The 71754-nt window shown below is 45.4% G+C and overlaps 2 protein-coding genes, 3 long non-coding RNA genes, 1 other non-coding gene and 2 pseudogenes across 6 annotated transcripts; 1 reads left to right on the top strand and 7 right to left on the bottom strand.

Annotated features, from left to right (window-relative positions):
• Nucleotides 1–11781: 11781 nt before the first annotated feature.
• LOC136481325 (uncharacterized) lies at nt 11782–12484 on the bottom strand. The gene is made up of 2 exons (XR_010764672.1): nt 12387–12484; nt 11782–12294 (listed from the first exon to the last, which is right to left on the bottom strand). It is a non-coding gene; the product is annotated as an uncharacterized lncRNA (long non-coding RNA).
• A 2491-nt stretch (nt 12485–14975) lies between these two features.
• LOC136481324 (protein MALE DISCOVERER 2-like) lies at nt 14976–18973 on the bottom strand (annotated as a pseudogene).
• Nucleotides 18974–23035: 4062 nt separating this feature from the next.
• Nucleotides 23036–29470, bottom strand: LOC136481323 (ubiquitin-activating enzyme E1 1-like; annotated as a pseudogene).
• Nucleotides 29471–34360: 4890 nt separating this feature from the next.
• Nucleotides 34361–34478, top strand: LOC136484538 (U5 spliceosomal RNA). Its single transcript, XR_010766058.1, has one exon. It is a non-coding gene; the product is annotated as a U5 spliceosomal RNA (small nuclear RNA).
• A 3298-nt stretch (nt 34479–37776) lies between these two features.
• On the bottom strand, nt 37777–40842 carry LOC136481322 (protein LEAD-SENSITIVE 1-like). The gene is made up of 3 exons (XM_066478682.1): nt 40566–40842; nt 38298–38474; nt 37777–38232 (listed from the first exon to the last, which is right to left on the bottom strand). Exons 1-3 carry the CDS (start codon nt 40675–40677, stop codon nt 37832–37834), a joined length of 690 nt encoding a protein of 229 aa, XP_066334779.1. The 5' UTR covers nt 40678–40842; the 3' UTR covers nt 37777–37831.
• A 15087-nt stretch (nt 40843–55929) lies between these two features.
• On the bottom strand, nt 55930–56262 carry LOC136479197 (uncharacterized mitochondrial protein AtMg00810-like). The gene has a single exon (XM_066477137.1). It carries the CDS (start codon nt 56260–56262, stop codon nt 55930–55932), a length of 333 nt encoding a protein of 110 aa, XP_066333234.1.
• Nucleotides 56263–58272: 2010 nt separating this feature from the next.
• Nucleotides 58273–60162, bottom strand: LOC136481321 (uncharacterized). The gene is made up of 2 exons (XR_010764671.1): nt 59674–60162; nt 58273–59229 (listed from the first exon to the last, which is right to left on the bottom strand). It is a non-coding gene; the product is annotated as an uncharacterized lncRNA (long non-coding RNA).
• Nucleotides 60163–68221: 8059 nt separating this feature from the next.
• LOC136481320 (uncharacterized) lies at nt 68222–69897 on the bottom strand. Its single transcript, XR_010764670.1, has 2 exons — nt 69743–69897; nt 68222–69106 (listed from the first exon to the last, which is right to left on the bottom strand). It is a non-coding gene; the product is annotated as an uncharacterized lncRNA (long non-coding RNA).
• Nucleotides 69898–71754: the final 1857 nt, after the last annotated feature.

Here is a 71754-nt window from a genome sequence, read left to right as displayed (position 1 = left end):
AGACAAAATTGGATTTTCTAATTAATCTAAAGCTACAAAAAAATTTGTACTAAAGCATACTGTATATATATTCATGTGTAGATCTACTCATGTGGAGTCCAATAAAATTAGATTTTCATTTATGATTTTTCTTGATTTACTATGATTTTTAAAAAAATTCATCGAAAATAAATAAAAAAGAGAAATTCAAAACTGTTGACACTGTAGCAAACCCGTTGGTACTGTAGCAAACCACCACTGAAAAACCGCCCATGGGTAAAATAGACGGTTTTGGAAAGTTCAGGGGTTAAAACAGACGGTTTCATAGTTGGGGGTGAAGTAGACCAATGGCAGAACCTCCTAAATTATAGGACCCACATGCACCTGTCACTGTCCACGACCTCTGACGACTATTGCATATGTTCCTAATAACTTAAGAAGACTGTCGGGTTGTCCCAGTGGAACCCCGAATCATCCATCGATTTCCGAGCAGGATCACGTTACAGAGTCATTGCCAGTATTACAACATTTATTCAAATATAACATAGATAAAACAGCGGAAGTCTTACAATAACATAATTTACAAAACAGTAGTTTCAAACCTTACAAACTAAGTTCGATAGTTATTACAAACCATAGTAGTAGTGGAGTGGCATAATTAATATAGACATATCACACAAAATAAACATCCTGCCCAAGGATCACACATTTACTTCTCATCGTCAGAACGAACGATAGTCATGCAGCACGATCCAAAACAGATCTGCCTCATGAGGCTCACCTGCAACAAGGGGTCAACGAACCCTGAGTACAAAAGTACTCAACAAGACTTAACCGAAATAAAACTGATAACTCAGGAATGCAGGCTCAGGGATTCAAGGTATGGTTTTAACAATAATCAAAGTTCTTTTGCGTAAAAGCTCTTTAATAAAATTCTTTATTTAAGAAAACTTTATAAGTACATATGAATCTGACACGATCCGTAATGAGATCATGAAACTTCATATCCACACTTTCAAACCTTTCTCAAGTTCAGTTATTAATTCTACGATGATGAACAGTGAGTTGAGTCTCCATAACCGAGGAGCAACGACGATTCGAACCGATTATTAAACCCAGCTGGGATTCCAGACCACACGACATATGCAGGTCCCGACCTACATATACCAACCTACCCTCGGATTCTAAAACAAGAACGGGTCCGCGCCACCCGAGAATACAGCACACTCCAATCCCCATTCAGCCACGAGGGTACACGCTATTCCCGCCATCTCTCCACTCCCAGTGCGCGAGTAGCCATTCTCGTAATAGAATAGCCAAGTTCAGGCTTACCGGAGTATGTGGTTAGTACTACAAATTCTCACCTCATGCAATTCAACAACGGACGTGCCTTAATCGACACAGGCGGAAAGAACCCACTCACAAGACCTCCATGTCTTGTGGCTCACACACCCCGAGTCCGCCCGGTCTAGATTTATTACTCCCACATTCCCATATTCACATGCTAACATAATTAACCAATGTTCCATTTAAAACTTGCAGGTGGCAGGTAGTCACCCGACTTTCATCGTTCTACGCATAGCTAAGCAAACTAGGCATATACGAGTTTTAAAACTGGTAATATGGTAAATATGGAATAACAAGGATGGTAATGCACCAATTAGGCTCTTACTTAACTCCTACTCACTTAATGCTAGTAACGAAAAGCAAAAGCAAAATTAATTTGTAAAACACAAGGTAGGGTTGTATGCATCCGGGGCTTGCCTTCGTTGACGGAAAAGTCCGGCTCCTGCGTCGTTTCACAAGTATTCGATCCGACCTCAACAGACGGATTAACCTCCTCAACAACTTGATTAACTACCACGTGTTCACCTTCGTTCACTACACGTAATAACAATGCCATGTTTAACATGATGCGGAATACGAAACATGATGCTCGATGATGGATACAAAAATTAAGAATTTGAATACAACTTTCCTTCGCGGTACAGTTGCAAGTCAACAAACTAAATCTTTTTCGTAACACGTACATCAACTGCCAAGGATCATTATCAACAAATGACCCAAGGTCATCACTCAATCCAAAATTTCAAACAAAACCTAAATCATCAAAGGTTACTATTTACTTTTATGAATTAATTATTTAATTCAAAATTATGAAATAAATCAATTTATTCTTATTGAGCTCAAAATTTTAGCAAATGTTCATTACATGATAACTAAGTAACAAAACAAATTTCATAATTTTTGGACAAGTAAATAAGCCTAGAAAAATCATGGAAAGTCATTTATTAATTAATTGAGCAAATTTTTATCATACCCCAAAAATACTGGAAATCAATATTTCAATTTTTGTCATTATAATATACATCATTAGAGAATTCAACCACAAAACTTTTCATAATTTTTGGAGCTCTAAATAATTCTAACACAAAAAATAACAAATTACAGCACTTATTCATTTAATTCTAGATAAAATAGAAAATCCAACTTTTAGAACGCTTGAGTCACTGACAACCGTGAGTCCCACTTGTCATCTTCTACCCTCGCGCTTTGACCACGGCGACACGCGCGCTGACCGGCGAAAACTCTGCCACGACGGCTGAGCTCACGGCGACGACCAAGGGTATGAAATGCCCCTACATCTCTACGCTGTCGACTTGGTGGGCCACAATCGGGCCTCGACCACTAACTGGACCAAGCACCACGGCGCCATGGCGGAACACGTACGGCACGGCCATGCTACGCCGGCGATAGGAGCTCGGTAATGATGAAACAAACAACTTGGGTAGAACCAGGAGCTCACCCCGAACACACTGGAGTCACTGGCCGAGCCTGAGAAGCAACGGAGAGGCGTGACGACGATCGCGGTGATCACGGCGGAGCAAAACATCGTCGGTTGATGGTGTACCGGCGACTGCAGTGGTCAAAATGAGCAACCAGCTATGGATTAAGTACTACATCATCGAGACGAAACCAAAGGTACACCAATCAAGGGCAATGGCTCACCGACGGGCTCTGGCCACGGAGAAACGGAATCTCGGGTGAGTTCGCCGGCCGCGAGGAAGAAGTACGTTGCGCGGCGTTTCCCGGCGAAATCAGACTAATTTGAGGGGTTAGCTGGATGCGCAAGGTTACGGCGGAGCTGGAGCATGCGTTGCCGAGGCGGCAACGGCGCTAAGTCGACGGCGAGAGCTCGACGGAGCTGCGGCGGTGGTGACGGGAAAAACAGAGAAGGGAAGAGAAACGACGACGACGGCGGCGTCGGAGCTTTATAGGGCGGCCAAGGAAGCAAGGAGAAGCCACGGCGACGCCTTTCCCACGCCAGCGCGAAGCCAAGGCCGCCACGCGCGCGCCTGGAACGTCGAAGACGGTCGCCGGCCATGTAGCTTCGGCGGTGGACACTGTTCATCCAAATACAGAATTGCCATTCGGTTTCAAATTCAAATTACTCCCAAATTTGTATAACAACTCAAAAATCTCCAAAATAAAAGTTGTTCAAAATCAAAAGTTCTACAACTTTGCTTTTATAACCATCTCCTAATTCGGTCTAGATTTGAAATGAACTTTTGAATTCAAATAGGGAAATTTACGAATTACGTTTTTTTTGAATTACTCAAAATTTTCTAACAACTTGAAAAACTCAAAAACAAACTTTGCTTAACTTGCCAAGCTCTACACTTTTGCGTTTGGGATCAACCCCAAAATATGCTTAGATTTTTTTAAATGGATTTTCAGGGTAGGATTTAAATGCTGAAAAACGGGGTTTTCTTGAAAAATTCAAAAATCCCAACAAACTTTGAATTTAAGTCAAACAATACAATTCAACACATATCTCATGAATATAAACTTGTTTTAGTGTATGCATCTCAAAGTTTTTCACCAAATGCCATATGCTTTGCAATGCATATGATGACATGTCAGATTTTAGTATTTTAAACACCCGAGGTGTTACAATCCTTCCCCCCTAAAAGAAATCTCGCCCCGAGATTCAAAGCCATAGAGTAAGTAATGGAAAAGGAAATGTGTCAATCCAAAAAGACCCAGAACTTTTCCATAAAACAACTGAGGTTCTTTTACAAAACACAATTTGTAGTAACCGAGCTCAACTAACATTATTCTATTCTATATTGACGCTAGAAACTCTGGAAACTTTTCTAACAAGTAATCTTCTGATTCCCAGGTAGCTTCCTCTTCTGAATGTTGATTCCATTGTACTTTATAGAACTTGATTGTCCGTCTTCGAGTAAACACGATCTTTCTGATCCAGCACTCGGATAGGATATTCGGAGTAAGTTAAATCCGGTTCTAGTTCTACTCCTTCAACTTCAACATTCTGTTCAGGCACTCGGAGACACTTCTTCAATTGAGAAACATGGAACACATCATGCATAGCTGCGAGATGTTCAGGTAATTTCTAGCGATATGCTACTTTTCCATACCTCTCCAAAATTTGATATGGTCCAATATATCGAGGTGCCAACTTTCCTTAACACCAAAACGGGTAACTCCCTTCATTGGTGATACTTTCAGATATACAAAATCTCCTTTATTAAATACCAATGGCCTCCGCCTTCTATCCGCATAACTCTTTTGGCGGGACTGAGCTATCTTCAGATTACTCTGTATTTGCCTAACCTTGTCTTCTGTTTCTTTCACAAGGTCAACTCCAAAGAACCTTCTCTCTCCTGGCTCAGACCAACTCAACGATGTTCTGCATCTACGACCATAGAGTGCTTCAAATGGAGCCATTCTAATGCTTTCTTGATAACTATTGTTGTATGAGAACTCGGCCAAAGGTAAGCACTCATCCCACTTATTGGAATAGTTAAGGACACAACACCTTAACATGTCTTCAAGTACTTGATTGACTCTTTCAGTCTGCCCATCAGTCTGCGGATGATAAGCTGTACTATACAGAAGTTTGGTACCTAACGAAGCATGTAAGTGTTTCCAAAAGCTGGAGACAAATTGTGTACCCCTATCTGACACTATAGTCTTGGGTACTCCATGGAGACTCATGATTCTTGCCAAATACATCTTAGCATATTGGATCATAGGATATATGGTCTTGACTGGAAGAAAATGTGCTGACTTAGTGAGTCGATCTACAATAACCCATACTGAGTCAAATCCCTTTGATGTCTTGGGTAGACCAACAATAAAATCCATACTGATGTCCTCCCACTTCCAAGATGGAATAGGTAATGGTTGTAACTCACCAGCAGACCTCAAATGTATAGCTTTCACCTTTTGACAGGTATCACACTTCGCTATATATCTAGCAATCTCTATTTTCATTTTAGTCCACCAGAATCTTTGCTTCAAATCATGGTACATCTTGTTGCTTCCCGGATGGATAGATAACCTAGTAGCATGTGCCTCATCTAGAATTGACTGCCGCAACTCAGGAACTTTTGGTACTACCAGGCGATCCTTGAACCATAACACATCTTCATCATCTATACTAAAACATTCTGCTTTTCCATCCCTGACTCTTTCCTTGATATGGGATATACCCTTGTTTTCCTTTTGAGCAGCAATAACTTGATCTCGAATAGTAACTTCAACAATTATGTTGGTCAAACTTCCTTGTTGAATTACTTCTACATTCAACTTCTCCATTTCTTGGCATAAATTCAAACCCATTGTTCTCACTGTCAGACAATTGCAATAACTTTTGCGACTAAGGGCATCTGCAACCACATTTGCTTTACCCGGATGATAATGTACTTCCAAATCATAATCCTTAATCAGTTCTAACCATCTTCTTTGTCGCATGTTTAATTCTGACTGAGTGAAGATATACTTAAGCTTTTATGGTCTGTGTAAATATGACACGTATTACCAAGCAGGTAATGCCGCCAAATCTTCAGAGCATGTACCACAGCTGCTAACTCCAAATCATGAGTAGGATAGTGTTCTTCATGTTGCTTAAGTTGCCTGGACGCATAGGCAATGACTCGGCCTTCTTGCATCAACACACATCCAATACCAATACCTGAAGCATCACAATAGACATCAAACGGCTTCTCGATATCAGGTTGAGCTAACACTGGTGCAGTAGTCAACAGCCTTTTTAAAGTCTGGAAAGCCTCTTCACAGTCTGATGACCAGACAAACTTGACTTGGTTCTTCAACAATTCGGTTATGGACTTTGATATTTTAGAGAATCTGGAATAAACCGACGGTAATACCCCGCCAATCCAAGAAAACTCCGAACTTGATGAACTGTGGTTGGCGGTTTCCAATCAAGCACATCCCTCACTTTGCCGGGATCAACTGCAACTCCTTCAGCTGACAAGACATGTCCAAGAAATTGCACTTCCTTAAGCCAAAAATCACACTTACTGAACTTGGCATATAGTTGATGTTCTCTCAAGCGGGTCAGAACAATTCTGAGATGTTCCGCATGTTCTTCCTTATTCTTGGAATACACTAGAATGTCATCAATAAACACCACTACAAACTTGTCTAGCTCAGGCATGAATACTGAGTTCATCAGATACATGAAATGAGCGGGAGCATTTGTCAAACCAAAAGACATCACCAAGTATTCATATAATCCGTATCTTGTGGTAAATGCTGTTTTGGGAATATCTTCAGGCTTATCTTAATTTGGTGATATCCTGATCTCAAATCTATCTTGGAGAAAAACTTTGGCTCCGGCCAATTGATCAAAAAGCAAATCTATCCGAGGTAATGGATACTTATTCTTGATGGTCACTTCATTCAACGGACGATAGTCAACACATAACCTCAGGGTCTCATCTTTCTTTTTCACAAAATTGCCGGACATCCCCAAGGTGAAGAACTAGGTTGGATAAACCCTTTCTCAATCAATTCTTGTAACTGAGTCTTCAACTCGGCCAATTCCTTAGGTGGCATCCTATAAGCTCTCCGAGAAATCGGAGCTGTTCGGGTTGTAACTCTATATTGAACTGTACATCCCTATCGGGTGGTAGACCGGGTAAATCTTCAGGAAACACATCCGGAAATTCACACACTACCGAAATATCTCTAATCTCTTTGACAGCAGTTGCACAAATCTTGCTCACTGATCTTCTTAGGGTTGGAAGTTGGATAAGAGTTGAGAATTACTATCAGGCAAACTCACTCTTAAGGTCCTATTCAAAGCATCTATAACAGCCCTTATGCTGATACATCCAATTCATTCCCAAAATTACATCTATATCCTGATCCTTAAGGATAATCATGGTAGTGGGAAAATATGCCCACCTAGGTTTAGGGTACTGGTATACCATTTCCTAGTACACAGACGTCCGCCCGGGCGACTGTATAAAGAAACTTTCCTTTGTTGCCCCAATTGAAATTTCATGCTTCACGACAATGTTCTATTGATGAATGAATGCGATGCGCAGAATCAAAAAGTATAACTGCAGGGTGATTGGCTGACAGGAAAACATACCCATCATCACTGGCTTCCTTCAGGAATTTCCCCAGCTTGAATATAGAATACCCGCCTGTCTTCCTCTCATCTTTGCCCTTCTGAGCATTCTGATTGGGGTTCTTGTTTGATGCCTGACCTTGTTGTTGATTGGCAGAGGCCTTCTGATAATTTTGATTAGCCTGCCTAGGATATGGACATTCCCTGGAGAAATGACCAGTCCTTCCACAATTGTAACACGGATAGTTGTGACCCTGGGATGTTGGAGCATTGCCACCAGAAGCATTGGTTGACTGTGAGTTCGGATAGGTTGTAGCAGGACGGACATTTGACTGTTGCCCGGCTTGGAACTGCGGCGGACGATAAGGAGGACGATAATGGTTTACGGGATGATAAATCACTCTCTGCCTCTTTTGGTTTCCACCAAAAGGTCCAGACGGCACATTCTTTTTCTTCTTGAGCTCCTTATGCTGCCGATACTTTGCCTCTGAAGCAATTGCAATATTTACTGCCTCATGATAAGTGATATTGGTACAGGCTGTCATCATTGTCTGCAGTTTGGTATTCAGACCCCTCATGAACCATTTCTTTTTCTTGGCATCCGTATTGACATGTTCAGATGCATACTGCGACAGATGATTAAATCTTCCCACATACTGCATTACGGTTTGATCTCCTTGCTTCAAAGCAAGGAATTCATCCAGCTTCATAGCCATCACTCCTTCCGGGATATAATGGGCTCTGAAAGCAGTGCGAAATTCTGTCCAAGTTAATGGAATGCCTGCGGGCTGCATGGCCATCAGATTTGCATACCAAGCACCAGCTGCACCTCTAAGTTGCTGGGCAGCAAACACCGGTTTCTGAAACTCTGTGCAGTGAATAAGATCAAATTTCTGCTCCATGGTCCTAAGCCAGTCATCAGCCTCCAGTGGTTCATCTGCCTTGGTGAACACCGGGGGTTTCGTATCCGTGAAATCCACATAGGTAGCCTCATGCCTGTTATGATTGCTGGCCACGGTTTCCATGCATCTGATTCTGATTACTTTGAGCCATCTCATGAAGCAAACGAGAATTTTCCACAGTCACATTGACTAATGCAGCGATAGCATCAGCCAGATTGGTCGGCATCGGTGGTGGGTTGGGGATATCATCATCATCTTGTGAAGTACCAGGAATATGCGATCCCCGCGTACGACGCATCTGTTCATAACAAACCAAACTTTATTCACAAGTCTTTATTCAAAGATCAAAGAGCTTACTACCCGCATTACATCGATGCCACTTATTTCAACACAAGAACACATCTAAACAAGACTACTAGCTTAACTAGATCTTCTATTACACAACTCTACTCCTTTCCGTGATTACTTCAAACTTCAGGCTCAGGTATCCATTCCGGAATTGTTACCGCCTTCATCATCACTTTCATCTATCATTACTAATTCTTCAGGATCTTCTTCTTCTTCCTCTTCTGATTCACTTTCATCAGCAAGGATGACACCAGGGTCCATGGCATCAGCTTGAGGCTCATGATTCGGGTTTAGTAGATTGCTAAGCCTATGAACTTCCTCATGTAGATAGGTATTATGTTCTTCTAAATCTTCTACATAGAATTCTAGCTCATGAGTTCTAGCTCTAGCTACATCTTCCCTATGCCAAGCCTCATTTCGTCCCTCCACCGTACGAACTAACATGCTTTCGCAGTTCCTATGTGCGGTGGTGAGACGCCTCAATTGATCCTGTAATTCTCCTAACTGTATAGCATCCAAAGCCCTATCTCTAGTAGCTTGTGCTAATTCTGCAGAAATCCTCTGTAACTCTGCCTGGGGATCAGGCCTAGAACTGCTACTGCTAGCACCATCATTTCTAGGGGCAAGTTGGTGACGAGGAACTCCTTTGGGTCCAGTGGACTTACGGGGCGTCATCTTGGCACGAGCCATACTGTAGGAAACCAATTTAATCCAAGTAAGACCATTTGATCAAAGTCTAAAGAGCAGCTATGATGGATTACATTACTCAAACCAGTCTCACTACTCAACTCCAGACTAATAGGTGAAGGAAGTAACGAGTGAATTAATAATGATGCATGAATCGTTCTTACGAACAAAAACATCAAAGTTTATAATGCACATAAACAACAGTTGTTATTATATAGGGCATAATAGAATTACTACTCCACCACACAAAGCCTTTTTCTCAAATCAGGAAGGGTGAGAATGAAATAAGGTAAGTCGGAAGCAATTTGGACCAAATTAACAAGTTAAATTTAGTCATCCAAATCATTTTGAAGTTTTTGTAAAACAATACAACAAAAACCTTGTAACGATCGCTCTGATACCATTCTGTGGCAGAACCTCCTAAATTATAGGACCCACATGCACCTGTCACTGTCCAACGACCTCTGACGACTATGCATATGTTCCTAGTAACTTAAGAAGACTGTCGGGTGTCCCCGAGGAACCCCGAATCATCCACGATTTCCGAGCAGGATCACGTTACAGGGTCATTGCAGTATTACAACATTTATTCAAATATATACATCATAGTAAAAACAGCGGAAGTCTTACAATAACATAATTTACAAAACAGTAGTTTCAAACCTTACAAACTAAGTTTGATAGTTATTACAAACCATAGTAGTAGTGGAGTGGCATAATTAATATAGACATATCACACAAAATAAACATCCTGCCCAAGGATCACACATTTACTTCTCATCGTCAGAACGAAACTATAGTCATGCAGCACGATCCAAAACAGATCTGCTCATGAGGCTCACCTGCAACAAGGGGTCAACGAACCCTGAGTACAAAAGTACTCAACAAGACTTAACCGAAATAAGAACTGATAACTCAGGAATGCAGGCTCAGGGATTCAAGGTATGGTTTTAACAATAATCAAAGTTCTTTTGCGTAAAAGCTCTTTAATAAAATTCTTTACTTCAAAGGTAAAACTTTATAAGTACCACATATGAATCTGTCAGGATCCGTAATGAGATCATGAACTTCATATCAATCTTTTTCGCAAACCTTTCTCAAGTTTCAGTTATTAATTCTACGATGATGAACAGTGAGTTGAGTCTCCATAACCGAGGAGCAACGACGATTCGAACCGATTAAAAACCCAGCTGGGAATTCCAGACCACACGACATATGCAGGTCCCTGACCTACATATACCAACCTACCCTCGGATCCTCTAAAACAAGAACGGGTCCGCGCCACCCGAGAATACAGCACACCTCCAATCCGGCCATATTCTAGCCACGAGGGTACACGCTATTCCCGCCATCTCTCCACTCCCAGTGCGCGAGTAGCCATTCTCGTAATAGAATAGCCAAGCAAAGGCTTACCGGAGTATGTGGTTAGTACTACAAATTCTCACCTCATGCAATTCAACAACGGACGTGCCTTAATCGACACAGGTGGAAAGAACCCGCTCACAAGACCTCCATGTCTTGTGGCTCACACACTCCGAGTCCGCCCGGTCTAGATTTATTACTCCACATTCCCATATCACATGCTAACATAATTAACCAATGTTCCATTTAAAACTTGCAGGTGGCAGGTAATCACCCGACTTTCATCGTTCTACGCATAGCTAAGCAAAACTAGGCATATACGAGTTTAAAAACTGGTAATATGGTAAATATGGAATAACAAGGATGGTAATGCACCAATTAGGCTCTTACTTAACTCCTACTCACTTAATGCAGTAACGAAAAGCAAAAGCAAAATTAATTTGTAAAACACAAGGTAGGGTTGTATGCATCCGGGGCTTGCCTTCGTTGACGGAAAAGTCCGGCTCCTGCGTCGTTTCACAAGTATTCGATCCGACCTCAACAGACGGATTAACCTCCTCAACAACTTGATTAACTACCACGTGTTCACCTTCGTTCACTACACGTAATAACAATGCCATGTTTAACATGATGCGGAATACGAAACATGATGCTCGATGATGGATACAAAAATTAAGAATTTGAATACAACTTTCCTTCGCGGTACAGTTGCAAGTCAACAAACTAAATCTTTTTCGTAACACGTACATCAACTGCCAAGGATCATTATCAACAAATGACCCAAGGTCATCACTCAATCCAAAATTTCAAACAAAACCTAAATCATCAAAGGTTACTATTTGCTTTTATGAATTAATTATTTAATTCAAAATTATGAAATAAATCAATTTATTCTTATTGAGCTCAAAATTTTAGCAAATGTTCATTACATGATAACTAAGTAACAAAACAAATTTCATAATTTTTGGACAAGTAAATAAGCCTAGAAAAATCATGGAAAGTCATTTATTAATTAATTGAGCAATTTTATCATACCCCAAAAATACTGGAAATCAATATTTCAAATTTTTGTTATATAATATACATCATGGAGAATTCACACAAAAATTTTCATAATTTTTGGAGCTCTAAATAATTCTACACAAAAATAACAAATTACAGCACTATTCATTTAATTCTGAAAAATAGAAAATCCACTTAGAACGCTGAGTCACTGACAACCGGGTCCCACTTGTCATCTTCTACCTCGCGCTTTGACCACGGCGACACGCGCGCTGACCGGCGAAAACTCGCCGACGGCGAGCTCAACGGCGACGACCAAGGTACTGAAATGACCCCTACATCTCTACGCGTCGATTGGTGGCACAATCGGGCCTCGACACTAACTGGACCAAGCACCACGGCGGCCATGGCGGACACGACGGCACGGCCATGCTACGCCGGCGATAGGAGCTCGGTAATGATGAAACAAACAACTTGGGTAGAACCAGGAGCTCACCCCGAACACACTGGAGTCACTGGCCGAGCCTGAGAAGCAACGGAGAGGCGTGACGACGATCGCGGTGATCACGGCGGAGCAAAACGTCGTCGGTGATGGTGTACCGGCGACTGCAGTGGTCAAAATGAGCAACCAGCTATGGATTAAGTACTACATCATCGAGACGAAACCAAAGGTACACCAATCAAGGGCAATGGCTCACCGACGGGCTCTGGCCACGGAGAAACGGAATCTCGGGTGAGTTCGCCGGCCGCGAGGAAGAAGTACGTTGCGCGGCGTTTCCCGGCGAAATCAGACTAATTTGAGGGGTTAGCTGGATGCACAAGGTTACGGCGGAGCTGGAGCATGCGTTGCCGAGGCGGCAACGGCGCTAAGTCGACGGCGAGAGCTCGACGGAGCTGCGGCGGTGGTGACGGGAAAAACAGAGAAGGGAGAGAAACGACGACGACGGCGGCGTCGGAGCTTTATAGGGCGGCCAAGGAAGCAAGGAGAAGCCACGGCGACACCTTTCCCACGCCAGCGCGAAGCCAAGGCCGCCACGCGCGCGCCTGGAACGTCGAAGACGGTCGCCGGCCATGTAGCTTCGGCGGTGGACACTGTTCATCCAAATTACAGAATTGCCATTCGGTTTCAAATTCAAATTACTCCCAAATTTGTATAACAACTCAAAAATCTCCAAAAATAAAAGTTGTTCAAAATCAAAAGTTCTACAACTTTGCTTTTATAACCATCTCCTAATTCGGTCTAGATTTTGAAATGAACTTTTGAATTCAAATAGGGAAATTTAACGAATTACGCCTTTTTTGAATTACTCAAAAATTTTCTAAACAACTTGAAAAACTCCAAAAACAAACTTTGCTTAACTTGCCAAGCTCTACACTTTTGCTTTTGGGATCAACCCCAAAATATGCTTAGATTTTTAAATGGATTTTCAGGGTAGGATTTAAATGCTGAAAATCGGGGTTTTCTCGAAAAATTCAAAAATCCAAACAAACTTTAAATTTAAGTCAAACAATACAATTCAACACATACCACATGAATATAAACTCATTTAGTGTATGCATCTCAAAGTTTTCACCAAATGCCAAATGCTTTGCAATGCATATGATGATATGTCAGGTTTTAGTATTTTAAACACCCGAGGTGTTACAACCAAGTATGAAAGGTGGGGGTGAAGTAGACTTTTTCCTATATATATATACGGAACCCTCGTCCTTATGATACTGCACCGGGAGAGGACGAATACGGTTTTTGGGAAGCGCTCTTCCGCGACTGCTCCCGACTTCCACGACGGGGCGTCTTCCATCCAAGTCAGGTGGCACTATATTTTGATGTATTCATCGTCAGCTGCTCCAAGCTCTTCTTCCATTGCTCATCAACGACCTGTCGTCACCACCACCACCGGCGTCACCATCTGCATCTCCAATCACCAGCGATGTCGTCTCTCTTTGCGGTCGAAGGTATACACCTCGTGATCCAATGTCTCTGGTGTACAAGCTATACTTACACCAGTATTTATGCTATTTAAATCTGACTGGTGCACGAGCTATGCTTAACCAGTATTTATGCTATTTAATCTGACTGGTGTACAAGCTATGCTTACACCAGTATTTATGCTATTTGATCTATAAATTGCCTAATCATTCAACACTGGATGGACAAGAACTGGCCAGATCTCATCCAAGGGTACACTTTTTTGCTGTGGTGGTAATCTAAGTGTGTCCAAGCGTGTAGATTAGTCTCGATTAGTGTAGATGTGGTGGTAATTTAACTGTGCCACCTTTTTTCTGTACTAGGCTCGATGGGGAGCCTGATCTTAGCTTAGCAGTGGTAGAACCTCCTGCACAGCAACTGCTGACACCTCTTGTTGATTGGGATATCACTACGCATCGAGGAAAGTCGTGAGATGAAAAGGGAAGAATATAGATCGTTGATGAGGTGATGCATGAATTGTTAGGGTTTATGGCCGATGATGAGGAGGCTGAAAGGCATGGAAGGCAATCACGAAAGGTTGCGGTCAACGAAACGATGATACTTGGAGAGGACTGAGAAATTGATACAATAGGGGTAGCCATTTAATAGATGACTATTTACCAGGGGAGAGGACTGTGGTGCATGATCAAAATCGGCCCTGTATGGATATTGGCACAATTTATCCTAACATTGCAGGATAACACATGTGATGTTATGATATTTACCAGGGGAGAGGACTGTAGTGCATGATCTGTCTCGTCTCTCTCCCGTCCGTGCTCTCCGTGAGACCGTGAATGAAAAAGGAACAAAGGTGTTCAGCCAGGGGCAAAACTGGAAAGAAAAGATGTCGCGGCAAAAAAAATATTAAATTTGGCAATAAATCCATCGCAGGGCATTCTAACGGGCGTGGCTCGTTTGATAATGGTAAACGGACGAATCCCTTTTGCGGGATGGCAAAAGAGCGAAGCCCACCTTTTATAATGGCAAAATCATCATTTTCTCGTTCCAATGTATATATATTAATCTGAAATCTATTGTTTTGTATGAACTTTATTAGATTAAGTTGAGTCTCAAATTCTGTGACAATCTAATCGATAGATACACTATGGATGTGCATCGTTTTTAATCTGTTGAAAACTACTTAGTATTTTCCTCGAGAGTTTTCACAATTCTATCCAAGATGTGTTTTGCAATGAATATTTTCCCCATGAGCACAACGCACCCATTCAAAAGATATTGATATTTGTACGTACTATAATTACAGTGACATCTCTTGCTATAAAAAATAGACACACTACAGAAGAAAATGGGGAAAAACAGAACCAGAAAATTCAGTTCACGTTCGGCTCTGAACTTCACTCAGACTCCGACTCCACCGCCGAGGCAATCTCCAGCTCGGCCCACCACAGCGGGTTATCCCTCGGCGTCGCCTGCTCCGGCAACAGCCCGGTGACGCCTCTCAACGCTCTCGCAACCTCGCCCATGGCCGGTCTCTTCTCCCTGTCGCCGAGCGCCACGCACAGCCCCACGACGTCACGTAGCGCCTCTAAATCTTTGTCGGGCACGGCCGACCTCACCGTCGGGTCAACCATCCCGCACAGCGGCCTCTTGCCGTCCAGGTAGCTGGACGCCCAGAGGACGAGCAGGCCGTGGTCCTCGGAGAATGGCAGCCGCCGGAGATCACCTCCAGCAGCAGGATGCCGAACCTGTACACGATGTCATCCTGCTGCTTGTCAGAGATCATGTGCATCCTTGCCGTCCTCCTTCCAGAACTCGGCGTCGTAGATCTTGGGCCGCGTAGTCCTCTGTGAGGTAGATGGACGAGGAGCTCAGGGTCGGTGGCGTCACTGGAGGGTCGAGCTGGATCATGTGCTCCAGGCAGTATGCTACTCCCATGATGATGCGCAGCCGTGCAGGCCAGTCCAAATCTTCAGCTTCTCTAACTGCACAGCAGGAGGAATTATTCTGTTAGCTAGCTAGCAATCAATCATTGCAGCCAACAGGCATGTGTTTTCAGATATCAATCAAAGCACACCTAACAGTTGAATGGGATTCAGAAAAAAACAGTTAGCACCATTGCTGTCTTTCATTATCAGCAAAAGGCAAGAACGTTACTGTATTTCTCTAGGCATCGAGATGCAGAGGTGGGGAGGGCACTCACTATGCAGATGCTCGAAGAGGGAACCGCACGGAGCGTACTCGAAGACCATCATTCTTGTTAACGGCTCGTCGCATGTGCAGTAAACCAAGCAAGTTCATCAGGTTCTTATGGTTCACTCTTGACAGCACAGATATCTGAAACAGGAGCGGTTAATGTTCAGTAAGATAAGACACAACACTACAACAGTGAAAAAAACTAGTTGACTTGACCATAGCTTTGCACATTGCGTAATAACCTTGTTCTTGAATTGCTCCTCAGACCTGTCGGTCCAATCTTGGCAGAGTTAACTGAAGTGGAGACTACTGCTTTCGACTCCGCTTGATAGAGTTCCCTTGTACAGCGTGCAGTCGGGCGAGGAGCCGATCACGTTGATGAAGTCCTCACAGGCTGCCTGTAGCTCTGCCCTTCCAAGAGAAGGAACACCTGAACACACAGTATGTACAACATCACATAAGTAATTGCCATGCTGCAAATAAAGCCAATTTATATGCAAGCAACCTGATGAAATTTATGTATGCTAGTCTGATGAAATGTGCCCATTTGGTTAACCCATAAGCTCCTGATGGTGAGAGACTGACCTGCCACGAAGGCTTTACTGAGTGGTCCACTGAGTCCAGTAGACCATGGCATGACAGTGTATCCTTCTTTCGACGAGAAAAGAGTAGATACGCAATGACAGCAGCTACAGCCACAACGACAAGTGCTCCACCGATGGCTATTATGTAGATTGCCCAGCGAGGTAAAGACTTGGATGGAGATGAAGGATCAACATGATGTGCCTTTGCTTCTGGGCTTTGGAGTCGTCTCTGGACAACACCCCTGATTGCGCTGTTTACCATTAGCGTCATGGATGGATAATTCAACATAGGCTAAGAAATGGACTTTGTGGTGAAGTTGTTATGTACGGTTAGGAAACTACATGTAGTAAAAGAAAGAAACAAGGACTGACTTTGTTAAGGTTTTCCTGCATGATTGCAGCGCTTCATAAGATAGGCCCTCTGAAATCTCTGTATGTTTGTGCAAGTCAGATGGCAATTCCAGATAACTTGTAACCCTTGGGTAATCTGCAGAGATCATCATGTGATGTTAATTTTTGTATGGCACTATTTTCATAGATCTGAAAGAATTGTTTTTTCTGAAAACATATTTTTTTATGAACTTTCTGATGGCAGTTTGACTTAGCAGTTCAGATTTTGCATGTTACCCTTCTCTGCAGGTTTCGGTCCATAAATACGACGAGAATTTGTCCATTTATAATCTACTAGGTCCACAAAAGTTAACGGCGAAGAAAATATTTAAAATTTTGTTGCCACTGTTTCTTATTTTAAATATTACCTTTGTGCCTGAATCCCAACAAGTAAACATACACAAATTTTCACGTTTGAGGAAGGGGGAAAAGGGCATCAAGAAATGTTCATAAGTCAAAACTGTCATTTGACAAGCATAGCTTGCTTTAGAATTGTTTGATTTGACTAATACCTGCTGGTGGAAACTAAAACTTACGACAGTGGGCGATAGCAAAATGAGACAAGGACCTGTTCCAATAGTGGTTTAAATAAGGGGTAACTACACATGCTTGGCTACATACTACTTAGGCCATGTTTAGAACACACGAAATTTCCCTGTTCCTGCGTTTTACCTATGAAATTGAACCGATTCCTGTAAAATTCCTATACGATTCCTTTGAAATTCTTGCATTCCAAATGGTCCCTTACAATACATTCTTGCAACTAAGGGACCATAGATCAGTTGGTTGGGTTCTTGTGGTGGAACCTGCCCATCCGGGTTCAAGTCCTCGACTTGGCACGGGTGCTCATATTTTTTGGATTTATTCAGGATTTAACGGCGCTATGCTTTTAGTGGTAGGCGACGTCCCCGTCGATAGCGAGACGCCCGTGGTGACTTTGTGAATCTCGAGATCTACCGGCTCAGTCCTTCGAAGGTGCTCATAGGGGTGTAGGGTTTGCGTACGTGTGTTCATAGGGGTGAGTGTGTGCGTGTTGTGGGCGTCTGCGTTGTACTGCGTAATTCTAAAAAAAAAACTAAGGGACACTTTACCCTGAACTCTGAATCTACTAAGGACTGATATTAGCGAAGAGGAAAACTGAAGATTGAACGAGAACAGCACTTACAACGCCACCACCTTGCCATCATCTGCGCAACTCACTCCCCGATTCAACGAAGATCTAATAGGATCATCTGCTACGCTCTCTCCAAATCTCAAAAGAGGTCTCCCTGAAAAAAGCACCAGTAGAATTTGTTTAGGCACGAATCCATGCATAGTCTGTCATCTATTTTAATATTGCCCCACCAAAAAATTCTTTGCGCCCATCCACCTTGTTCGTTGATGGAAGCACAAGACCCAAGCTGCCTCTGAGACACGAGCAAGGACAAGAGCAAGAAGTAGGCAGCAGCCCTGATGCTGCGCATCTCCACCATTTCTGTGTGTCCCCAAGCCCAGGCAAAGAGCTCAAACCTCCTCTCTCTACTGCAGGATGTTAGAAGAGAGTAAGAACAAGGGAAGAGAATAAAAGAGGGACACCACCGCCACCACCATAGATTCGACGGTTTACCTGTGAAGCCTGGTGATTAACTGACTGACTGTACAAGCAAGCTTGGCTAGCTAGATGTCGGAAAGCTCGCATTTTGCGCTGAGGGAGGGGGAGGGGTGCACACGGATTGGATTGCATACCACCGCAAGAAACGAATCGAGATGCCATAATCGAATAATCCCCCATCTGCTTGTGCTTGAGGCCCCTCTCCTGCACGAAAGGCATCATAAAGGGAGTGTTTTCAGAATGGAAGATGTGAAACATGCGAAAGGAAACAGAAAAGTAGGAGAGGATCTTGGAACTTGCAGCTGTGGAAGTAAAGAATCCACATTCGTAAGCTAGTGCTCCATCTATTTGAACTGAAAGAACTGAAGAACCAAAGCTAGAACAGGGACAGAAGGAACGAAGGACTCACAGAAACCAAACCGGAAGCAAAAGAGGATCTGCTCCACAATAGCCCCCACCCGGCCGGCCATTCCTCCACTCTTCAGGAGACGACTCTCAGTCAGGTCAGAGCAAGCAGCAGCTAACGTCTTGCTGGGGAACAACGGCACAAAGGAACTGGAGAAGCCAACGAGAAGGAACGTACAGCTAGGATCTTCTGTTCGAGTACCTGGGCCTGGGTTAGATCACCTCCAAATTCCAAGTTTTTTCACTCTCTCTTCATTACATCAATTTTTGGATGCATACATAGAGCATTAAATATAGGTAAAAATAATTAATTGCACAGTTTGGTTATAAATCACGAGACGAATCTTTTGAGCCTAGTTAGTCCATGATCGGACAAAATTTGTCAAATACAAACTAAACATGCTACAGTATCCAAATTATAAAATTTGTAATCTAAACACGGCAAGCTTAGCTTCCCAATCCCGGCAGTAGAACTGGTGGACTGGATGTACTTTGGAGGAGGATGTCTGTCCGTCCCCGTGCGTTTGTGGGCTGCCAGAGACGCAACGAGATGCAGTAGCCATCTGGTGGGCCGTTTGCTAACTGGTTGCCCAACACATGGAAACTTCCTTTTATTATTTTTCTTCTGGGGTTTTTTCCCCTTTACTTATTAAATTATATCGTCACCTCACCACTGGCACTGGACCACCAAACGTGACTAGCCAAGAAACCTACCGTGGACAGTGTACTTTCGACAATTTGGTACACACATGCGAAGACTATCTAGGATTCAACGCCTAGTAGGCTTGGTGGATGACTGGATGTTACACACAACTTGGGTTTTCTACTACTACCTTTGACGTGTTCTACATTTATGGACATATTCATTTTTGCTAAACAGGACTTTGCCGACATATCTTAGATTGACAAAAAAAAAACAAAAAAAAACATATGTATCTTCTTGTCGATAGACACGTCAATACGACATCAACCGCTGAAATAGAGAAATAAATAACTAGAGATTATGAGCATCTAAGACGTATCGGAGACTCAAATATAGCATGTTCGTTTGTTGGTTTTAGCCAGAGCTTATCAGTCAGTCAACAGTTTTTTCTCTCACAGTAAACCAGTACCAGCCGGGCTTATCAGCCCAGAAACCAACCAACGTACGGGCCGAGTATGCATGGACCTTTCAATTAGAGGTCTAGTTGCCGTCTTGTTCCTTTTCATGGACCCGTTTTTGCACTTTCGTGCTAATTTTGCATGCCACCTACCTCGCGTCTTCATGAGTCACCAGTCACCGTAGCTATGGACCGTGTCAAATAATTTAAATGATTGATTGAGCAGACTCAATAAAAATACCATATATTAGAATGGCAGCAAGACTTGTTATTTTTTTTATCAAACCTAAAACTATTCAACGTTTGGTTAACATAATTATCTTTTATTGACTGGGGCACTGCTTTTGTTGTGCAATTTGGATAACAAGGAACGACGCGGGTGTTTGATAAAGATAGCTCAAAAACTTTTTCTTTCAAATTCTTTTCAGGAGATACATTGGCTACTTTTGAACTCTATTATAACGCTCGGTTTAAGGCAAGGAATAAATTCTTGATGCTTGAAAGCTACTAGAATCAAGAGCCATATAGTTTTCGCATCGCGACTGAATGGCCTTTATTTATCGTCTTAGACTTTAGTTGAGTTTAATTTTTGGGTGTTATGGGTGCAGGAGATCGTCTCCTCACGTCGCTCCTTATTAAATTTACTCAGTTGATGTGTGCATTTGATTTTTTCTTTTCTACACTATTAGTTGATGTGTCTATACATTGGAAAGAGTACACACAGTGATTGTTAGACAATCTGTGTTCCCATCTTCGCTTAAATTTTATAACATTTTTGGACCGTGCCTTCACTTGCGCTGCACTTTTGGACAGTGTCCTCGGCAAGTTCATGGCTTGACCATTGATGTACTGTACCAGAGCAAGTCAATTCACAAAATTATGGAGTAGATTGGTGGCATGGATTGACCTGATGGTATGATATTTCCTTGAAGACCTCATCTTTACCATCCTCTTTTTTTCTCAAAAAGCTTTACCATCCTCTTCTCCATGCAAATTAAATGATTTTTTTAGATAATGGAAAATTTCCGGCTTCAGCATTCTTCTCCATGCAAATTAAATGATGGGAAAAACAAAGCGCCTCAGTTTGCCAGTTTTATCTCTGCTAACACAACCTAATTAGCATGGATACGATAACACCACTGTTTGTTTTTTCTCGAATACGCAAAAGATTTGCGCATTATTTTAATTAAGGTAGAATAGTTTCATACAAACGACGCGCTTCTGACGGGTCCGCCCTAGGAGGTCTACAGGATTACAGAGATAGTGCCGGACCATCCTAGAGCACTTATTTTAGATTTTCTCTACTAGATATACACTCGTTTTGTTGATGCTAATTTCAGAAACGAACTATTAGCTTAGTAAAGATCATATATTCTAAACAAACAGTTAATTATTGTTTCTGAAATGCTATGAACGGTCACATCCCATTTAGCCATTATTCAGACTAGCTAATCATCTATTTATTAAAAGGTTTGAATGGCCAATTAAATGGGTTTAACAGTCCGATTAAATAGAAACAACTTACCACCATGTAAAGTTTACACAATGTTAAATGGGACCGACGACTATTTAGGCTAAACATGGTGGGGATTTTGTATGTGGTGATATTACTCTCTCTCAACAAAAGATTGGATTGAGTTGTGAGGAAGGTTCGTGTTTATATGGACTGACGACTATTTCATGGCGTATGTCACCATGCATAAACGGTAGGAGCTGTTCATCTCACATCATGTGTTAGAGAACATGCAGAATTAAAAATTTGGCTGTGTGTGTGGGTCACGCATGTTCCAAACTCACACGACATACATAGAGGTCGTATATATAATTGTAGCCTTGCCCATCAGTGCAAATTGGCTTACAAATTTAGGTTTGGTTCATCGAACCGACGAAGCGGGTCATCTCCTGTATGGCCTGTCCTGCGTTGCAATGCTGCCATTTAAATTATGTGTTTAATAAGATTTCACTGACACAAACACCATCGGTTGGGTGTTTGGTCTAGTGGTATGTTCTCGCTTCGGGTGCGAGAGGTCGCGAGTTCGATTCTCGCAACACCCCCAAATTTTAGCGTTCATGCTCTCCTTTTTTGTCTGTGCTTACATTCAGGTCCTCATGTTTTTATTTTTTTATTCAGATCCTCCTTTTTTTTTTGTCTGTGCTTCACTGATTCTCTGCATATCTATGCATATGCACCTTCTTGGTTTACATTCAGGTCCTCCTTTTCTGTCTGTGCTGCTGTGCATATATATGCAATAGGCATCTATTGGGTTTTCTTTTCCTCTCTGTTTATTCCTGCCCATCCTACGCATATGATTTTCATGCCGTTATCTGGCCAAACCTCTCAAGGCCATGTTTGGACTCACTATCTGATAATAGTTATCTAGCTAATAGTTATTATCTGATTTGGTTCAGCTAGTTGGATAGTTGTTATCTATAGCTCAAACTAACAATTATCTAGTCCACTGTCTATATGTTTGGATCCTAAATAGATAATTATTAGCAGATAGCTACTATCTTAGGGATCCAAACAGGACCTATGGTAGTTGTTTAGAAACAAGCGCATGTGCATCAAACGACACTTAGACGTGGCCAGTTTGTGCTTGTCCATGGCAGGCATTTAGACAACCCAAACGTGCTACAACAGCACAAACGCCACTCTGAGCTGCCTCCCCAACCCGTACCATCACAATCATACGTTGTCGTGCACGAGCCCATGTGGATCGATGCAAGCACATCCTCATGCAACACCATCAAACGTTTGAAGCCCTAATATTTCTGTAGTTCCCAAATTTTAAAGTGAGCACGACATGCCCACCAACACAAATTAGTTATGCCAGGAAACAACAAACTTACATCACAGAAATCGCAACCAGAATAGCATCACGCTGTCACATGCATTTTTCATCAAGTACTAAAAGACGACACATTTACCAACGACAGTACCATGCTTAACTATCATGATGTTATGCTCAAGAATTCCATAACGGTGACCCAAATTCAGCGACAATTCCCAGCCAACTCTACTCAGATGGTAGCTCGGGAAATCATCAGTATGTGCTTAAACACAATCTAGTTCACGGTTAGCACATGCAACTATACACTCGATCCTTCTGACAAATATCGCACAGGATCATGTAAACGGGCAAAGAGCCCCTCTTTACCGGAAGTAAATGGACACAAGCGGGATGTCGACGTCATTGTCGTCGTCATCCTCACAGGCACCACAAATCCAGATGGCGGCGGTACGGGAGGCACCTCACCTTGGCCACCTGCCCTGGCCACATCCCCCACCTTCTTGTCCAGCCGCTCCTTGTGCCTGGGGAAACATGGAGTTGTTAGAGCAGCGAGGTCCCACAGGATATGCTGTATGCGGTCAAGCCCTTCTCCTTGAGCCACTCCAGGAGCTCCCTCCGCGTGATGTTGCCAGTTACGGTCCAGCGGTCCCGACGGTCCAGGACATGTCTTGGTGCTTGATGGTCTTGGGTGGCAAAGGCTCCGCCATGGAGAAGAGGGGGATTGCGGGTTCGCAAATGTGTTCCGGGTAGTCTTCAACCTTGTGCCCCCAGCGAGGACTTTGTAAAAGCTCCAGGCAGACAAGGCCGGTGGCCATTGCAGTTGAGACTGTGGGGTGGCGATGGCTGGATGATGATTCTCTGCTGCTGAACTTTGCCTTCAACTTGTCAACTTCAGGGATGCTGTCATAGCCCGCATGTTGGCAAAGCCAGCGATCAAGTCCATATGGAAATTGGTATCTCATCCCTGCCAAACAATTAAAATTACTCAGCATTGAATTTCTGGATGGATGTATAGTTCTCATCCTAGAGAATGGACCCAGCAAGCTACAGCTACAAGAAATTAGGCATCTACCAGAAGCTATGGTACCGAAGGTTTTAGAAGTGATTATCTGGACGACTAACCTTCTGAAACTGTATAGGATTCATACGAATCCTTGTGGCAACTATTTTAGAAATTGCTTCCAGCTTCGCAATAAGCTCTTCAATGACGGCAGCTCATCAACAGACGCAGAGGAAAGGCTAGTAGCCTTCCTCTGTCTATCTTAACACCCTGTTTTGGTTGAAATGGAACAATGACTGTCACAGTTCGGCCCAGTTCGTGGGTTTTTCGCCTCCCCCCATCAGGTCGGTTATTCCAATGTCTTTGCCTTAATATGAAGCCAACAAGAAGTTAAGGTGACTTGAGTCGGAGATGAGAACTCCAGAGGTCGCGGGAACGCGTTAGGAGCAGACCAGAAAGGAGCACCAGAGCTAGTCATTGCGTCTCAGGGAAAGTGAATGTCAGCTGCTTACACGGTGGCAGAAATAATCCTCAACCTAAAAACCATCAACAAAAACAGAGGATCAAGAATCATTAGATTTTTATACTAGTTCAACAGGAGTGCAGTGAAATAAATGTGAATAAGCTGGGCATGCGATGCAGCTCAAGATCAACTGTGCCAATTAAGCAACAATGGTGCAAGGGCTAGAGGAGGGGTGCACAACTTACTTAACGCCGGGCCCAGGTAATACAATCTTGGAATGTCTCACACTTGTCTGTCTCAAAGGCATTCAATAACTCGCTCAAGTTGATCCCTAGCCTGTGCATCACCAGCAGTTCTTGCTGCAGTGGCATATCCCTAGGGTTCGACAGGAAAGCATTTACTCAGTGGGAGTCTTCTCAAGTAGACCCTCAAACTCAGACCTAGCCCACGTTAGGCAGTGATCAATTGTGAGGAAATGAATGTACAGTGCATAGGTGCCTGCTTTTTGTGGATCTCTGGATGCCCCTAGTTTTCTGTCAGGTGAGGAATGACCCGTGTGTGGCACTTGGCACCCAGAGTGCCTGATTCAAGAAGTGGCTTCTGGAAATATACACATCTTGAGTCAATGTACATTCTTGCAGTGACATTGTCCAATGCATTAACAACAGCATCCAAACTCTCCCAAAAGGCATCATTAAACACTTTCAGTCTCAGGACTTGCTCTGTTCTGAAGAGCCTCCACATGAAGCTTAGGATTAATTGCCATAGCAGCAGTTGCAGCAACTGTGGACTTGGGCTGTCCAATGTTCCAGTCACGGAAGAGAAACTGGCGACTGAGATTGCTTTCTCTATAACATCGTCATCTGTCACAGTCAGCTTCCCATTTTGACTGCAAGAATACATTAACGCAAGGTTCTTCAAGAATTCACATCCAAGAGCCCCAGAACCAACCATGAAGATTTTTGATTGCTCCAGTTTCTTTTGAAGCTTAGCCCCAAAGACACTAATTTGTGCATCATATCTACTGTTCTCTGGCTTCAAATCACTAGGCTCCAACGGTTCAACTGGCAGAGATTCGACAGAATCAAAGTAGAAGAACTGTAAAATCAAGACCGTACATTAATATTACAAATTTCCTGCAAATATAAACTCTCCAGTCAAATATTCTAAAACTTTTTTAACTTATATGTCCCCAAGGTGCAAATTGGCTACAATTTTCTATTAGGATTATTCTAATGAACTTAGGATATTATGGAAGTTCTTTTCAAGGAAAACCTACACACATATGACCTTTTATGTTCCAAATTAAATATATTTTATAAATTAAATAGACTGTCAAAGTTTAGAAGTTTGATCAGATCTTGTCTAAAACATCAATTATTTGTGACAAGGGAAAATAGAAATATATGCAAGGCCTAAAGCATTCACAGGTCACAGTAACACAGTATCACACAAGAACACACACGAACAAAAGTGGTTCGGTGGCTGGAATGACTTAGCATTTTCTGGTTTCCTCCTCTTCTAATATAGCCAATGTGAGCTACAAATCAGGCTGTGATAGCCTCCTAATAAATGCAGGAAATCACTCAACTAATCAGACTATACTTCCTATTACTCCAGTGCAGAGAGCTCCCGCTCTGTGCGGAGTCTGGGGAAGGGTGTTAGTGGAAAGCCTTACCCTCGCCTGTGCAATGCGAGGAGACCACGACTCGAAACCCGGGACCTTCCGGTCAAGGCGGTAAGGACTCTACCGCTTGCACCAGGCCCGCCCTTCATACAATCATACTTCCTATTACTCCCATGCTGAAATTTAGCTAAAGTAAATGCTATGAACCTAGACACTAGCATGCACCTAGACACAGGATTATTTCCAACAATATAGAATACCATATTATATATAATTAAAGAAAGAAGCAACAGTCATACCTGGTTAAAGTGGATGGAATTTCCCTGAGCATGCTTAACAACCTCCTGACCTACAATACCACCAAACATTGCAGCCATAGGATTCAAAACAGCGCTGGAACCACTTGCGAAATGCTGCAGGAGCTTCTTGTCAATTTCTTCAAGCTTGCTATCACCAAGAGTTTCATTAATACTAATAGCAAGATCTATCAGCTTCTGTGCATCATCAGCTGACCCAGCAATAGGGAACCGTGTCAACTCAGTCCTAAACTTGTCCAAAGCTTGGAAGGCCAAATGCAAAAGAGGTGGGCGGTCAAACTTGGAGAAATCACTCATGAGAAATTCTCCTGGCTCCTTGATTGCCTCCTTCAAAGTTTTGAATTTAAGAACCTTTGGTGGCTTCACCTGTGTGACAATACCGCCTCTATTGTAAGTGCCATACGAGGTGGTGTCTTCTTCTAGAGTAAAAGAATAAGGCCTTGCATTCTTAATCTTTCTTGGTTTTCCATCATTGAGTTCGGTCATTCCATGCACTTCAGAGAAAACAACTAGATCACCATCCTGGAACTCCAGACGCTCATCATCCACACAAGAAACAAGAGCTGGGTTGTCATTGCTGATTGATGCCACAATTCCTGTATGTGGTTCCTCACCATCGACATCCAAAACAGCAAACTCAGGACCAAAATCACAGAAAACACTGCCAAAAAGGCCACGAACTTCCGACTTAATGAAAGCAATTGGTGGCTGGTGGCTATGACAGTAATCATCAAACTCAACTGCTTTTTCCATGCTGACATCAGTAAAGACCACGGCCTGTAAGTTGACCAGGAAGTTATCAGTTTGAGAATATGCGGCAACCAAATCTTTTTTACAATCTAATCAAGAAACACATATTAAAATATTTCAAAAAGGCTCAATACATTAAATCAACTAAACCCCTTGACAAGAAAAATATTTTCAAGTGAAGCCCAATCTCGGAGAGCACCAGCTCCAGAATTCTCAGGCTATGGAGTTTGCAGGCTAAAATAAAGTGGTTTAAGCATTTAACATTAGCTAACCTAAATTAGGAAGCAGGTGACTCACCCAAATACCCCCAATCTATCCCCCAGCTCAATCTCCATGAAAAAATGGAGCTAGAGACACCCAGATCCACTGGAGCTCACCCAAACATACCATACGTGTATTGTGCAAAAAATAATTGCCACCATTTGAAACAGGAATGTGGCTTTGAAACTTCATTAAACCTAGAAAAAACAGATAAAACCCTCTACGCACAATGCTAGCTTGGAAGAATATATGCAAGAAAAAATGCATTAACGCTGAAAATGTGTCTCAACAGATGCGGATAAACCATTTGGTGGCTTTCTACTAAGAAGTTGACACATTAACAGAACCTTTTGAGTACTCCCTCTGCCCATTTTTATAAGGCGTGTTTCACATGGCACAATTTTCTAGGATGTATATTTGAACATAACCTTCTCTTTCAATATACTGTCAATAGGAATTTGCATGACTTGTCACTGAACTGATATATTTAACCTGATTGTTGGTCAATTTACAGAATCTAAACACATTTTTATACAATACAAACACCTAAGCAAACCACAGATCATTCCATGCTCATGTACCTGAAAGTTAGAAAGCTGCTCCTTGGTCAAATCACCGGTTATGGTAGAGATGCTGACAGCATTGTTAAGCTCTTGTAGCTTTGGAACACAAGCTTGAGCACGGTTTTGCCCAACATCCTTCTCTGAGAGGAAGAAGTTGCTTGACAAGTCCCATAGCTCAACTTTGCCATCATCATGCAAGGTTACAGACTTGACACCCGCAAGGACAAGGTTTTTTCCTGCAGAAATTAAATGGTCATAAGAAAATCGTGTATACAAATAGAAAGAGCAAAAGATATAATCTGCATTCTCATAAGCAATTTAAAATTCACAAGTTAAATATGATATACTGAAAGCTAAACATCAATACAATGAAAAGAACTGACACAGTAGGGCAAGCATGATTTGCTTTTAGATCTGAAGCTCATGTGTTGCACCAGTGACTAAAAGCATTACATCATAAATCCAACTTTAGAAAGCAACAAGGCTAGCTACCATTTGCCGGTAAAACATGTTTATGTTTAATCCTTTAAATGACACAGGAAATCTAACTGATCAGCAACCCAGTGCCGATTCTGGATAGCAATTGGTACTGAGGACCAAAACAGGGTAAGCTTAATGCGCATGTGCGGTGCAGAAAGCTTTGACATAATAAGATTTGTAGAGATCAACATTCTTAAAGTTACTTAGGGGCAACGCTGCATTGCAACAGTTTCAGTTCACAAGAATAAAGGTTGCAGCTAGTCTCAGAACAAGTATTCATGTGTAATCACAAAAGGCACCGGTACAACTTGATGCTTTGAATATTTAACGCATCCATAAGAGCGCTTGTAGGAAAATTGAAGAGTTTAAGATAAGCTTTCTGTTGTACAAGTTCAAATGATATTGAAGTGTTTATACAAACATGAAAACAAATCAATGAGGAGTCTATCCTGCCTGGTGAAAATGAGCTAAGGGAGATGCAAATTGACTAATTGAGGGCTTGATTGAGGCTACATATGAAATCCTACAGCACACCAGCTGGTGGCAGCATCTTCCTCTTACACAAGGAAGGAAAGCGTCAATTTACTCTTACACAAAGAAGGCAAGCATCAATTTACAAAAGGTAGTAACACAACAATAGTTCAGATTATGCGAGATCAGATCAGCCAAGGAATTAAAAGCGCACAATCAAGGTAAACCAGTTGGCTTTTATCTCACAGTTTATTACTGTACAGTAATACATAAGCTCGAAGTTTATGATGAACAGACATACCGATCTCAGCGCCCAGTCCCTGGAGTCCAGAGACGAGGACGTTGGAGCCGAAGAGGCGCTTCATGGTCTCGCGCCCGTAGACGGCGAGCTGGCGGCTGTGGAGGTCCTCATCGATCTCAGGCGCCCTGCCGGCCATCTCCGCGACCTCCTCCTTCTCCTTGTTCTTGTCCTGGGCTGAGGCGGCGGCGCGGGGGGCCTTGTGGTGCAAGTCCTGGACCTCGCCGGCGTCGACCCCCCGCTTCCGGGGAAGCATATAGAGTAGAAGGCCGCCGAGGAGCCCGAGCACGGCGGCCGCCGCGAGGAGGTACGAGGCGGACGGCGGCGGCGGCAGGGGGAGGCGCGTCAGATCCAGGACGTGCGGAGGATGGGGGTCGCGGCGGTGCCTGCACGGATGGGGCCACGGTGAGGCGGGGAGCGCGCGAGGGAGAGGTGGCGTCGGGCGGATTCGAGATCTCACCTTGGACTTGGGGGAGCTGGATTCGATGGCCTAGGGTTTTGAGGACGGAGGAGGAGTGCGCGAGAGAGAAAGAGTCTCGTGGAGTCGCTGGACTTGTTCTATTGGTGCGGACCATGGAAGGGGAGGCAGAGTCTCGTGGAGTTGATAGGTGGGTCATGGGCCCACTTGGCAGTGTCTGCAAAATGGTGCTTTCCTTTGCTGGCGCCGAAACCAGAATCTAGTTCGCCGCCCTCCCCGGAGAGGTGTCCAAACCTGAAAAAGGAAAAAGCTGCAAAGTGGGCCAGCCGTACGATGACACGTGGGACTCGTAGGTTACGGTTCCATAGGGGTGTAACGAAAACCGAACTACGTGCAATGGAATGCAGTAGGCAAATTTTCTACAGGTGTTTGCATAAACGACGGTCGCAAAACTTGCCTTCAACTTGAGTCGTACCATGGGTAAAAGGGACTGAATTGAATTTTATTTACTACTCAAAAGCTTTTGATTTTGCTTTGGCAAAAATCTATTTTACCTCCCCGGGCCAATCTTATTTTTCTCCTCGAACTTCAAACCAACATCTTACTCCTAAAACTCTCAAAACCGTTCAAATCAACTCCATGTCTTGTTTTGAAGAGGTTTTGAAGACGATTTTGTCTTATAGTTAAAAAAACTAGTAAATACTTGATGTATGGCTGTTAAACCGCATGCAACCTCTCCACATAGACGGTAGGTGTACTCTTCCCTGCAATCTTCCGTTGCAGCGGCTTCACCGGCGAGAGTAGTGCCATTGATTGATTGACAGTAACCAAATGCGGCCTTCATTGACATCCAAACTTCCATGGATTGATTATGTTTTTTTAAATTGTCTCCGCGCCCTCCTGTCAACCACGCCCACCCTAACCTCCGCCGTCCTTGACCTCGCCCCTACCCCCACCACCGGCGGCGAGCCGCCTTGCCGCGCCACCCGCAACCCGCCCCTGCCCCTCGACCCCACCAACCCTAACCCTAGGGCAGCGCGCCGGCGAGCTCGCAGCGATGACCCCGCCCCGACCTGGCCCGGCCTTGCTCCCCCTGAACCCCTTCTATGCTATGCACCGAAGATGGAGAAGAAGAGAGGGAGAGTCCGAGAGATCTTGCGCTGAACTTACCCGACGCCGGCGAGCTCCTCGCCAGAACCCTAGCCGCTGGCGCGGGCGGTTGGAAGAACGTGGGAGGGAAAGGGAGACGCGCCCGAGCGGGGTCGTGACCGTCGCGTGTTTAACTTTGCGATTCCAATTTATATAGGCATAATCTGCAATTTTCGGTTTCGAGAATAAAAAAATTCGTTAGACAAAACCACAAAGCCGACAAAATCTAATTCGTGTTGGCACAAACGCAATTAACAATTTACAATTATTTCTATAGTTAGACAAGGACAAAAATTTGATATGTTATGATACAAAGATAAATAATAAATCACAAAAAATAACAATTTACTTGTACTAGTTTTGTTGTATAAGAGTGTTGTCTCAAATCATCTTAAAATTCAGACACCTGAAATATAAGAGAAGTGTTTGTTCTTTACATGTTCCTTTCATGATGATCTTTTTAGGAGATGTGATCTCCCAAGCCACTGCCCAAAAGTCAGGACGACGATGAATGCATAGGCATGCAGCAAAACCTACCTCACTTTAGGTGGTCCGACATGCTCTTCGCTTCTACAGGCTGTACCTTCCACTAAGCACGATCAAGAACCTTGTTGTTATACTTGAGGCACACTGGTCCTAATCTTGGTCGCTATTTGAGCTCACATCTGGTGTCAAAATAAATACAGAAACCTGTATTTTTACTTGAGGATCATTTCTGTTTTTGAACCTCCAAAAATTGTCATCTCTTTCTATTCAAACTATCACAATTAGTTCATAAATGTTTTCAGATCGACAGAAAGGCTCATCCCCGCGTTGCCCCTTTCTGCGACACGGGCAGAACTCCGACACCCGCGCCGCCAAGCTTCCTCCACCGGCCCCTCGACTTCGCCGCTGCCAGAGTGCGCCGCCGGATGCACGCGCTGACGCAAGGAAGGCAGCGGCGGGGTTCCTTTTGCTTTCTTCTTCTTCCACTGCCTCCGGCGTGTGATGCCGCGAAGATGGTGGCCATGGTGGCTGGGGTCGCTGCACCGGGTGGAGGCCGCAGATCCGCCGCCTCCGAGGATGGATCCAGCGGTCCCTGGGCCGGATCTGCTCAGGTGGAGCTTGTCGGTGGTGGAGGTGCCGTGGGGCCGTTGCCCGGCGGCGGCGTGGACGCCTTGCCTTGGTAGCGGCGGAAGCACGGAGCAAGCGTGTGGGCTGCGGTGGAGCGGCGGCGGCGTGGAGACCTGCGTGCACAACGGCGGTGCAGCGTGGAGGTGGTGCGGCGGTGGCGCGGAGGTCCTAGCATGTGCAATGACGGCGCGGCATGGAGGTGGCGCGGAGGCCCACGCGTGTACAGAGGCGGCACGGAGCCCACTCAGGGATGGCACGAAGGCCCGCGCGTGCACCGCGGCGGCACGGAGGCCGCTAGTGGACGGTGCGCAGCCTGTTCATGGACGGCACGGCGGCGCAGATATGCGCGTGCAGCGGGGCAGAGGTCGTGCGTGCGACGGCCATGTGGGTATGTGACAACGTGGTGCCATGGAGGACGACTGTGCGGCAACATGTGGCCATGTAATCCAACGGTTTAGAGGCTGCATGCGTGCGGTGGATTGGTGCTCGCTATGGTGAGGCTGGCCGGAGCAGCGGCGACGGCAGGCTTTGCAAGCCGAAGTTAAGAAAGGTGGAGGCTTTGTTGCGGATTCGAGATGCAGGTGTTAGTGGTGGCGAAAGGTGGCTATGACGAGGACATAAGCGCAATGTTTGAGGGCATGGCTTCTGTGTGTTAATTGTCGGGTGACGGTATGGTGGCCGTGCGCTAGGGGTGTCCACGAAGTTGGCATGAGTGGCCGGCGTGGGATGTGATGGACAACGTAAGTGCATTGCCGAGGTGGCCTGCGTGGTGAGGTGACAGGTGGTCCTGCACAACAGTTGGCTGTTTCGGTGCAAGGAGGTGTTCGGATGGCAGTCGGATGCCATGCTTGATATTTCTGCCATCTTCGATGAAGCAACCAGGTTGCTGAGAATTACGATGCACGCAATCATATCTCGAAGGATGCAGCTAGCTTGGTGACGATCAGAGGCAGCGCTGTTCATGTTTTCGACTCGGCGGCTTGCAGCGGACTATGGCGGTACAAGAGGACCGAATTTTACTAGTGTTTGCGTAAATGACAGTCGCAAAACTTTTCAACTTAAGTCATACCGTCATACGATAGGTACAAGACGACCAAATTTTACTTCTCAAAACAAAAAAAAAAGATAGCTTGCATTTTGTTTAGGAAAAAGTCCATTTCACTTTAGTGAACTATCGTCATGATCTGATTTTCCTCCACGAACTTCGAAACCAGACATCTTACCCTCGGAACTCTCAAAACCATTCAAATTAACGTATGTGCTAATATGCCCACTTGCACATGTGTTGATGTGCGCACAAGCCATCAATCGAAATCGAAGGCCAAAAGGCCAAAACTCAGTAGAACTTACATGGAGGAGTCGGCTTTCCGTGCGCAATTCTATGTTTGCTCATGCTCGGGTGTTCCTTCTATGATTGCGGCTTTCCGTGCTTTGCCTGGACGTACCGCGGACGGCTGAGGACTAAGGGGCGAGGACGGCGTTGGTGGTCAGCGCCCCTTGGATTTTAATAAGCGCATGTTTAGTTCCACCCTAAATTTCCAAAAAAGTGCTACAGTACCTATCATATCGAATCTTACGATACATGCATGGAGCATTAAATGTAGACGAAAAAAACTAATCGCACAGTTTGGTTGGAAATTGCGAGACGAACGTTTTGAGTTTAATTAGTCTATGATTGAACATTAATTACCAAATAAAAACGAAATTACTACAGTAGCCCAAATTCCCAAATTCACCTAACTAAACACGCGCTAAATCAAGGTATAGGTGTGAATGGATTGGATTGAATTGAATTGCCTAGGCCGCCGGCTATGCACGTGTATATCCCTGCGGATCCATCCTTGTATAGGCTCCGATACACGTATGAAAATCATGCATACCCTCAGTGAACTCTTGGAAGCGGCGGTCAACGTTATACATCTGCATTACATAAGCATATAAAAAACTTGAACATTCCAATACCCATATATTACACAACATGCATGATTAATTAAATAAAAGGTCCAAATATATATTTCGAAACATGAATAATTAATATCCTACCATTACTGGTAGAGAAACGATTTTTGATCCACTTCGAAATTTGTCTTTAGTCCCGGTATTTTTCGCGTCCGGGACTAGAGAAACCTTTAGTCCCGGTTGATAGCTCCAACCGGAACTAAAAGTCCCTACCCAACAGCTACTGTGGCAGTCTTTTGCTGCAGGGGGCCTTTAGTCCCGATTGAAGCTACCAACCGAGACTAAAGGTTAACTTTTACTCCTGATTGGTCCCTCCAACCGGGAGTAAAAGTCTACTCCCGGTCAGCAGTTCGTTCAATCTTAATTAAACCCAAACCATCGACAGCAGCATCACTATAGCAGTACAGCGCGTCGCCCAGTTGCATTTGGGTCTCGGGGAATCTCACTCGCTGTACAAGTTGCATTTTCAATGCGTACGTACCCTCTGTCGTGACAGGCCAGCTCTAGTATATCTCCGTCTCTTCTCACCGGACAGCACATTGCAACGTTTTATAAGCAATTGAAGATCACTGCTTCTAAACGTACCAGAGTCTGAGCCGAATGAATGTGGCCGGACAGCCCATGATTTCCAAGCGAATGAATGTGGCCGGCCTATTACTGTACCAAGTCTGAGCCGAATGGTAAGGTGAGGAGTCGTTCGTTGCGCTGCTGCTACTGCTGCTGCTGCGAGGAGATAGCACCACATCGGTAGCGTAAAGAGGAGGCGGAGCACAGACTGGCTACATAACAAGGGCCAGGTGCACCGGTTCAAGGTGCGCAGCTGCGTGGTGAGCACAAAGCGAATTATTCTTTCGCCTTTTACTAAAGAATACCGTGTGCTCGCCACAATAAGCAGCATACACTAATTTTTGGAGGGTGCCATCTTTATAAGGAGGTGCCCAACAAATTAAATTCAAAACAAAATATTTATATTATTAAATTAACAAATATGTTTAGTAAGTTTAAAGTTCTCTTTAAATATGTTAATAAATTCAAAATTTTGCATTAAACATTATTAGTAGCGTAGACTGTGTATTTGAAAGCTAAAATGAATCATCAATTGAAAATAGAAAAAAAAAGAAAATCTTTAGTCTTGGTAATATCAATTGGGGGACCAAAGGGTCGGCCCATGTGACCAGGTTGGGAGGTCTCTTTAGCTGGTATTTAGTCCTGGATTCGTGCTCGGGGTTTCTTAACCGGGAGTACAATTTGTTTCTGTATTAGCGCATAGATATTCGACTTGAGCATTAACTTATTAAATCATTGATACAATGTATACAATCCCAACTAACACTAAACAAACCAAATCTCCTCCTTCACTTCAAAAGAATAAGGATTTTGTCACCAATTCCAACTAAATAGAGAAATTCTTCTTCACTTCTTCATTAATGGGCTTCTCCTTCTGGCTCACTGCCTCTTCATGCACAGATGCATTCTTATCCGCCACCTCAGCCACATTAGACGAGTTTTGCACGTGCTCAACATAATCTTCTTCCCAGTACCAGCCTTCACATGTAGTACCAGCCCACTGAAATTAGAACACCAAATCAAGACTTTAATTAAAATATCATCACAAAAATGACTGCAAACCATAAAAAACAACGTGGCCAAAAGAACTCACATTACGATCCGGACACTTGTAGAAGATAGGCCCTTGTTGGGACCCTCTTCACTCTATACTCCAACACAATCTTCTGCTCACACTCGCCGCACGCAATGAGAGGGAGGTCCGGAAAAATCCACCATTATTTCTAATGTAAAAAATCTTAAATTTCTGTATTTCTAAACCATGAAATGAGCTATATATACTAGAACGCAATGGTATTTAAATCCCAAAAAATCCACCATTATTTCTAATGTAAAAAATCTTAAATTTCTCTATTTTTAAACCATGAAATGAGCTATATACAGTAGCAATGGAAGGAGCATACTAGTTTTGATGAACTACTATAAGCTTCCTTCATCTACATATGTAAAACTATTAAATGATTTTGAGCTCAAATGGCATATAAATAAAAAAACCACCATTGTTCCCAGTCTAAACAACCAGAAATTTCTCTATTTCTATACCACGAAATAAGCCATGCTAGTGATGAAACATGAGAGGATGAAGTCGCTAACCTTTAGAACCGAAGAATGGATGGAGGAATGAAGTCTTCACCAATCCCGCAAGCATGAACTGCTTCCACGAGCAAGAACAGAGAGCAAGCAGAGAGCTTCAAATGGCTCGGGCTGGAGGAGGAAGTAGAAAGTATATAGCCCGGGACCTGTAGTCCCGGTTTGTGGTTCAAACCCGGATTACAGATCTCCTTATAGTCCAGGTTTGAGTCACCAACCAGGATTAAAGATTTAGTCATGACGAGTAGCTCCAACCGGGACTAGAGGATGACCTTTAGTCCCGGTTGAAACCACCAACCGGGACTAGAGGTCCCCTCCTGCGCAAAAGCCTGCGACGGTAACCATTGAGCAGCGGACTTTTGTCCCGGTTGGTTGCTCCAACCGGGACTAATGCTCTCTTTAGTCCCGGGTCCAAATTTGGCCGAGACTAAAGCCAAACCCGAAAATCTGTTCTCTACTAGTGTGGCATGCATAACATAAGAGGCGTTGTACTCCGCATTGCATGATAAGAGCATCAGAGAGACCGCGGCAATGTAGCTCTGAAAGGATTTGCCAAGTAAGTGGTATGCATAACATAAGAGGCGTTGTACCTCATTCTGCTCACAGAGATTCTTACCATGGATCTTTGGAGAAACCTGAGGGCTGTTTACCAACCTGGAAAAATGCATCGCCACCCCAATGCACTGTTCAGAGGATCAAAAAGAGCTCATCCAGACGACCCTCAAATGCCGGATTGGTACCTTCCCGTGCAAGTACTTGGGCGTGCCGCTCTCAATTTACAGACTCAGAAGAAAAAAAATGATGAATTGCCGCTGATCGATGCGGTGGCTACCAGAATACCCAACTGGAAAGGAGGAATGCTCAACTTGGCTGGCAGGGCGACGCTGACGGCGGTTACGCTCCCCGCGATTCCGGTTCACCTTTCGATCGCGCTCTGTCTGTCTCCATGGGCAGGCGAAGGAGAGCCTTCCTCACGGTTCAAGTGCTCATAGACTATATTCGAATCTGGGACATTATTCTTCAGGACGGGCAGCTTCAGCCTGATGTGTCCGACAGGGCAGGCTGCTGTGGAGGTGGTCTTTGGATGGTATTTACTCGGCGTCATCGGCCCCGCTTACAGGGCGCTGTTTCTGGGCTCGCACACTCTCATGGGGGCCAAGGAGTTGTGGAAAACCAATATATGCACCGCCTAGGGTCAAGTATTTCATCTTGTTGGTGCTCCACAGGACGTACGAGCGCCCGTCGAAAGCGTCCAGAAGCCGATGCCTGTGCTCGCAGACTCTGATGCCTGTGCTCTCTGCTCTCAGCACGCTGAAACCATCGACCATCTGCTCTGCTCGTGGGATGTATGCATGTATCTTTAGCAACGAAATCTGGAGTCGTCGTATCCTGGGAACCTTGGGCTTCATTCGCGGCGATGCTCCGAGCCTCACCAGCCGATTCTGGACCTGGTGGCTCGCTGCTAGGAAGCAAGTGCCAAAGCAGGCACGTCGGGGCTTCCACTAATCGACTCGTTGGTACTGCTGGTTGGCTGGATGCTGTGGAAGGAAAGAAACAGCTAGCAGAACGTTCAGAGTCCCCGGTGGCTCAGCTTCTCAGCATTATCATGGATGAAGCAAGGGCAAGGCAATGGGATTTGGCTGGATATCGGCACCTGTTGGGTCTCCTCTGATGTGTGTTTGCATGCGCTGTTAACAGAGCTAGCTCTTTTTTCTTCTTCCTGTGTCGGGCGGTGCCCGTTGGTAATTTTCACTCTATTCCCTCTCAATTGAAAAACGTGCCACGAGGCACGGTCGAGGAAAAAAGAAAGGAGCATCGGAGCCAAATTGATGTCATGTTTCGTTGAACCCAAGTCAAATTGCACGCACGTACGGCTGCAATTGCTGACAGCCAAAACTAAAAATAATCTACAATGAAGCCTTATCTATCAATTGCACCCACTCGATTTTAAAGTAAAGGGCACCGATGTCATGGCTTCATTATAGATAAGGCTTCATTATACATGTACGTGTATTATTATGCTGAGATCGATGGAGTTGTAAGCTAGCTACTCTCATCGTTTCTTTGCTTGGCCAAATTGCATTGGGACGTGACGTTTATTTCCATGATCATAGGAGGAGTAATTTAACACACTACATGATCATGCAGGTCGTTCTGTCACGCGCAGGAGGCAGCTGTCTTGCTGGGGTGTCACAACGGCGGCATGTCTTGCAGTAAAAGGCAAAGTCGAAGCAGTTATTGAGCACAGGGTCGTAGATGCCGAAGCCGTTGCAGTCGAGTAGGCGGTTGGCGCGTGACAAGACTTGCTCGGGGGGATCTGCAGCTGCCTCGACGCAGGTTTGTAGAGCCCTGTTGGCAATCACCCCAATATTGCTGCTCGCGGCATAGAACCAAGCAGGCACTGAGTAGGCGAAGAGGCTAAGATTATCCCCTTCCAGGAAGCAGTCCAGGCAGCACCAGACGACGCCGCCGCCACGCATAGCTTCACGGCACTCCCGGCAGAAGGCATAGCTTGCCGCCTCTGCTGCTCTTCCTGTTCGCTTCAGCTAGTTAGCAGCGCTTAATTGTGGCTTCTTATAATAATATAAGAAGACGTACCCATCACGACCGCTGCTGTTGCTGCTCCTGCTAGTGGCCCTGCTATTGCTGTTGCTGCTGTTTTTGCTGTTGCTACGGCTGCTGCTACGACTGCACGTGTGAATACGCCTGTAAAAGAGGAGGACTGCGCTAAAGGGGCGTTGAAGTGGATCACCTTCGCGTGGCTTTCGTAGATTCCTGTATGTACACTAACTCAAGTTAATACACTAAAGTACTTAATTGAATGGAACTGAATTATGTACGTGGTAACAATTAGCCAGCCTAAAAAAAGATTTGCATTTTTTTCCTACTACCGGGTCTAGCTACCATATATACTCCCATCTCCAATAAACCACGTTGTATATGGGTACATACTCATTTATCAGTTTGAGTATATATATTTATTTACTAATTTTAGGATACTCCAAATCTTACTATGTAAAATTTTTCAAAAGAGCTAGCCCATATTTTTTTTTTCATATACTATAATAATATCATTATAATAATATATAAAATTAGTATAACCATATACTCTATGTATACTTGCATACTTGACATACATACTACCCTAGATATCGTCTAGTACGATCACATACTCCGCATACATACACTTCGTCAGGCCATATACACCATAAATCCTGAGATATACGCGTGGGAGTAACTGAAAATATATATACGGAGTGACTAAAATGTACGCGTGTGCAGTAAACACTAGCGCTACACACATCCCCCTGCTTCCACCTCCCGCCAGCGGCCCCCGCAGTCCCTTCCCACCAAACTAAAGCGAATATAACTATCTACTCCCAAGTTACAACTTTGTTTGTAATGTAGTTATAACTTCGTTTGTAATGTAGTTATAACCGGCGCTTATTTGATTATTATTTGAATACTACTATCCACCAACTCATCTGATACATCTCTGGCATGCATGCATGCACCGAATATTTTCATGATTCAAAATTTCAAAACACAATATCTCAAACTAATAAATAAGTATGCACACATACGCAATATGATTTATTGAAGATGAGAGTAACTACTCCTGGGAGTATAAAAAATGCATATAGCCAAAAGAGCATAATTGATTAATTGAATGGAACTGAAGTAATAATTATCCAGCCTTAAAAAGATTGGTATCCCTCTATCGGCTGATATTAAAGCGGCTTCTGCTGATTTGTACGGCCGATTTGTTGTGATAGGAAAACACTGTTGCACGACTGATTTATACGGATTAAAGTCGGCTGAATAGCTCATGCGAACAAGCCTATACAATAGACAAAAAAAGAATTACTTAACTAGGTCGCAATCCCAAAACCTACCAACGAAACATCGCCAGAGTGCGAAATTGCTACAACGCCAACATTCCTCGGAACTAGTGTCGCTGTCTGATAAACTGCAGTGCTTGAGAACACTGCTCCTTGCGACATGCCCTAGCACCACCGCCACCACCGCTGGTCCCCCTCCGGCATCTAGCCGGAGGCCGGAGGGAGTGGGGATTCATCGTTTTTAATAAGTCTTTCTAGTAGATCGAGTCCTCAGGGTTAGGGTCTCTCCATGCCAAGTTTCTTGGTACTGGGGATTTATCTCCTCCTCCTCCTCCTCTCCGGCGACGGCGAGGGGGCAGGGTGGATTTGTTTTCTACATAGCGGCTCTATTGAAGATGAGAGCGACAACTACGCCGTCAACAACTTTCTCGGCATGACGACATGGAGACTTTTCTTTCCGAACGGCGACATCAAGGCGGAGATTATGTCGTCGCCATGGAATAATTTTCTCTGGTCTCTTCTCCATTTTGTTGTGGTTAGATCTGGCTACGATGAAGGACTAGGGAGAATAAGTTTCAGACCAGTCTTCATCATTCTTCGGTGGCAGAAAGAGGAAGAAGGAAGACACCATAAAGGAGAAGTTTCTCAAGTCCGCTTGTAGGAATGTTGGTCGTCGTTCGTTGGGCATCTGTTCTCAGGGCTTTTTACCAAATGTTTGCCTACGCGGTCATCCATACGAAGCGTCATACATGTTTGGATTTGAGATTTAGAGCTATTCACGGCGTGGGTATAATTTAGATGAAAATCAGTTTCTGGATATATGTAGAGTATTACAGAGTGCTTATAACGTGATGATGTACCCAGCTATAATCTAATATAATTCTTCTTTCGTCGTAAAAAAAAACATTCCTCGGAATTCATGCACCCAGGACAAAACTAAACTAACTTCACCTCACCCTCTTAATAAATGCGTGCTTCTTCCATTAATAAGGTCGATGGGACTAATAAAAACGATTGGTCTTACCATGATGGGGAAAGGCCTTGGCATGGCTGCTGCACCAGGCGAAGATATGATCGCCGGGTCTGAGCTGCCACCGTTCTATACGGCTCGAGATCACCGTCACCCCCCTGTCCATAAGGAAAAATGTGCAAGCTACTACAGAAATTAACTGAAGGCAAAATGGTACAACTTTCGATTCGGATGGAAGCTATATATATAGCCATCATGTTTATTTGGACGACGGATGGCATATATTAGGATTATGCAAATGCCGGCCAAGGCGCATCCAAATCTTTCGCTTAGAGAATACGCCATCATGAAAGATGTATACAGTGATCATATTTATTCGGATGGCATATATTTGGATTCGGCGTGATCTGAGTCCAAGGCATATATAGGCCTCCACCAACGGCCAGCGACGTCGCCGGCCAAAATAATAATTTAATTACTCGTGAACGGTGCAAAAAGCAGCGTGCTAGCGCAAAGCGAAGCGCCGGTCTCGCACGTTTCCATATTCGTCCCCACTCCCTCCCCCTCTCTCCACACATTTCCCGAAGCACTTGCCTGCGTCTATGCCTTCTCTCTCCTCCACGTCCGCTGGCGACATCGCCACCCTACTGGAGGAGGACTTAATAGTATTATCATGTCGTGGCTGACAGGAGGTTTCTTATGGCAGCCCTATTAAGGTCTAGCTTGGCCTTTATAGGTTACACTAGGTTATCACAAATGAATTTATTCTCAGCGGACTAGACATTTATGCATTAGGCTATCACAAATTAATTTATTCTCAGCAGCCTAGGCATTTATGCATTGGGTTATCACAGATGAATTTATTCTTAGCTGATTGACAGTTGTACTGCCATCCCTTTATGCTTTTCTTTGGCAGCAATAATTCCCTTTATATGCTTGAATAGTACATTTAGCTTGCTTACGGTCGGGCTAGGATAAGATCCGAGCCTAAGGCCTCTTGCTCCATGCATAGCCTTCTTACCATCCCACATACACATCACTTCTTCACTAGATAAGGGATATTATTCTTTTGTATTCACCTCTGAACTTTGAATTGCGTATTTATTTGGTATACTCTAAGCAACCTCAATGGAAAAAGTCATCAACTGCAAAAGTTATATATTTCATCCAGCTCTACAACTTCGGTACCAAGCAGTCAAAAATATATGTTGACGATGTGTTGGCGAACAAATTATAAGGACTTCACGTTCCAAGTCCCGAGAAAATCAGTTCTCTCCTTTGTCCTTCACGGATGGACGCGTGCACTGAAACGAACCGGCTTCTCTTACCAAGAACCCGACTCTCTGTTCCATTGTGGTAGTCCTAGAATTAACAGCTATCACGTACAGAACTCATCTCGGCATAGTATCACATCCATATATGGATAAACAATGTACAATGACTTGTTACATACTAAAATAATATGGAAATACGAATTTGATACAAGCCTCATGGACTAATCGAATAGAAAAGAAAATCCTATGCAGCGGTAGCTAGGGCATCGGGTCTCTTCCACGACCTTGACGTCTCCTCCATATGCGTTCCCAAGCGAAGCAATGCCACCTTCAGTCATACCACCCATCATCAGGGTGGGCATTCGGTTTTCGGTTCGGTTCCGCGGTTTTTGAAGAAATTCGGTTCCTAGAAAATAGGAAACGATCGGTTCTTAGCATAGTAGGACTAATAAAAACGATTGGTCTTACTATGATAGGAGTAAGTATAGGCAGCGATGTGATCGCCGAGTCTAAGCTGCCACCCTTCTATACGGCTTGACAACACTGTCAACCCCCTGTCCATATATAACAAAAAAATGTACAAGCTCCTCCTAGTAGAGAAATTTACTGAAAGGAAAAATGATACAACTTTCAATTTGGATAGGATTACATATACAATGATCATATGTATTCGGATGACGATGTCATATATATATATATATTCCACTCTGCAAATGCCCACCAGGGGTGCCATCAGAATCTTTCACTTAGAGAATACGCCATTATAAAAGTTGAATTCTGCATGATCTGTCCAAGTCCATCCAGAAACAATGTAAATCTCACTTTTCGATGAGTTAATTAATCTTAAATTTGATCTCTTATATAAAAATACTAATGTCTATGATATGTAATAAAACATCATTAGACTAACCATAAAATATATTTTTATAATAAATATATTTAGATATAAAAATATTGATACCATTTTCTATAAAACCTCTAAACAATGAGGTTTATACTATTTTAATGGTTAGAGTACATTTCACTGAGTTCTAGACTCCCTCCAACAAGTAGCGACATCGCCAGCCAAAATAATATTTTACTTGATGAATGAACAATGCAAATAAACAGCGCTTAACGTGAAGCAAAGCGCTAGTTTCACACGTTTTCGGACACCCTCTCTCCACACGTATCCCGACGTCTGCTGGCGACATCGCCACCCTATTGGAGAGGCCCAATAACGTTATCATGTGCCGGACATGGCTGGCAAGAGGTTTCTTATGCTAATCCTATGAAAACCTTTACCTTGGTCTTTATGCATTGGGTTATTATAAAAGAATTTATTCTTAACGGCCTGAGCCTATATGTATTAGGTTATCATAAGTGAATTTATTCTTAATCAATTGATGGTGGTATATGCTGTCGTTCTTTTATGCCTTTTTTTGGCAGCCGTAATTCCCTTTATAAGCTTAGTAGTACATTTGGGTTGTGTTTGGTTCAGCTTCTGAAAAGTGCTTCTGCTACCAAAAAGCAAAACACCAACCAAACGGGTAGAACCTGAAGCTGCTTCTTCAGAAGCAGCTACTTTGGCATGTTACAATTTTCGCAATACATTGGACTCTGCTTTCCGCTCTCTGTTTTTCCAAATAGGTGGAAATAGAGAGATGTTTCATAGCTGTTTCAAGGAAGATAGAGAGGGGGTAGGTTTGTTGGTTGTTTCAACCAAACATGTTACAACTTTTCCACAGTACATAGCTCACAACAGTTTTTGCACAACTCACTGCTGAACCAAACAGACCCTTAGCTTGCTTGCGGTTGCAGTCGAGCCAAGAATATATGCAAATGCTTTGTTAACCCCTGATGGCGAAATAAATAACCATTTTTAGGAGGCATCTACGTACACACAACGCACTCATGGATTTCCTAGGATCCGGCCGAACCTAAGGCCGAACCTAAGGCCTCTTGCTCATGCATAGCCTTGTTACAACCACACACGGTGGCGGAGCCAGACAAGCTAAGGGGAGTCGAACTAGACAAAAGATGCTGAAATGATTAAAAAATGGATTGAATTGTAAGTTTTAGACTCATTTTTCTCTTATATAGGATTAAATTTTAGGCTTATATTTCTCTTAGAGATTCTACTAGAGCACCGGCCCTTCCTCCGCCCCAGACCAACGTGCATCACTTCTTGACTAGAAAGGTGATGCTTAAACTATCTCTCCCTCCGTTTCTAGCTTCATTCGGAGACAACATTGTGGAGTGCCTAAGGCCATCGGCCCACCGACAAAGCCCAAATGATTCAAGCATGTATGTTTGAATTTGCAGACAGCACCAATCAACACAACTAATTCAAGCATACACGTTTGAATTTGCAGACATCAATCAAATCAACACAACTGAATGGAGAATGGGTGCTTCAAGTGGTCTTCAAAAGCGCTTGTTGCCTATATATGCCTGTATAGTTAAACGAATCGGCTTTAGATTTACAAACAAGAAACAATAATATAATCCTCCGCATCTTCATTCTCTTTACAAAAGAAAGCACTAGCGATGATCATCTCCTCCGTGCCCACATGCATAGTCGCAGGCTCGCTGCAAGGTGTCACCATGTGCAAGACGATGAGAGATCGTAGCACATGTAGATCGGAACACATTACACACACATTCATCGCCATGTTTTATTTCAAACAAACAAACAAAAAATCCCAAGAGTAACAACGTCGTCTCTAACAACGAGCACGGAGACAATAGTGAAAAAAAATCATATCTCAACAATATCAACTGATGAGAATAACAGTAGGCACGAGATATGATGGATGAAACCAAGTTCAGCGACAGAGTAACCATGGACGGATCTGGGCCCTGGGCTGCGGCCCAGGGCGAGCCCAAAAAATGTCCACTACAGCTCTTCAGTTTAGCCCACAGGAATAGCCCACCAAAGCACTCCAGCCCCACTCCGGACCTGGCTGTGGTACATCCAAATGACTGCGAGCCATTCATTTAATTAGATCAGATTGTTGGTATCATCTATTACTTTCTAGGAGGTAATAAGTGAAATGTATATTTATTTAATTTTTTATTTTATAAAATAGATAAAAAAGGAAAGTTTTAGATATAAAAATCTTTTTTCTAGATCTAATTGATGTATGCGTAATCTATTAGATATGGTAAATCATTTTATTTTGTAACTTTGGATATGACATAATTTGATTAGCGTAATTTTAGATTTTGGCCGTGACATCTAAGGTGACTTCTTTTTTTAACAATTCTTAAGGTGACAACTAGAAAAAAGCATGCACGTATTTTGTACGTGACAAATTTGTCAAAAAAAAAAAAGAATGGAACCCTATCGTTATAGTTATTTTTATGTAGAGGTCTTGTAACGTGACAGGTGTATATGTCATTACAGCTATTTTTTATATAAAAATCTTGTACACATATGAATCTTGTATATGATCGTGATTATGTTTAAACTTTGGATATACATTACTCATATAATACAATGAGGATCCGTTCGTATATACATGTCTAAGTCACATGCAAACTAACAAATAAGAGATAATAATAATCATATAAAGAAAGAAACTATCCTAGGAAAGACGGGTTCATTGCCGTAGAGGACAGATCCACGCTATGTATCTGTTGCATAACTGTCGTGCATGCTCCTATATCAGATATGGCAAGGAAGCAGCGCACAGATATAGCCAACATTTTTTCTTGATTATTTGGTTCTTTAATTGTCTAATATGTTCTGACATTCAACGGTTGTGATTTATTCAACCTGTTACCTCCTACGGTAGCCAAAAAAAAATGTTACCTCCATTGGGTGAGCGAGGGCGTGCCGACATGCCGAGATTTATGGCCTCCCCATTGGACTGCGGATCTTTTAGCAGAGGGGATGCCGATCAGACGTTGGAGGAGGTGGGCAACGAGGTGGGAGGAGTGTGTGTTAACGTTGGTGGTGAGTGGAGCGGAGGCGGGTGATTTCTGTTAGCTCACAGGATTATCGGCTCATGTGAGTTGACCACTCACCAGTCTTGTCGAGCATCTACTACACTAGTAGAGAACAGACCTTTGATCCTCGGCCAAAATGGACTCTAGTCCCGGAATTTTTTGCCCCCGGGACTAGAAATACCTTTAGTCCCGGTTGGTGGCTACAACCGGGACTAAAGGTCCCTGCCCAACGGCTACTGCGCCAGACAGAGGTGGCAGGGACCTTTAGTCCCGGTTGGAGCCACCAACCGGGAGTAAAGGTCTACTCCCGGGCCGTGGCTGCGCCCGGAGTTGGAAAGTTACCTTTAGTCCCGGTTGGAGCCACCAACCGGGACTAAATGTTCTCCCTTTATATATCGGCCGTCTCCTTCTTCCTCCTCGAACCCGAGCTCAGCACATTTTGAAGCTCACTGCACTAGTGTTCTTGCTTCCTTCCTCCCTCCATTGTTCCTCCATCCATTCTTCGATTCCTCCGTCGATTTCTTCGATTTCTCCGTCGATTCTTCAGTTGTAAATGTTACCAATCTCATACTCTCATTTTTCACAATTTTCTTATGCCATTTTGTTCACTATATATATTTATGGTTCTTTATTGTGTTTTTTTTCATTTGTAAGCATTTTGAGCTCAAAATCACTTCAAGCTTGCATATTTACATGAAAGAAGGTTAAAGTATATATAAATATAAACTTAGAAAATAGTTAGAAAATTATAGCAAATCCGTACTAGTTGAACTTGCAGACCGTGTTCAGGTCGGCGAGCATGTTCTCTGCCGAGCGGTAACGGACGTCAAGGAGGAGCTTTGATTCTACGAGGGAGAGCGACAACGGTCGTGGAAGACCGTGTTCCCTTCCTCGTAGAATCGGAGCTCTTCCTTGACCAAGTACGGTGCCGTCCGGTGGAGAAATGCTCGCCGAGCTGATCACGTAAGCAAGGTCAACTAGTACGGATGGTTATTTATTCACATGTCCCGATATCGTCGCAGTAGTCTGTCAATCACCGTACCTAAACGTAGTATATATAAATATAAACTTAGAAAATAGTTAGAAAATTATAGAAAATCCGTACTAGTTGAACTTGCGGACCGTGTTCAGCTCGGCGATCATGTTCTCTGCCGAGCGGTAACGGATATCAAGGAGGAGCTTTGATTCTACGAGGGAGAGCGACAATGGTCGTGGAAGACCGTGTTCCCTTCCTCGTAGAATCGGAGCTCTTCCTTGACCAAGTACGGTGCCGTCCGGTGGAGAAATGCTCGCCGAGATGATCATGTAAGCAAGGTCAACTAGTACGGATGGTTATTTATTAAAACATGTTTTTGAGCTATAATGTATTAAAAATGAGTATAGAGATCTAGATAATTTTATAGTTTCTTAATTTTATTTGTTTATAAAAGGAGAAATTTATAGTGTATTAAAAAATGAGTATAGAGAGTAGATGGCAACTGCTTCCGGGTCCTCGGCCTCTCATGGGTTTCCAAAGCGACTTAGGCCGGGCCTCCCTCTCATTCCATGCGGCAAGTGTCGTGATGAGACGAAGATTGTGATGGAGTACCGAGTGAAGAAGGAGGGTCCCAACAAGGATCGTATCTTCTACAAGTGTCCGGATCGCAATGTGAGTTATTTTATCGTATTTAATGATTATGGTTAGTTTATACCTATTTTCATGATGGTCTCCCAAAGAACTCCTACAGAGAGACTCAAAGTACGTTAAAAATACACTATATATTCATTTAATTATTATTATTGATTGTGTTACTATGTCTTTATATATATATATGTACATATATTAATTTATTTTCCTTTAATTCAAACCTGTAGACTCGATGGTTGGAGGAAAAGGTCATACGGCAAGACCAAATCAAAGCAATTCAAGAGTCTATAGCCGGATTTTTTAATGAGCAGGTCATCGATTCCAAGGGCGAGTTCTACTTCGACCCAACACTGCCATTAAAGCCAAGCTAGAGGATGAGAGGAAACTTGTTATGTCACAACAACTGTAATGCAATCTTTTGTAATATATGCACATGAAATAATATAATGTAAAATACACATATGCATGCATGCATGTAAATATATATATGATGCATGCATGCATATATATATATATATATATATATATATCTATGCTTGAATTGTGTGATTTAATACGTTCATTGTGCTTGAACCGAAACATACTATACGCGCGTATAAATGTATAATTAGCAGCGTACAATACGACTTCGAAAACCTATTTTGAAAAGAAAACAAAAAAATGAAAAGAAAAGAAAAAAGAAAAAAACCTTTAGTCCCGGTTCGTATTACCAACCGAGACTAAAGGTGCCGGCCATCGTGGCATGTCAGGAGGCACCTTTAGTCCCGGTTGGTGTTACCCACCGGGACTAAAGGTCCTCCTTTAGTCTCGGTTCCTGACCTGGGACTAAAGGACCCCCCTTTAGTCCCGGATGCTTGCTCCCGGGTGGGGAACCGGGACTAGAGGGGGTTCCCCACCGGGAGTAAAGCTCAGTTCTCTACCAGTGCTAGCTATGCCGACTACGAACAAGCGTTGTCCGTCCACACACTATGGCTAGAGGTAGAAGAAGAGGGAGAACAAAGCATACAAACAGTACAAGCACCAGCGTTGGCCGAAGCCTTGTATAGGAGATGGCAAATCTAAACTCTCTTTACTGAGTTGCAGTGGCAAACTATTTATACAACTCTATCCTATCTAGTCCTAGTACAGCTGCCATGCTGCTACAGTTACTAGATAACACAGTAAAACTGACTTCTGCGCTTGTCCCTACATGTGGCTACAGTCCGGCAGGTGAGCCGTTCGGCGCCTACCTCTGCAGCGGCTACAGTACCACAACAGGGAGTCTTTTCGGCGCCGCCTTCCCTTGCTGTGTGTTCACACAAGGAAGCAGTAGATTATCTAACAATTCTTCCCCTAATCCTACTGCTATCCCTTGTACCCCCTCTATGCCGATCATCTCCTTCAGCTCCGTGAGTCGAAGACGTCCGAGCGGCTTGGTGAGGACGTCCGTGAGTTGCCGACCAGTTTCGATGAACTCGATGACGATCTGCCCTCCATCAACACAGTCCTTGAGGAAGTGGAACTTCACATCAATGTGTTTGCTCTGGTCATGCAGAACCGGATTCTTTGCGATGGCGATGGCGGGCTGGTTGTCCACCATCAGTGCTAGTGGGTGAGCTTCTACGCCGGTCAGCTCGCCCAGCAGTCGGCGTAGCCACACAACTTGGCACGCCACTATGGCCGCCGCTACGTACTCTGCCTCGCACGTAGATAGCGCCACCACCTTTTGTTTTAGCGACAGCCATGAAATTGGAGCCGACCCGAGGAAGACGAGCACTCCAGAGGTGCTTCGCCGTCCGTCGATGTCCCCCGCCATGTCTGCATTCCTGACCACAGTGAGCTACAGCCTACTCCCGCCTGTCCTGGGAAAGATCCCCTGATCCACTGTCCCTTTGATGTAGCGCAGTAGCCGCTTCACCGCAGCCCAGTGAACAAAGCCTCGGGCGACGAGGCCGCCTTGTGCTTGACAATGGCACCGAGCTCATCCCGCTTGACCTTGTACACCCACTTCAGGCTAATCGGACGGCATCCTGGAGGTGGATCGATGAGTTGCCATGTCTCATTTTCCTTGATCGCCTTCATCTCCTCCAGCATCGCCTGTCGCCAATTTCCGTTGCGCTCGGCCAACGCGAGCGTGGGTGGTTCCTCTACACTGACGAGCAGCAGCTCTGGGTCATTGAGCAGCCTACCCGCCAGGCCTGAGGGCCCTGCGTCACCGACGATGTTGTCCAGCCTGCGGAACCGCACCTCCTCATCTTCGTGGAAGGCATCCATGAACTCAATGATGTCACTTGGAGGTGAGGTGAACTCAATCAGTGTTGATGGAGTTCCCTGTTCCGCCGGAGTGCTCGGCACCCTGGTTGCAATGCTCGGCACTGCTTCTGGACAGCTCGTCACTACTCTTGCAGTGCTCGACACAACTGTAGGACTGCTCAGCCTCAGTCTTGGAGTGGTCGGCACCACTGCAAGACCTCTTGGCTCCGCTACGGGAGTGCTCGACACCCATCCTAGAGTGGTTGCCACCACTACAGAACCTCCCGCACCATTCCTGGCGTGCTCGGCATCCATCTAGGAGTGCTCGGCACTCCTCCCGGTGTGCTCGGCATCCCTCCCTAAGTGCTCGGTACTGCCCCAGGAGTACTCGGCTCTACCGCTGGAGTGCTCGGCACTCCTCCCGGAGTGCTCGGCACCTCTTTCCCAGCGTCTCCACCACCGTGGATGACCAGGTGCTCGACGACAAAGGTGCTGGTGAAGCTGCCAGCTTCCCCCATGCTCGGACTGCTCCAGTCCCAAGCCGCCTTCTCGTCGAACACGACGTCGCACGAGACAAGTACCTTGTCTCCGCGTGGGTCGTAGAGCCGGTATGCCTTGGTACCCTCTGCGTAGCCCAGGAATACCATTGGTGTGCTCCTGTCCTCCAGCTTGGTGAGGATCGGCTTTGTCTTCCTGACGTGGCCGATGCAGCCGAATGTCCAGAGGAAGGACACGCTCGGCTTGCGCCCATACCAAGCTTCAAACGGTGTCTTGCCTGTCAGGGCCTTGGTCGGAGCACGGTTGAGGATGAACACCGCCATGGTGAAAGGTCCTTGTGTGGTTTTGGTAATTGAGTGACAACTTAGGTGGACTAATTGTGTTTATATGAGATACACAGGTGATTAGTCCACAGGTATATGTGTGTGAGCAACATATGCCATGAAGGTGAAAATGGCTTGGAGATGTTGCAAAGCTCACACATGTGATGATGAAGGAGCTTAAATGCACATGAGACATGACATTGAGTCATGTGATCAAGGTAGAGAAGATCAAGACAAGACTTGGCTTGATGGACCGGTTGCAAGCGTGAAGGGCAAGTCGAAGGCTTTGGAGTGATGGACCGCGTGGCGGTGAAGCTTGAGCAAGACTTGGCGCCGATGGACGATGGCAATGGTGAAGAGCAAGTAAAGTCAAGATCGATGAACCAATATGATCACGTGATGATATGAAGTGGATCATATCATTGTTGATCGTGTTGGTGCATGTGTTGCATCGACATTGGAGGAGATGGAATGGAATACGCAAGGCAAAGGTATAACCTAGGGCATTTCATTTCACCGGTCATAGGTGTGTAGAAAAGTTTATGACCGGGTTTAGGATAGATGGCCGTACTATCAAGAGGAGCAAACTTATTTGCATATCGGTCATCTAGTGCCACTCGAGTGATCTAACTTTGCATCGTCGCTAGGATCAAGTGGCGTGACAAGTTGAGTGGCTAACATCCTTTGGGAAATGATTGTGAAAAGCTAACACACATACACATGGTGGTGTACACTTGGTGGTGTTAGCACATTTACACAGGAGGTGGTGTTTGCAGGGTTGAGATGGGTTTGGGTCTCGGCGGGATTCGGCGCTTTCAAGAAAATGGAATGCCTATTTTCTATTGCGCCGGATGCAAATTCTTGTGGCTGGCACATTAGAGCAAGGGTGAAGAAGTTACAAGTGAAAACGAGTTGGTCGCGAAGACGCTGGCGTCGGTCAACTGACCGGACGCTGGGTCTGAAAGCACCGGACGCTGGCAGGGTGCGTCCGGTCAGGCTGACGTAAGCTGGAGTGTGACCGGACGCTGGGCTACGTCCGATCAAGTGTGACCGGACGCGTCCGGTTGAGGTCGGTACCTTACTGGAAATGACCGAACGCTGGGGGTTCAACGTCCGGTCAGTTGTAGCTGCTGCGTCCGGTCAGGTCAAGTGACCGTTGGAATCGGGACACGTGGCCGTCTGCGGGCGACCGAACGCTGGGGTCCAGCGTCCGGTCAACACGACCGGAGCATCCGGTCGACCCGACAGTTGCCCAGTGAAGGGGTAACGGCTAGTTTAGCCCTTGGGGCTATAAATAGAAGTGGCCTTCGGCCATGGCTGGTGCTGAGCACCTTGGGGGACTTTGTGTCCATGCTTGAGAGTGCTTAGGAGCTCTCCATATCACACATACTTGATAGTGATCATCCGATTGTGTGAGTGAGCGATTCTAGTGCGATTGCATCGTGAGGTTGCATCGAGTGGCACTAGGTGATCGAGTTGCAAGCCGGTGGTGCTTGTTACTCTTGGAGGTTGCCACCTCCTAGACGGCTTGGTGGTGGTCTCTGTCGAAGCGCGCAAGAAGCTTATGCGGCGCTCCGGAGAAGTGCTTGTGAGGGGCATTGTGCTCGCCCCGTGGGAGCCGTGAAGAGCAACTCTAGTAAAGCGTGTCATTGAGCTACCCTCACTCAAGGGGTAGGTTCTTGCGGTGCCCAACGTGCAGGCTTAGCGGGTGATGCTAATTAGCCGCCGAACCACCAAGTGAGCGGTCGACACAACGGGGACTAGCGTGTTGGCAAACACGTGAACCTCGAGAGAAAAATCATTGTGTCAACCTTATTCTTCCCGTTGGTTTGCATCCCCGTTACACAAGCTTGCAATTACTTTTATACATATTAAGCTTGTGTAGTTGCTATTGTAATTAGATAGCTTGTGTAGCTTGCTAATTACCTTCTTGCTTGTGTAGCATAGAAGTAGCTCCCTTGCGTGGCTAATTTGGTTTTAGTAACCTTGTTAGTCACATTGCTTAGTTTGTGTAGCTAAGTATTTGCGCTCTCTAATTAGGCATTGGTTGCCTTGTTATTGAGCATTGCTAGTGAGCTTTGTTAGCTTTGTGCTTTTGCTTACTAGCATGTGTAGGAGCTCTCTTGTTGCTTAAAATACTAGTGGCATAGGTTTGTGTAACCTTGCTCCTAGAATTGTTTAGGAGAGCTCTAACTAGCCTGGCACCTTTGTTGCTTGATTGTTATCTTTGTAAGGTGCTAGTGAACATATATAGTGGGGTATAGTCTTGGCTAGACCGATAGTTTTAATTCCGCATTTGTATCGGTTAGCCGACGCGATTAAGTTTTAGAAAAGACTATTCACCCCCCTCTAGTCGCCATCTCGACCCTTCACATGGCCACCACCTAACCCCAGAACCATGTTGGCATGCCTTTGGCCTTCATCATGGATCGAGCCATGCCGACCATCGTCTGATTTCGTCGCTCCACCACGTCATTCTGCTGTGGCGAGTACGGCATGGTGTGGTGTCGCACCACACCCTGATCCACGTAGTACGCAGCGAACTCCACCGAAGTGAATTCGCCGCCTCGATCAGTCCTCAGCACACGGAGTTTCTTGCCGCTCTCGGCCTCCGCACGCATTTTGAACTTCTTGATCGCTACCGCTGCTTCGTCCTTGCTCATCAGGAGTTGTAGCCACATGTAGCGACTGCAATCATCCACGAGCAGGAGGAAGTACCACCAACCACCGTTTGTAGCTGGCATGATCGGCCCGTAGAGGTCGCCGTGGACGAGCTCGAGAGCATCCTTCGCGCGATACTTGGTCGTCTTTGGGAATGGTAGCCTCCACTGCTTCCCGACCAGGCAGCTGTCACACAGCTCGCCTTCGTGCTTGATGTGGGGTAGCCCTCGGACCATCTTCTCCAGCCGACCAAGCGCGTCGAAGCTGAGATGACCGAACCGGTCATGCCACATCCACGGTTCCTCGGTGTGCCTTGCCGCCAGGCACACTGGCTGCTCTACCTTCAGGTCGAGCAGGTACAACTGGTTCAGGGACCTCTTCACCTTGGCGAGAAGTCGCTGCTCCCGGTCCCTGATCCTCAGGACTCCATCCTTGATCAGTACCTCGCTACCGCGCTCATCCAACTGACCAATACTGATGATGCTGGAATGTAGCTGCGGGATGTAATATACATTCGTCAACACGCGGTGCTCCCCGTTCTGGCACCTAAAGATGATGGTGTCGCGCCCTTAGATTACCACCCTTGAGCCATCACCAAACTTCACCGTACCGGTAACATCATCGTCGAGTTCGGAGAAGGATGCCTTGGAGCCCGTCATGTGGTTGCTGGCACTAGAGTCCAGATACCACCACTGCTCCTGGTCGGCGTCCACACGTCCGAGGTGGACTTGGGCGCATGGTTCGTCGAGGTTGACAGCCTTCAGGGCCTTCCTAGGTCCTTCCACCATCATCACCTCTTCCTTCTCCTCGGCCTCGACGTCGTGCAGTGCACAGAACATCGCCATCAGGATAGTGGCCTCATCATCATCATCAGCTTGCGCTAGATGAGCCTCAACCTTATTCTCCTGCTTGCGATTTGGGCACTCCCATGCCCAATGGCCTATCTTCCCGCAGCGCCGATAGGCATTGGGGTCGACCTGCTTCTTCTTCTCCGAAGAAGCCTTGCCGCGGCGCTTGCCATCACCACCGTGGCTGGAAGAGGCTGCCTTCCCGGAGTTCCTTTGAGCAGCCCATTCCTCTTCTGTCAGCAGCAGTTTGCCGCTGTCCTTCGTTGTTGCCACCGGCTCCATGCGCTCGTCCACCGCACATAGACGGCCTATCATATCCTCAATGGTGAGGGTGGATAAGTCCAGCATCATCTCTATGAAGAGAGCGATATGGATGTACTTTGTCGGCACGGAGTGGAGGTACTTGAAGACCGCCTTCTCTTCGTCGATGGTGATGCCGTGGCTCTTTAGCTTGCTGATGAGCGTCTGTAGATGGAGGGAGAAGTCCTCCATCGTTTCACCATCCTTGAACTTGAGGTTGGCATACTCCTGCTTCAGAAGCTAGGTCGTCGCCTTCTTTGCGTGATCGGAACCGACGCGTATCGCCGCAATAGCCTTCCACACCTCCTTAGTAGAGTTGTTCGCCCCCAGCGGCTCCCTGTACTCCACCGGTACAGCAACGAGGATAGCATCCAACGCTGACATGTCATCTTCCTCATTGCCGGTGCCCTTGTCAACAGCATTCCAGAGCCGTCAGGCTCTGAGCTTGACCTTCATGGTCACTGACCACTCTCCATAGTTGGTACGAGTCAGCGTCGGCCAACTGGTGCCGCTGACCTCCCGCACCATGCGAACAATGACCTCCGGTAGTGGCTGGACAGCTACAGCAGTGCCACTGCTGTTGCCCATTTTCGAACCGTTCGTCATCGCCAATGGTTAGTGCGATGACGGTGCTTGTACCGCTCTGATACCACTTGTTAGCCCACAGGATCACCGGCTCAGATGAGTTGACCACTCACCAGTCTTGTCGAGCACCCGCTAGTGTTGCCGAGCACCCACTAGCTATGCCGACCACGAACAAGCGTTGTTCGTCCACACACACTATGGCTAGAGATAGAAGAAGAGGGAGAACAAAGCATATACACATAGTACAAGCACCAGCTTTGGCCGGAGCCCTGTATAGGAGATGGTAAATCTGAACTCTCTTTACTGAGTTGCAGTGACAAACTATTTATACAACTCTATCCTATCTAGTCCTAGTACAGCTGCCATGCTGCTACAGTTACTAGATAACATAGTAGGACTGACTTCTGCGCCTGTCCCTACATGTGGCTACAGTCCAGCAGGTGAGCCGTTCGGCGCCTGCCTCTACAGCGGCTATAGTACCACAGCAGGAAGCCTTTTTGACGCCGTCTTCCCTTGTTGTGTGTTCACACAAGAAAGCAGTAGATTATCTAATAATTCTTCCCCTAATCCTATTGCTATCCCTTGTACCCCCTCCATGTCGATCATCTCCTTCAGCTCTATGAGTCGAAGATGTCCAAGCGGCTTGGTGAGGACGTCCACGAGTTGCCGACTAGTTTTGATGAACTCGATGACGATCTACCCTCCATCGACACAGTCTCTGAGGAAGTGAAACTTCACGTCGATGTGTTTGCTCTGGTCGTGCAGAACCGAATTCTTTGTGAGGGTGATGGCGGGCTGGTTGTCCACCATCAGTGCTGGTGGGTGAGCTTCCACGCTGGTCAGCTCGCCTAGCAGCCGACGCAGCCACACAACTTGGCACGCCGCTGTGGCCACCGCTACATACTCTGCCTCGTACGTAGATAGTGCCACCACCTTTTGTTTCAGCGACAGCCATGAAATTGGAGCCGACCCGAGGAAGACGAGCACTCCAGAGGTGCTCCGCCGTCCGTCGATGTCCCCCGTCATGTCTACATCGTTGAACATAGTGAGTTGCAGCCTACTCCCGCCTGTCTTGGGAAAGATGATTCCCTGGTCCACCGTCCCCTTGACGTAGCGCAGTAGCCGCTTCACCGCAGCCTAGTGATCCTCTCTGGGATCCCCCATGAAGCGACTGACGTAGCCCACGGCGAACGCAATGTTCGACCTCGTATGGACTAGGTAGCTCAGACCGCCGACGATGCTCCAGTAGAATGTTGCATTCACCTTCGCTGCGGTGCTGGCCTTTGTCAGCTTCAGCCGCTCCTCCATCAGAGTCACGCATGGCTTGCACTCAGCCATGCCGCTTCTCTCCAACAGCTTCGAGGCATACGCGCTCTGACCGAGCGTGAGTTCGTCCTTCCCCTGTCTCACCTCGATGCCGAGATAGTAGGAGAGTGCGTCGAGACCACTCATTCGAAAACGAGCCGTCATCTCGTGCTTATACGGCTCTGATACCACTTGTTAGCCCACAGGATCACCGGCTCAGGTGAGTTGACCACCCGCTAGTGTTGCCGAGCACCTACTAGCTATGCTGACCACGAACAAGCATTGTTCGTCCACACACAATATGGCTAGAGGTAGAAGAAGAGGGAGAACAGAGCATACACACACAGTACAAGCACCAGCGTTGGCCGGAGCCATGTATAGGAGATGGTAAATCTGAACTCTCTTTATTGAGTTGCAGTGGTAAACTATTTATACAACTCTATACTATCTAGTCCTAGTACAGCTGCCATGCTGCTACAGTTACTAGATAACACAGCAGGACTAACTTCTACGCCAGTCCCTGCATGTGGCTACAGTCCAGCAGGTGAGCCGTTCGGCGCCTGCCTCTGCAGCGACTATAATACCACATCAGGGAGCCTTTTCGGCGTCGCCTTTCCTTGCTATATGTTCACACAAGGAAATAGTAGATTATCTAACCATTTTCGGCTGCAGTGGCAGTGGAGGATTTTGGCATCAGGTGCCTCCTCGAGACCACACAGACACGAGCATCGGTAACCAGGCATGCATGTACCAAATGATCATAGCAATCAGGTAGTACTTGGTACCTCATGAGCTTCTCAGGCTCTCAGCATGCCCCCTTATTCTCAGCATGTATGTAGAAAGAAATGAGCGCGCGAGAGAGAGCGCGCATAAAGGTAAGACTTTCTATCAATTGCGCGCATGACTCGATTAAGCAAAAGCAACAATTGGAGCAAAAGAAAAATCGCACAACTCAGCACAGAGCAGATTAGGAGCAGAAACTACCGGCCGGCGACTAGTAACGCATTAGCTACCTAGCGCCCAGATATTTGCCCAAGATCGCAAGTGACAAGCGAGGTACGTACGTAGGAGTAGGCACCTCCTTCCCGGCCCCGGCCCCGGCCCCGGCCCCTTCCTGGCAGTGGCCGGCCGGCGAGACACCGTGCGGCGCCGCTAGCTACAAACCCTGACGGAAGCGAGGGCTGGAACCGCTGAAAACAGATGGGTGGCCCCTCGCGGCGCGGGACGGGAAACCCTAATAATCGTCATCATCATCTAGAATAAGAGAAGTGTGCCATCACCATCATCACCTAGATAGATAGACAGATAGATAAATAGATGTGTAGAATTTGCTCGCTGCGAGTTGATTAATAATCAACGCACCGGCGGCGTGGGTGTTTCCAGCAAATTTTACTCCGGCGAGCCTCAAAGGAGTAATTGTGTTGAGAAGTCAAAAGCCGTAACAGTTAAACTGACCAATTTATATCGACGCGTCTTCCGTGGCATTAAATATGGTTGTTGGACCCGCAAATGCTAGCAGTTTTACTCTGACACGCTCTCGCAGTAGTAAACATCCATGATGGCACCGTAAAAATTCTAAATTAATGATGTGTGGTACCGGTAGACCTCACCGAAAATTTGTTTGTGTCGCAAATAGTCAGTATTGTACTCTGACGCGCTCTTGCAGCAGTAATTTTGGTGCATAAACTTCTCCACAACTGTAAACACATAGGATTAGCCCTGTTTTATTCCATTGAGGTCCACAGTCGTAATTTTTATGCAGAAACAGACTAGCCCAGTTTTTAATCCAGTGAGGTCCGCAGTAGTAATTTATACGTGTAAACACATCGGATTGGCCCCGGCCCGTTTTTATTATGGCAAGGCCAGCAGTAGTATTTTTTGAGTAGAAAACTTTTTTGCGACCATAAACACATAGGCTTTTTGCAGCCATAAACAAGAATTTGCACGGTTTTATTCAGACGAGGCCCGCAATAATAATTTTTGTGCAGAAACTTCTCCTCATCTACAAATTTGTTCTAGCGAAGCCCGCGGTAGTAATTTTAGTGCAATACCAGACACACTAATAGAGGAGTATTGTTTTTTCTAGCAAGCCACACATGGGTAAAATTGTATAAAATGTTTGTACCCAACTTGACACAACCACATAAAAATACGTTTTAAAATCAAACATCTCACTGTCAAAAATGTGTTTGTATTATACATCAATAATCATCGAATTATCATCAAAGTGAAGATACTACTACATCAATATTGCATGAACAATTGAACCAAATACAAGATGATCACACACTACGTAAATAATGATGAATCTCTAGCCTCCAAATATTACATCTCTAGCCTCCAATGATGATGACCGGATGGATCCATGCAGGTGGCAGCTAGAGCTAGGACGAATTAAGGAGATACATATATGGGAGCTGGATTGTCGTTACAACGGGGCATGGAATCTGGCCAGTAATGAAATTAAGATTAGTAGGTCATTCGTGTTCGCTCCTAGCCGGGACATGACATTGCCTGAAATCACCAAAAATAAGAGCAATATAAATAATAATATGATCCTTTGAAATGCCTAAAAGGCTGAAAATGTGCATTTAAGTAAATGGAAGCACAAATATAATGCTCTTCGGACCAACTAAACAGGCCAGCAACATCTTCAGAAAACCATCCAAGATACAGTTGGGATCACATTCATTGCACTGTGGTAATCAAAGGAATGTCAAGTAAAAAGGCATAATTACTCGTATCAGTATATGAAGTATTCAAGTCATCAAACATGAAATCAATCTTTGCAGAACTATATTGGTGTTCCATGTACTAGTCCTTTACACATATCAGCTATATGTCCAAATTTACTGCTCTACAGGTAGCAAATGCAAAAAGAAATTGGGATTTGATCTCAGATCTTGTTGGGGGAAAAAAAGGTACGGACGAAGATTTATGATCTTACTATTTCATTAGAGCTGTATGAATGCCATCGCTACAGTATAAAACTGAGGAAGTGACTAGAACACTTTGATAATTATACATGAAACAAAATACTAAATTCAGATGCATATAAAATATGATATGAATGTGCATCAGCCGAGGTTGCTGTGAACGTTGACGTTGGTACATGCATGACTTCAGATCAATCTGCACAAAGAAAAAATGGCAAATGTCCATCATCATTCCCAGGCGAAGCCTGTATCGTGCACTCACATGATCCTTCTTGCTACTTGTATGTTCAAATAGTAATTATTATAAAAATCGAATTCTGTAACACAACTAAGCTAAGAACTCAAGTTCAGTAATAAAATGAGATCTGAATATATTCATCATTTTCTCTAGCCGAATACACACATTCCCATTATCAATTAGAACATTCAGAAGGAAAACTCCTTGATAGAATATAGAAGTGAAGCACAATGCATAAGAGATGGCTGATTGACGGACAGAGAAATCATTCCCGTCGGTCTTGCTACATGAGCAAATGAGCATGTTAAAATCCCATCGATCTTGCTACATGAGCATACGAGCAGGTTTTCACCAGTCAAACATAAAAGAAATACCCTACTAGGGATAGGGGCGGTCACTGACCTGCCGCTGACCGCGGCGTCGTCCGTGGCGGTGGTAGAGACTGCCATCCTGATATCCTGATTTGCATCGCCGCCAAGCAGCAGGTCTCGATGCCCCAGCACCTACTGGGGCCGTGCTCCACCATTGGAGGTGGAGATCACCGTGACTGGAGGGCAGACCACCGTTGCATCTGGTAGCCTACCCGACACACGCCGGCCGGGGGAGCCGGAGAACTCCGACCATGGCCACATCCCGCGGGATCTGAGGAGGGGAGAGAAGGCCAGGAGAGCACCGGCTGAGAAGCTCCGGCCCGCCGCCGGCCGGAAAGCTCGGCCTGCGGAATCTAGAGAGGGGAGAGGAGAAGGCCGGGAGGACAAGGAGCTCCACCCCACCGCCGGCCAGAGAGCTCTGCCCGGGGCCGCCGCCTGCGGGATTTGAGGACGGGAGAGGAGGATTTGAGGATGGGAGAGGAGCACAGGTCTAGTTCGTCGTACGTCAATGGCGAAGCAAAATGGAGGCAAGTTTTTTCACTATCTTTCTATTATATTAAATCTTTGACACATATATAGAGTATTAAATATAGATAAAAAAATAACTAATTACACAGTTTGATTGTAAATTACGAGACGAATCTTTTGAGCCTAATTAAGTCATGATTAGACAATAATTGTCAAATACAAATGAAAGTGCTACAATATCAAATATGATAGACACCGACATCGGCCATACCAGAAGATCGTGATGGAGCCTCCTGGCCGAGCTAGTCTCATCCTCCCTCCTGGAGGTTTTGAATTGGATTCAGTCACTGAATTAGAAGAAGAAAAAAAAACAGTAGGATTTGTGCCATTTGTGTTTGCTTGTTCAGAGCGTGACAATGCTATAGGATACAGACCATGATCTATATATTTATGTAAAATTGAGTTGATCATTTTCAGTTACAGGAGGTCATGTGTGAAACTGAGTGTTTATCAAATTATTATGAGTTGATCCGATCCATGAGTTGACGTATGTGTTGCCATATATCTTTGAGTCTGTAACAAAATAGCATACAACTTTCTTACTTTTATTTATATATATATATATATATATATATATATATATATATATATATATATATATATAGAGAGAGAGAGAGAGAGAGATAGAGAGAGAGAGAGAGAGAGAGAGAGAGACTAGACAGTTTGCATACAACCAAAAACTAGACGACAGCTCAAGTCAAGTATAAGGTGTTTTTCATATTGTCTATGTACTAGTACTATATGATATGGTAGACAAGAGCCGTATGGCTATATCTACATGATTGTACATACCGGGGGGCGGCTCACGTCTCGCAGAGACACCGAGGGGTCAAGAAGGAACTCTAGTTTTAAACGATAACGGCGTCCTGTGTTGCCCTGTTCGTTTAGCTTATAAGTTGTACTTTTTCAGTCAATGAACAATATTTTTCTCTCACAACAAATCAACGAACAGTACTTTCAGTCATGACTTATCACCAGTGCCGGCCCTAAGGGGTGGGCAGGAGGTGCGACGGCCGAGGGCCTCGCGGGACGGGGGGCCAAGCCCAAGTATATAATACTCCATACACTTTAGCTATAGTCCATTATGATTTAAGATTAATGAGAAGATGCAGCGGCCCATCAGCAAAAGGAGTCGTCGGCCTCTTTCTTTCCGGCAGGCAAGGAGCCGAGCCGCCAACACCCGCACATAGCGATCGCGAGTCGCGACTTCCAGACTTCTGGCGAGACGGGAGACTGCGAGAGACGCAACGCCGATCACCAGTTCACCACGCGATCACCAGCGCAAATCACCGAGACACCGATGCTCGAGTTCTAGTCTTCCAGAAGCCAGACGACGGCGGCGACCAGGCAGCTGAAGCAGGGCTCGACGAAGACGACGACATTTGATCTTGGTTATTGCCTTCTGTCCTTTTTGTGATTTGTGAATCTTAGTTCTGAATAAGTTCATATCCAAATTGTCTGGGCCCTAGGTTTTTTTTCCTTGTTCAATTTTTGTCTAGTACTTTATACTCATATAGTTATGTTTTTCTTGTAATTTAGGTTAGGTGTTAGAATTTTAGAACGTTACCTAAGAAACATTTGTCGAGAGAGGCCGTCGCGACAAGTTCACCAGAGGGCCCTCAAAATCCTAGGACCGGCACTGATTATCACCCAAGCGAATAGGGCACAGTAAAAAGCAAAGTCGAAGCAGTTATTGAGCGCAAGGTCATAGGTGCCGAAGCCGTGGGCAAGCCAAGCAGGTCGTTGGCCCGGCGCAAGACCGTCTCTGGGGGGGGGGGGGGGGGGGGGGGGGGGGGGGGGTTCTTCAGGTTCCATGGAGCAGGTGTCTTGAACACCAATATTGCTCATGCATGCTACAGAACCACGCAGGCACCGAGTAGGCGAAGAGGCAAAGATTATTTCCTTCTAGGAAGCAGTTAAGGCATCAGGCGACAACACCGCCTTCACGCATAGCTTCGCGGCACTTCGAGCAGAACTGAAAGGAGGAGGACGACGCTGAAAAGCTAGTGAAGTCAGAGGCGGCGGACTGCGCTGAATCGATGGTGAAGTGGATCACCTTGTCGTCACTTTCGTAGATTCCTGTATGTACACTCATCAAGTTAATAGAGAGAGAGACACAAAAGAATTACTACTTTTTGTTTAATTATTAACTAGGTCGCGGTCCCACAACCAAATCCTGCCAACAGCAACGCCCGAGTGCAAAATCGCTCGTGTACAACGCCAACATTACATACCTCGGAATTCGTGCACTCCATCAGGACAAAACAAAACTAACCTCCACGACCCTCTTTTCTTTTTAATCTCTACAACTCAAACATTCATAACTATTCCGTCCACATGTGCGACATCAAAGCCGCTCGCTCCCATGCATCTCCGGATGCGCTCCAGTGGCTTCGTAGTTTCTCCACGCGCCGTGCGTCTCCGCGAAATTGAAGGAAGGTAACCACCGCCAAATAGAAGGAAGGAAGGTAATCACCGCCATAGAAGGAAGGTAGATCGGCCTACTATTCGTGCGTCTATCTGCGCCGCCAGGTGGGGCCACATTGATCCCGCGATCGCCCAGTAGGAAAGATTGCCGCGAGACACGTTGATCGTGGATCTTGCTCCCTTCCTCATGCGATCTGTGGCTGCCTCGGTCTCCTCCGTGACGGCGTAGCAGCGCACGACACCCCGGCCCTTGCGACTCGTCGCTCCCCTCCCCTCCCGCGGCATCGCTCCCCTCCCCTCCGTGACTCCCCGCTTGGCTGTGCTGCAAGCCGCTGACCACCGTGAGGGACCACAACACCTCCCCCACGACGCCTCACAGCAACAAGGAGCCAGGCTGCTGCTCGATGCCTTTCCCTTCTCCCACCTCCTGCTGACGAGCCCAGCCACTAGCGATCCTGCTCCCTTCCTCATGCGATCCGTGGTTGCCTGCTGACGACCCCAACCGCCAGCAAGGTCGCGGGTGCTCGCTGACGAGCCCAGCCGATCGCGTCGGGCCTTGTCGGGTTCATAAACCCGGGGTCCCTCAGGGACCTGCTTCCCAGCAAAAGCTTGGCCCAGCAGACGACGTTGCGAACGACGCGAAACTCCTGGGCCGGCCCTAAAACCTAACGACAGGCTAGAAGGGCGATCTCCGACCGGAAGGCCTGGCCAAAGAGAGGACTGACGCTCGCTTTAGACTCCGGCCCGCCTCTTCGACCGGAAGGCCTAGCCAAGGAGACGCTCGCTTCCGACTCCGGCCCGCCTTTCCGACCGAAAGGCCTGGCCAAGGAGGAACGACGCTTGCTTCTGACTCCGGCCCGCCTCTCTGACCGGAAGGCCTGGCCGGCTCGCCTCCGACTCCGGCGCTCGCTTCTGACTCCAACCCGCCTCTCCGCCCGGAAGGCCTGGCCAAGAAGGGACGACGCTCGCCTCCGACTCTGACTCGCTTCCCCCGACCGGGAACACACCGAACCTCTGCTTACAGCTCTTCTTCGAACGGGAGGCCGGAGCCGACTGGGGAACGACCGACCGGGGACGCCCGCTTAGTGAAGACCCAGGAAACGGACAGGGCAAGTAAGGCAGGACGCTCCAGTCAACCGCAATATCAAGGACCGTACCCTTTACACCTGCCGGACAGTACTGTCAGGTCATGTCATCCAGACATGTCAGAACACTAACAGTGTTATGGGCGCCGACAATTATCCTACAATATGGTAGGCGCCGACATCGGCCATACCAGAAGATCATGATGGAGCCTATCACATGCATCCGGCATCAACAGTGTTGCGGGCGTCGACAAACCGCCTTGTACCTGACGGCGTGGGCAACAAGACTAGGTAGCACGCACACACTCTTCCTCTCATACTCTCTCTTGTAAAGCCGTCCCCTTCATCTATAAAAGGGGATGCGCTCTCTCTAGAAGGAGGACAATCGATTGACAGACGATTCGAACACCAGCGGATCGAACAACCTATGATTCGAACGATTCCAACAGAGCACACGCTCAAATACTTAGCGCACGTAGGAGCTCCCGTCTCTCTCGGCCCTTCGGTCTAGAGTCTGACCGGACCTCTTGCACTCCCATCTTACTCCCTCTCGTTTGTAACCCCACAGCCAACTTTGAGCACCTGGGCTCAGGAATAAAGTCTCCGACCGACTCAAACTGGACGTAGGGCACATAACCTAAACCAATATAAACCCTGTGTCATTGAGTGTTAGGCCACATCCGATCACAACATACGACAAAACTACAAATATTTACGTGTTGGTCACTTTCTGCACCGATAGTTGGCGCCGTCCGTGGGGAGGACGCCATACGTTCACACTTTTGGTCATCGGATGGCCAACCTTTCCGCCACCTTAGCCATGGCGGGCTCAAGCGATACGACTCGATTTGGCTCACTGGAGTTTCCCACATTCCCACTTGTTGGAATGTGGGTTCCACCCATCTTCGAGCCGTCCAAGGCCTTCCTCTTCGGAAGTCTGGACTTCGTCGCCGAACGGCTCGGCGTGCTTCGCCTCCGAGAGGAGGCACTTGTTCCGGCGCCCGTCGGAGGGGCGTCCTTCGTCGGCTCCGGGACTCCCGGCGACCTCAACGACGAGGCGCCTGCACTTCGCTCTGAGCCCACGCAGAGCTCAAACCCAACTGTGAGTAACGTACGCTTTGTTATTTACTCACTATTTACTATTTTCCACCGATTCTCTGGAGGGACCTCGTTGTCCCTGCCGCGACCGTCGTGCAACCGGTTCCCCTATGGCCTCGCGTCCCCCACGGACGTGTATGCATGAGGGCTCCGAAAGATGCTGGCGCCACCCCCTCTCACATCCGAATTCGTGGGGTACGCTCCCGCCTCTTTTCACAACCTCATGAATGACGATGTCGAGAGCGACGGCTCCAGCATCGGCGACATCGTGGCACCTAGCCACCCTCTGTCCCGCGAGTGCACCATGGCGGACGCACTGGGACAGCCGCCAGTGGTGGTGGAGTCTCTTCAGACACACACCCCTCCGGACCCTCGCAAAGTTTGGAAGAACACATAGCATCCAATTAATAAATGGTGCTCGCACACGGCACAAACAATAATTTTACATGGAAGATCACTTAGCATACATGTCGACCAGACCATGGAAGATCACTTAGCAACTGTGTCCTAATAGTCCGTTGCCACTCCGGCCTCCTAGTAGTAGTTGTACTTCTACCTAAGGGGCTGTGAGACCAAGTCTACCCATATAGACATGTGGCTGTACGGGTTTCTGGATAGGCGAGATGTCAAATGAAACCGAAGTCAGTATCTCCTATAGGAACCCTCACTAGGCAAACCTGTCGAGGTAATCCACACCACGTGAAATACCCCACTCGCTCCCGTCGGAAGCAAATTTTAGTTCACAAGATTATATCCATTTAACATTATTACAGCTCATGTCTTATGCACTTTCATTCCATTAGAATCTCATAAACATTTATTCTCACAAACACATAGAGAGAGAGAGAGAGAGAGAGATGAGAGAGAGAGAGGAGAGGAGAGAGAGAGAGAGGAGAGAGAGAGAGAGAGAGAAGAGAGAAGAGAGAGAGAGAGAGAGGGATATATGGTGTAAATTAAGTTTATTAAATTATGGGTAAAATATAAAGTGGTAGGTTTTATGGTGGAGGTGGCAAAACATGGCGCTGGTGGAAAGGGGTGGAGTTAGGACTTGCCTCCGCTCGCTCGCGATTATATCCTTATTGTGAGATCATGTCTTCTGTGCTTCTTGCTTCTCCATCTTCATGTAACCGTGCTTCCAGGCTCCTTTAGGTTCTCCCACGTCTTCTATCCTATGCTGTCTAGTGTCGGCAAGCAAAGAAAACACCAAGCAAGGAAAACAAGCAAGACACAACCAAACGAACTCGAAAAAGAAAGGAAAAGGGTTCTAGATAGGTTTGTCCTACTGGTTAGCGTGATTTACTTCTAAGGCTATCATTACTATGTCAATTTGAAGGAAGATTGAATGGAGAATCTCCATTCAACAAGGTGTGGTTCCTACGGACTAGGTTAAAGTGGCGAGGTTTTCTAGCGAAAACCAGACCACGTTATTATCTTTTACTATTACGTGAACCTGAAGAGAAAGCCTGATCAAGTCATCATAAATGACTTGACTGACTTCTATAGATTCACACGGGGGTTTGGCGAGGTTAGCTAGGCGAGTTCACGTATATGTATACATATATATGAAGATGGGGTTAGGTGGTTATTAGGCACGAGCATATGCATCCATATACACATACAAAGGGTATAGGCTAAGCGGGGGGGGGGGGGGGGGGGGGGGGGGGGGGGGGCAGGGTTAGGTTAGCTTGGGTGGTGGCTAGGGTTAGCAGCGCACATACGTATAAGCATATGTATATGCCTAGGGTTAGGGGTTAGAAAAAGGTTAGCCATACACAGGGATGGCGCTATGTGCGTACATAAGTGCTGTGTGTATATATATACTCACAGGGTATACCTATGTATGTGTGCGGCCTATTATTCTATGTGGGGCGTGTGTATATTCAAGTATTAGTGTACGTGTCATAATGTACACGCAGACGCGAAGTCCTAAGAGGTGTTAGTGTGGATGGGTGCAACTAGGGGTTAGCTTCTCTGTTCTAGAAAAAGGTGAACCAAACGCGAATAAAAGAAACGGAAAATGAAATAAACTAGAATTGAATTGGGCACAAAAAAATATGAAAAGGATATGGGTGTGTAGGGAATGATTTTTAGTGGAAGAATAAAGGGGTTTGAAGTTGGAATGGTGGAGATATGAGTTTTCTAGGGTTTACGGAAAAAGGTGTTTGGGAAGGACTTTGGAAATTATTTCTGGAGTTCTGAAAAATGGAACATACGTGGGAAAATTTGGGTAGGCTCTGGAGTGGCTCTAATATTTGTAGGAATTTTCTAGAAAGGAGATCGAAAGGGCTCGTTTGGTCTCCCGTGTGCACCTCGCAGCTCCTTACTCGTCCTTGCAGCTGACGTATGGGCCAGGGCTGGTTGGTTTTCGGCCAGCTCCACTATTCTATGAACCGGCTCTTGCACTATGCTACGGACTATGTGCTCCCTTCTCTGGTCTATGTACACCACGTTCACGCAAATGTGGGAGAGAGAGGAGGTGGTTTTGTTGTGGCTGCCCGCGTGGGGTGTCAGCGAGATGGCGTGGCGTTCGGCCACTTGCCTGCGCGACGTGGCCGGGCGTTCAGCACTTGGGCTTGGGCGGACGGCGTTCGACCGGCGAGGCTTCATTCTCGCCTCGCACGCAGCAGAGAAAGAGATAGAGCAGAGCGAGGGACGGCGCGGCGGTGTCTGTACGTCCTGGTGCCGAGCAGGAGGGCCTTGGGCGGCGGCCGGAGCGCTAGCACGTCGTCGTCGGCGCAGTGACGCCATGCGTGCAGTGTAGGAGCAGCGCGGCGATGGCTGATGGCCTGCGCGACTTGTGCTCATGGTCGGCGGTAGCGGCGGACCGAGGCGAGCCATTTGCCGAGCGCACGGGATGGGACCCTGTGTCATTGTTATCCTGTACTGCTTGTCTAGAGAGCCTTATCCACGTGGAGGTTTTGAGTTGAGAGCCTGGTTTAGATTCCAAGTTTTTTCGCTCTCTCTTCATCACATCAAATCTTTGACACATGTATGGAGTATTAAATATAGATAAAAAAAAAACTAATTACACAGTTTGATTGTAAATTACGAGACGAATCTTTTGAGCCTAGTTAGGCCATGATTGGATAATAATTGTCAAATACAAACGAAAGTGCTACAGTGCCAAATACTGATTCCTAACCTCAATCTAAACAAGGTCTAGAAATAAAATAGTAGGATTGTGCCATTTCGTGTTTGGTTGTTCAGACCACGGTAATGATAGGGTACAGACCATCGAGCATTTTCGGTTACGTTTATGTATGAAGCTGAGTGTTTTATCATATTATCGTGAGTTGACGTATGTGCTGTCATATTCCTTTGAGTTTACAACAAAATACTAGCACACAACACAACGATCTTATTTATCCTTGATCATAGATGCATGCATGCATGCATACATACATGTATACATACATTAAACAGGTTACAGACAACCAAATATAATACTATTAAATTAAACAGCCCACCATACATGCAGGGTGCCTGTTTTATTGTCTATGTAAGAGTATATGATAAAGGTGCCTGTTTTATTGTCTACGTAGGAGTAGGAGTATACGATATGATATGTACACATGGACCAAGTGCCCTATAAGATTAGTCCATTTTAGTCACTTTGGAGCCGAACACTATGACTAAACGGGACTAAATGGCCTTTAGTCCTCTCTAGTCACTTTTGAGTGACTAAAGGGACTAAACCATTTAGATGGGAATAAAGCTTCGGAAGACAAACCAAATCACGCCTAATATTGTTGCCGCCCGTCGCGCCTACTGCTGCCGGTTCACCGAAGTCTGGCACTGGATGTTGGACTCCGCCCGGCCATTCGGCTAACCTGACCCGTGGAAGTTCGTCTCTAGCCGGTTCGGGTGACCTGCGCCGTGGAGATGGAGGTACGACTCTGGCCGTTTCGGGGCTGCCGTTTGGGCCGTCCAAGTCTGGCCCGTCGCCTGATGGCATGCAAAGTATGCACAAGCAGGTCGTAGCTTTCGAAGTAGTTGCCACCGTGCGCTTTACTAAATCATCGTAACAGCGCCCTGTCTTGCAGTGAAAGGCAAAGCTCATGCAGTTATTAATTATAAGGTTGTAGTGGCCGAAGCCGTAGAGGAGCAGGTCGTTGGCGCGGCGCAAGACCGTCTCGGGGGGGTCTTCAGCTTCCGTGGTGCAGCAGGCCTGAGGATGAGCATGATGATTGCTCGCGGTATAGAACCACGGGGGCACTGCGTAGGCGAAGAGGCGAAGTTCTTGCCCTCGCAGGAAGCGGTCAAGGCAGCAGATGGCGACGCCGCTGGAGTTGAAGTGGATGACCTTCTCGTCGCTTTCGTAGATTCCTGAACACTCAAATTACTGTTATATATATAATTACTGTTCTGCAGCTGGCCATAGAATAATTTATTATGTGACCACTTTGAGTTATGATAGTTACTATGCTAATTTACGAGACTACAGTAACTCTTTACTAAGTGATTTACTATAACATTATGGTACATATCACCATGAGTTGTATTAACACGAGTATCGTAAATGCATATCCATGTTATCGTAAATTGGTACAAACATTATCGTAAATCAAGGTGGCTATATAATAAGTTATTCTATGGTCAGCTACAGAATAGCCTTTTATATATATATATATATATATATAGAGAGAGAGAGAGAGAGAGAGAGAGAGCCAAAGAGCCTAATTGATTAATTGAATGGAAATGAAGTAATAATTAGCCAGCCTTAAAAAAGATTGGTATCCCTCCATTCAGATATACTACTACAGACAAAAAGGATTAATAAACTTAACTAGGTCGCGGACCCAAAACCGACCAGGGAAACATAGCCAGAGTGCAAAATTGCTACCTTCCTCGGAATTCGTGCACTCAGGACAAAACTAAACTAACTTCACCTCACCCTCTTAATAAATGCGCGCTTCTTCCACTAATAAGGTGCATGGGACTAATAAAAACGATTGGTCTTACCATGATGAGAGTAGGGAATGACGGATTTTGAAAACCAGGCATAGATATGATCGCCGGGTCTGAGCTGCCTCCGTTCTATACGGTTGGAGACCACCGTCACCCCCCTGTCCATAAGGAAAAATGCGCAAGCTACTATAGAAATTAACTGAAGGCTAAATGGTACAACTTTCGATTCGGATGGAAGCTATATATATAGCCATCATGATTATTTGGACGACGGATGGCATATATTAGGATTATGCAAATGCCGGCCAAGGCGCATCCGAATCTTTCGCTTAGAGAACACGCCATCATGAAAGTTGTGTACAGTGATCGTATTTATTCGGATGGCAGCATATATATTTGGATTCAGCATGATCTGTCCAAGGCTGAGTTGGAGGCACAGCGACGTCGCTAGCCAAAACAATAATTCACTCGTGAACGGTGAAAAAATAGCGTGCTAGAGCGAAGCGAAGCGAAGCGTCGGTCTTGCATGTTTCCATACACATCCCCCCTCCCTCTCGTTCTCTCCACGCATTTCCCGAAGCACTTGTCTCCGTCTGTACCTTCTCTCTCCTACACGTCCGCTGGTGACATCGCCACCCTATTTGAGGATGACTTAATATTATCATGTCGTGGCCGACAGAAGGTTTCTTATGCCAGCCCTATTAAGGTTTAGCCTGACCTTTATGCATTGGATTATCACAAATGAATTTATTGTTAGCGGCCTAGACATTTATGTATTAGGCTATCACAAATGAATTTATTTTCAGCAGCCTAGACATTTATGCACCAAGCTATCACAAATAAATTTATTCTCAGCGGCCTAGACATTTATGCACTGGGCTATCACAAATGAATTTATTATCAACGGCCTAGACATTTATGCATTGGGCTATCACATATGAATTTATTCTTAGCTAATTGACAGCTGTAATGCCATTCCTTTATGGTTTTCTTTGGCAGCCTCAATTCCCTTTATATGCTTTGAAAAGTACATTCTGCTTCCTTGCAGTCGGGCTAGGAATATATCCAAATGCTTTGGTGCCCCTTGATGGCAGAATAAAGAGCCATTTTTACGAGGCATCTACACGCACGACGCACTCATGCGTTTCCAAGGATCCGAACCTAAGACCTCTTGCTCCATGCATAGCCTTCTTACCATCACACATATACATCACCTCTTCACTAGATAAGGGATATTATTCTTTTGTATTCACCTGTGAACTTTGAATTGCGTATTTATTTGGTATACTCTAAGCAGCCTCAATGTAAAAAGTCATCAACTACAAAAGTTGTATATTTCATCGAGCTCTACAACTTCGGTACCAAGTAGTCAAAAATATATGTTGACAATGTGTTGGTGACCAAATTATAGGGACTTCACGTCCCAAGTCCCAAGAAAATCAGTTCTCAGATGGACGCATGCACTAAAACGTACCGGGTTCTCTTACCAAGAACCCCACTCTCTGTACCATTGTGGTAGTCCTAGAATGAACAACTATCACGTACAGAACTCATCTCAGCATAGTATCACATCCATATATGAATAAACAATGTATAATAACTTGTTACATCCTAAAATAATATAGAAATACGAATTTGATACAAGCCTCATGGGCTAATCGAATAGAAAAGAAAATCCTACGCAGCGATAGCTAGGGCATCGGGTCTCCTCCACAACCTTGACGTCTCCTCCATAGGCATTCCCAAGCGAAGCAATGCCATCTTCAGTCCTACCACCCATCGTTAGGGGTGGGCATTCGGTTTTTGGTTCGGTTCCTAGGTTTTTGAAGAAATTCGGATCCTAGAAAATAGGAACCGATCGGTTCTGAGAAATTGTAGGAACCGAACATTTGGGCTTTCGGTTCGGTTCCAGTTCTAACCGAACTAACTGAACTTTTAAGCAGAGGTTAAGACAACAAAAAATATGCAGGTTCTAAAGAAAATTTTTGCAACACTACCTCTATTTTAGATAATAATAATTGATAAGAGAACAATATCAATATAGTAACACCAATACATTAGTTTAA

Source organism: Miscanthus floridulus, chromosome 9 (assembly GCF_019320115.1).
Source record: "Miscanthus floridulus cultivar M001 chromosome 9, ASM1932011v1, whole genome shotgun sequence".
NCBI lineage: Eukaryota > Viridiplantae > Streptophyta > Magnoliopsida > Poales > Poaceae > Miscanthus > Miscanthus floridulus.
Note: the sequence above shows the minus strand (reverse complement) of the source record. Positions and strands in the feature narration are given on the sequence as shown.

What these genes read in the sequence shown, in the direction of transcription:
- LOC136481322 (XM_066478682.1), bottom strand. Translation starts at nt 40,677, where the DNA reads ATGGACAGGGGGGTGACGGTGATCTCGAGCCGTATAGAACGGTGGCAG. An exon ending in CAAGGCCTTTCCCCATCATG is followed by an intron (nt 38,475 to 40,565) that starts GTAAGACCAATC and finishes GTGTACATACAG; the next exon opens with GAATCTACGAAAGCCACGCG. An exon ending in AACAGCAGCGGTCGTGATGG is followed by an intron (nt 38,233 to 38,297) that starts GTACGTCTTCTT and finishes TGAAGCGAACAG; the next exon opens with GAAGAGCAGCAGAGGCGGCA.
- LOC136479197 (XM_066477137.1), bottom strand. Translation starts at nt 56,262, where the DNA reads ATGACGGCTCGTTTTCGAATGAGTGGTCTCGACGCACTCTCCTACTAT.